This window comes from Haliotis cracherodii, unplaced genomic scaffold, assembly GCF_022045235.1.
Source record: "Haliotis cracherodii isolate W230 unplaced genomic scaffold, xgHalCrac1.p SCAF_2, whole genome shotgun sequence".
Lineage (NCBI taxonomy): Eukaryota > Metazoa > Mollusca > Gastropoda > Lepetellida > Haliotidae > Haliotis > Haliotis cracherodii.
Window position 1 is genome coordinate 37,276,650 of NW_027266275.1, and position 63,299 is coordinate 37,339,948.

Genomic DNA, 63,299 nt, shown 5'->3' on the forward strand with positions numbered 1-63,299 from the left:
CACTGTCACATATTTGCTTTATAACGGGACCAGTGAATTAACAATAGTGAATGAGTGAGTGAGTGAGATGGCTTTAACACCAGTAAAACAATATTTCAGTTATATTAGCGTGTCATTATTTGGGTTGAGAACCAATCACGAGGCAGTTCATAGATGTTTATTACGGTGGTGACAGACCACGAACTCGGGTACGGTGTTGACAAATCAAGAAACACAATACGGAAGATTGTGGGATTCGAACCCACGATTGCCGGATTCTGGTGCGACTAAGGAAAGCAACTCTGCACCGCGACGTGGACTACTGGAACAACTTTGCTTCCAATAGAATAGGGGTTAGAATATGGTCCCTGCAACCGATGACCGTGGTAAGAAGCGACTTCGCGGAACCAGTGGTCAGTGACTTGGCTGATTGCGTGTCATAGTATTCTGACGGCGTCGGACGTCGCTCATACTATCAACCACTGATTCGTCTGGCCCCGACTCGATTATATCGCAAGAGGCGACTAACGGGATCGGCTGGTCGGACTCGCTGAATTGGTTGATGCATGTCATCGTATCCAAGTGAGTGGGTCGATGCTCATGTCAATCACTGGATTGTCTAGTGAAGACTCGACTATTTACAGACCGCCATCGCATTGCTCCAATAGAGCCGAGTGCGGCGTTAAACAACAAACAACTCGATTATTTACGGACCATCGTCATGTAGATGCAATAAAACAACAAACAAATACGCGCAACATAAAATTCACAGACTGACATAGAATTACTGGTAATATATGCTGTGTATTATAATCCAGCGTGACATTTTATGTTCAATGTATCTGCTATTCAAATATAGCGAGGGAAGGCTATAATATGCTTGTACCATGACAGATAGGGACTTTATTATATTGGAGATGTTATGTACAGTAAAAGCAAGCTTGTGTCTTATTAAAAGTATAATCAAAAGCCTTATACTGGACACCTTCGAACTCTCCCAAGAAGCCATCAACAAATGAATGGACAGTGTCATATCATAAACCAGTATCAACAGAAAAACAACAATAACGGTAACAACATGTACGAAAAACACATCTCGTGTTGGGTCTGTAAAATGTGCAGTGTTTATGGATGTCATGTGGGCATAAGGAGTTACTTCCCCTCGATTGTTGTGCCTCAAAGCTCTACCCCAGAGCGTCTTATCGTCGTATCGACTCGTTGGACAGCGCAGACGTTTCATTAAGCCCGACAATGACAATATTTTAGGAGCTCGGTCTACATCAGTTTTAGCACCTCAAGCAAAAATCCGTGCAACAACACCCATGCCACAACTATACTAACCCTAATTCATGGCACATTTATTGCACACAACTGATTACCAACTGCAGCATTAATGACCCTAATTAAAGTCACGCTTATTGCACACATCTGATGACCAACTGCAGCATTAATGACCCTAATTAATGTCGCGTTTATTCCACACATCTGATGACCAACTGCAGCAATAAGGAACCTAACTAATGTCATGTTTATTCCACACATCAGATGACCAACTGCAACAATAAGGACCCTAATTAATGTCACGTTTATTCCACACATCAGATGACCAACCGCAGCAATAAGGGCCCTAATTAATGTCACGTTTATTTCACACATCAGATGACCAACTGCAGCAATAAGGGCCCTAATTAATGCCATGTTTATTCCACACATCCGATGACCAACTGCAGCAATAAGGGCCCTAATTAATGCCATGTTTATTCCATACATCCGATGACAAGCTGCAGCAATAAGGACGCTAATTAATGTCACGTTTATTTCACACATCCGATGACCAACTGCAGCAATAAGGGCCCTAATTAATGCCATGTTTATTCCACACATCTGATGACCAACTGCAGCCATAAGGAACCTAATTAACAAACTGGTGTGATAAAGCTGAAATACATTTTAAAGCAAGGTTAGTCCCATGTCATTCCCTTATCTTAGTCAAGGCGTTCCGAGAAGGCAAACTCGGTCAGTTTCGAAGAAGTAACTTCATGCACTGTGATTGTTGCCTAAACTGGCGTGTCAGCTGATGTTATTTCGGAGTAAGCAACTTCGTGACAGGTGAGGTTGCATTATACTCCATGTGTATAACATGGTCAAGACACTTAAGATACGTATACTGACTACTATTCTATCCTAAATCATATGTATATCGCTTTCTCGCCTCGTGTTATCGCTTTCTCGTGGTAAAGCAATATCCCCTCTTGACCTCTAAAGGGGTGGCGTGTGTTGTGTTTCTATGCGATAAGAAGTACAAACATAAAACAACAGTAATCAATTGTTAAACCTGACCTTTGTATCATTAAGGAGGAAGAGTGCATGTTGTAGTTTTCTTCATTTTGGCATACCGAGGTGGGTTTTTTCAGCAAAGAGGGCCGAGATTGGTTGATACTAGTATGTGGCCCTATTTTGGAGTTTTATGGGACAATCACGCCGTCAGCGGCTGGCGAGTCATGACAGTGATTTACAAATGCATCAGGTTAAAATCTAAATATATTCATTCAAAAGAAGTTAAATTGGTTTCTAAAATTGTACCCAAGTGGGGGATCGAAACGGGGTCTTCAGCGTGACGAGCGAACACTTTAACCACTAGCTTACCGCACCGCCCCCATCGCTGTGACAATGGTGTTATCACAGATGATATTTGTACTTGGGTTAATTACACATATTGAGATACATCCTAACCTGTGTGGCCACACAGTTAATGTTAACAACAATGTGAAGTGACAGACGGACGTAGGTACGGACGGACAGACATACAGACAGTTTATTCAGTAGAGAGGCCACAGGCCGATAATACAGACAATGTTTGATTGCATGAAATACGCATGCCAATGAAGTAATCAATTTAAGTTTCTCTTAGCCGTTGGACTAAATATTAATATACATATGTGTTATATACAACATCAACGTTTTCTGATGAAATAATTTCAGTTAAAGATGTTACAGTTTGAGACTTGATCTACTGTTTAAGATACATACTTCTTAGGGCTGAATAAAGCTCACATACAAGCAAAACATGAAATTCATCTTCAATAAAAGATATACCATTGTCTATACAATATTAAATTTTACATAATCGTTCAGTGTAGGGGACATTTGTGTATCTCCCCAAATCAACTTCAAGATTAAACTTGCTACATCTGAAACGAATCATACATATTCTCAGATGTACTGGAGTGTAAAATATTTTTCTATATTTAACAGGGATTTAAAATGTCTATAATAAAAGGTATCAGATATACTACTGATAGAACTACACCATGATTGTTAAAGGTTATCAAATAATCTTTGTTTAAAAAGATGAATAAATATTTACAATGGTCAGTATAAGTATGTAAATTGTCTTGACCATGTATTACACTTGGAGTTTAAGGCTGCCTTACCTGTCTCGAGGTTGTGTTCTCCGATATAACATAAGCTGACACGCCAGATTGGGCAACAATCACAGCGCATCAAATTACTACTTCGATACTGACAGTTTTTCTTCTCGGAACGCCTCGTTTTGATAAGATAATAGAGTGTGATGGGGTTAAGGTTGCTTTGAACTGTCTCTAGCTTCACCCGAGGAATGAACAGGGCCTAGTTTCTCAAAGCAATCTTTGCACGCAGCGCTAAAGTTCACTATTTTGGTGAAACACGGGCATGATGCTAAAGAACCAAGGATCATATTCGGAACGAGGTAGCGGATCCTGCCATGTCCAAGGGAAACACCTCTGCACAGTGACTTAGGTCCCCGTGTCCCCGTCTGAATCACGACAAACGTTAGACTGGATTTTCGCAATGGTCCTGCATTGTGGTTTTAGAGTACATAATTGATACAACGTCTCCCCAGGAGAGGAAGGTCGGTGCTTCGATCACCGGACGAGTCATACCAAAGGACCGAAAATATCGTACTTGTTTTGACTCAACCTGGCGTTCGGCATTAAGAGGATAAAACAAGGACTGGTCAGCTCGGAGTGTGGTATTCATGTTGAACTGCGGCATGATATCTCAATGGGCTAGCAATGTAAATAAGGACTAAAAGCAGCCAGACACACATAAACATCGCTGTATAAGTTTAATCATCTTGAACGCGACGTTAAACCGCATGTCACCTTACCTCATAAAACTAAGAAAACATGATCATCAACTTCTTTATTGCATTTGTAATGAAATTTTGATGTAGATTCTAACATTGTCTCCAAGCAAGATACCTGCGGTGAGTGAGTTAAAAGTCACATAGGCATTATCACAGCCAAACACGCGCACGGTGATGAGGGAATTATGAAGAGAGTGAGTTTATACATCTACGTATGCCTGCATATGTACATAAAATAATTTGAACATATCAACTATACATTAAAATAACACAGGCATATTGTATACATTTTGCATGAACAATGTGATCACAACAACCAATACACTCTGAAGTCCGAGTTAAATACAAAGGGAAGCAACTGAAGGGAGCAGAAAGGACGGGAAGAGATCAGTATGTGATTCTATATATATAAACAAGCGGAAGCCTTACACCAATGGCCACGGATAAAGAAACATAAACACATTAATAAAGCGTTAATGTAACGCTGCTTTCAACCATTTTTCAGTTAAATCACAGCAGTACTTAGACGTTTGCCACTTGGGTGAAACCCACAAGCGGGAGTACGGTGCTGACAAACCAAGAAACATACAAAGGGCGAATCTGGAATTTTAATCCACGACCATCGGTTTCTGGTGTGTCTAAGGGTCGCAACTCTGCACAGTGAATTCAGGCGCCTTTGACGGCTCAGTAAACCCTTGTCCCTTAGTAATACAGTCAGAGAATAAGACGATTGATGCCAGTCGTACAGAGGCAACAAAAATGTTTAATTATTAGATGGTCTAATGAGGTCTGGAAAGTTGTGGGGATATTGCAGCATCAGCCTCTGTTGATAACGTCTGTGAATTTTCTCATTTTGTAGACTGTGAAACTAGTTTGGAGGCTAATGCTTGTTTGGAGGCTAATGCTTGTTTGGAGGCTAATGCTTGTTTGGATACTGGCCTATGGTGTTCTTTATTGCACGACAGAAGGCTGTAAATAAGGTAAGGTGAGGTGAAATGGGGTTTAACGTCGCGTTCAGAAATTATTACACTTATATAGCGACGTGCATGCATGCCTGTGTGGCTGCATGTACTAGTCCGGACTAATGCCGATTTTATAGAGCTAGACGACAGTTTATTTAAATATGAGTCTAAAACTGTCAAACCTCACAATATTATACAGTCATTAGTTTTCTTCGGTTTCCACGGGATATCAGCAGACGTTGAAACGCTCCCTCTAGGTGCGGAGGTGAAGACAGGTTGCTGGTAGTTTGAGGAGTTGGACCTTGGGGAGGTTTGACTTAATGTAGGTATTTCCCTTCTGTAAATTGGAGCCGGGTTGTTGTCAGCAGCAGTGCGAGATGCCTGGTTATAAGCACGCGCCTTTACCCTGACAGAAGATGTGGAGACAGAGGAAACTGAAGGCGCATAGGTTGGGGCACTTGATCCTACAGAGGGGCTTCCATGTGCTGTCATACTCGCGTAACTGGCACCGTGGTTGACGGGATGTTGGGAGCTTGACCTGGGGAAGCTGTAACCTACAGATGATGCAGGTTGACTGTTGGTTTGTGCTCTATATTGGTTTGATTGAGCGTGCAGGACGGCCGCGGGGTTTGTTGGAACAGGAGGAGCAGGTTTTCGCCCCATTGAAGGAATTTGAGCGATCTGGACAGGCGCACTGGCAACAGGGGGTGATCTTGTGACACTTCCGACATTTCTTCTGTTTACAGGCACAGATTCAATTACAGTTCCGTCTCTGTACTCGACAAGGTACTCCGGGTAGCACTGATTCCGCTCAAATATAACAAATATTGAAGGATTCTTCTCGTCGTTTACACAAGAATCATACAGGACGTGGCCCTTCCTCGGTGGCGGCCTCGTGTAGCTGCTGTCTCCCAGTGTGTATTTCCCCACAAGAACTCGGGCCAGGAACATGTACCTGTCTCTGCCTTTGGTGTAGCTGTGACTATACTTTGCATCCCGGGCGAAATACGCCCCCTTGCCGTACATCGTGGCGTTCTTGCCGCTGACTCTGAAGTCGAAGTTGTTGATGCAGATGTTGTTGACCACGTCTAGGGTGTCTGTGCCATGGAACAATTGTCTTACATCTATACTCTCAGTGCCGTGTGACATCTGAAGTGTTTTCTTCATGCTGAAACATCACAATGATATAATAGCTTTAAGACAAAAGGTACACTAGCTTGATGCTGAACTTGTTATTTCAACACTACTGACATCTACAGAAATATACACATGGGTTAATTTCGTTTTTAAGTAGCTGCCTTGAATTTTGGAAAATTGAAATGAACGATGGACAAACTATATGCTGCCAATAGGTCATCAGGTAAGTGAGTGAGTTAGTTGAGTTTTACTCTGCATATTCCAGCATTATCACAGGAGGTACACCAGAAATGGGATTCCACTTGTTCGGCTAGGCGAATGAACTTATAAGCCACTATGATGGTAACTCAAACCTTTAGAGTTCAAGCCAAGGCCAAACTAGATGGATAGTGTACAAAGTTTCATACAACAATAATTATTTCTTTAATTATCAATAAGTGAATTCGACATGCGATATCAGTGATGGGTATTAGAAGGAAGCAATGACACCACAGTAAATGAATAAAACATATTCAAACTTCTTTAAAATTTGAGTCTTTTATTTATGGCATGTACGTTTATGGAATCTGTACATTAAATGTCGAGAGATGTGATTCACAAGAGGCATGAATTCTTGGTGAGACTACATACGCGGTGTATTTCTTACAGTAAAGAAGAACAGCAACACAGCGATTGTCCTCGCCTGTATGTGCTTTGGGACATCGTAAATGGTTATTTAGTCATTGATTATGGCGGTCTGTAAATAATCGAGTCTGGACCAGACAATCCAGTGATTATATCATGAGCATCGATCCATGCAATTGGGATACGATGACATGCATCAACCAAGTTAGCGAGCCTGACCATAACTAGATTATTAATAATTAAACAAAATACCCACATGCGGATAGTCACGACGAAAGTAGCGATAGTTTACTTACATAAAGCAGGTCACAGTGACCTACATTGTAGTTCTGGTACATGTAGATACGTTTATCAATACTTGTCTCTCATAACATAATCCGGTGAAGGCATATGGTTTAGCGATAAACCATTGTAAAGAAACCATTAACTTTTCACAGGAACATTTCTTGTTTGCTTATCTTTGACCTTCTTACATGTGTCACAAGAACATTCTTACATGTGCCACAAGAACCTCCCAGGGTGATGTGATAGATGTCCTTGTCGATGCCTAACAGTCTATTCCTACTTTTTGAGGGTACAATAAAATTTGGACAACAAGGAAGTGGTCCGGTTTCATTGCGCAGATCTTGCATTTTTTAGGGCTTCGGGGCTTCTAACCAGGTCCCTACCTGCAGTAGTTGTGCCACAGTAAAGCATTCTGCAGTCGGTATACACGCTGTACTTGACACGTGGCCGCTGACAGAGTTTTGTAGATTGATGACATCACCGTATCAAATTCATCAGCGCTAGTTTCCAGTTCCACTTTTTCACTGTTCTGGTAATGGTCAAGCGGAGTCCAGTTTAAAGGCACGTCAGTAGGAGTTGCTGTCGCCGGGGACATCAATAAACTGGAACTGAATGTGTTTTTTATCAGCAACCTTCCTGTAAGCTCATCTGAAGCTATGTAGAAATACGCATGGCATACACTAGGGCCACGGAATCCGGCATCTGTGTTATCAATTACAGACAGCTCAGGCCGTAATTGTGGCTCTTCAGTAAGCTATAGGCTAGATCTACCACGCGATCAGTGGCAAACTAACTGCATTACTAAATGTTTGTACCTTTGTTCGCCCACTGACCGTGTTATTTCAGAGTTCCGTCAAACGTGCTAATACTATCATACTGTTGCATTAAGGTCTCACGAAATCCGACCAGGGTGCAACTGTGTATAACACTGTTGGCTGAGGGGTCGTGACTGACTGTGTATCGGTTGAATGCTTTAGACGTCCATCAACAACTCTTTCAATCGATATATGCTGCTCAATAGAAGCTAAAAAACACTCGAATTTATCATGTGGCTATATTTAAACTGTCATGTCATTTTTAGAGCCTTAGATTTGTTTGTTTGTTTGCTTTGTTTGTTTGCTGTTTAACGCCGCTTTCAGCAATTTTCCAGCTGTATGATGGCGGTCTGTAAATAATCGAGTCTGGACCAGACAATCCAGTGATTTATATCATGAGCATCGATCCATGCAATTGGGATACGATGACATGCATCAAGTTAGCGAGCCTGACCATCCGATCCCGTTAGTCGCCTCTTACGACAAGCATTGTTGCCTTTTACGATAAACATGGACTTCTGAAGATCTAATAACCCGGATCTTCACAGGTGGCCTTAGATTTGAGTCCCCCAAACCCTTGTCTGTTTGCTGCCTGAATTTGTGAGCTGTGTATTTATGAATAGCAAGCACTTAATGGGTTTTCTAAATACACTGAGATAATGTCTCAGTTACACAAAAGGTTAACCTGTACATGGTCTGTCTTTAAAGTATTCGTGCTACGATGATCAGGGTGCTAATATGGCTTTATTGAATCGCAGGGTCACATTGGGATGTTAGTGGCATGACTAAGTGATTAAGTGATTACCACATCTGCTGACGGTGTTGTCAACAGACACAAACACCTGTTCCTGTGAAAGGCCTCAATGAACCTAGTGTCACTGGTCCCCCAGATGTCTTACCATGTCTGCTGATGGTACCTGGCGTCATCAAGAGATACAAACACCGGCCTCCGGTGGACTGGCCTCCGAGTTTGATACTTCCTGTTGACCTGAACCAGAGATGTAAAGTCCAGGCGGTATTCCTGATCTCCGATAGTGTAGAGGTAGATGTCCTGTCCTGCCAGGTACTTGGTCTCCAGGGTTAGCTGAAGCTGCGTCTGTAGAGAGAAGAATGAATGTGTGAGAGAATGTTGTTTTTGTCAACGAGCTTGAGCAGGCATACCATTGGTTGTCTGCATGAACAATGATATGTGCCATCGGGTTGTCATGGCACACATTGTGACCACCCGATACACAATAGTCAGCTCTTACCACAAGCTTTGAACACTACAGGCCTAGTCTATTCCAGAATCTCAAAGGGGCAGTACAGTGAATAATTTTGACATGGGACACGGATGTAATGCTCATATCTATAACTGATGTTCTTTCGAGGTCAACACCCAAGCCCCTGATCACAAAACATGTCTTTGACATGTTCCAAAGAGTCAATGACACTGAATCAAAAACCCATTCATTTTCGAACAATGATCCTTGGCGTCAGTGATATTATACAGCGTCACTATTGAGGGGTCACACAAATAAGAGACAAAACGTTGCATTTTCAGTTTCCAACAGTGCAGTTCACTTGATTCTGGAATGATCCATTTTCTGCCCACATTTAGCTGATCCTTGTCATGTATTTCACGTGCATGGGTTAAACCACTGGTTGCGCGTGTTTTAGTTCGTTATTTTCATCACCTTCGTTCTTGCTTCTTTCATTGTTGTAAATAGTCGCCCAGTTTCATAAAAGCACCCAATCAGTGTGTCACAGGCATAAGCAACTTCTTCGTCAACTGTAAATCACTTTGTCAACATACTCAGACTTATTGAGGCTTGTTGGCATGTGTTCATGTCTGACACCCTACATACCTAGGTGACCCTTCTATCAGGACACGGGGGCACGGGTGGCCCAGTCGTCTAAGGCGCCGCGATTCGCTGTGCAGAGTTGCGTCCCTTGGGCACGCCAGAAACCTATGATTGTGGGTTCGAATCGCGGTTCGCCCCAATTATGTTTCTAGGTTTGTCAGCACCATACCCATGCTCGTGGGTTTCACCGAAGTGGTAAACGTCTGAGACCTGCATCACTTCGGGCTTTCCTCCCACATTAAGCTGACACGCCGCGATATAACTGGAATACTGTTAAAAGCGGCGTAAAACCCAACTCACTCACTCACTCTATCAGGACGCTGAGCACATGACACGCAATCATCCTAGTTACCGAGACAGTACACTGCTATAATCTAAAGATAGTATCATGTCTGGACAATGAACGTTACCGGTACAAAGGGGGACCACTCTTTTTCGTTGTCCTCCCAGTACCACACCCACTGTGTGTAAAGAGATATGTCGTCACTTCCGGCCTCCACGTAAGATCGGGTTGACAGTCGCCGGAAACTGTGCTGATTGTATGACGTTTGCCGTGGTGGGTCAAGTATTTCTCCAAAGTTCACGTCTGTTGATGTCATATTTCCAGATAACTTGACCTGAAAGTCACAGGTGACAGTTGATGTAATGTAACATTTCACGTGTATCTTCTTTAGTTGAATCATATCAAAGGACATAAGGGAAATAATAGAGGATGGGGACGATTATGACGAATGGGCCCTGGGTATTTATCCCCAAAGAATGGAGATATGGATGAATATTATAATTGATGGCTTGCGGTAGTAAGGAACCTTATTTATTATAGACTTCAGGATGTCTCAAGTTGGTAAAATTGATATTTTCCTTGCAGTGAACATGACACTTGATATTTCAATGCAGTGAACGTAACACTTGATATTTCACTGCAGGGAACATAACACTTTTGACGGAACTATTGTCTTACAAGAGTTGCCTTCCCGCCATTTATCTCCCCTTTGTTGTCGTAAGTGTCGAACCCGTACACAAACAGTTGACTTTCCTTTTACGTTAGTTCCATATTGACAAGGCAAAATGATAACGGATGGTCATTTGTGAAGTATGTCGTTTGTTATTCTCTTGAAAATGTTTAGGTATAAACTGTAAGTTTCTCATTTAACTCGTCAATCGATACTGTTTGTTTCGCAAAGCGCCATTTTTGTGACTTGACAAGCGTGTATTCTTTCGCTTCCAACAGCGGTATTGTAGATTTAAAGAAAATTTTGGGTTTAAGTTGGTTTTGCATATGTTATCATATCCCAACGTATAATAAAGAATTTAATTGACCTCAAATATTTGTTGTTACTTTTGTTTATATATTTTTATGATTTTGCAAAAACTTCTTTTTAAGTTGCAATTACAAAGGGTGGTGAAACGTCCCTGCTTGTATGGTAGGGAGAATTTACGTTTCAAGGTTTTACATCTGTAATGAAATAATCTAACAACACAAAAAGTATATAATAAATAGGATATTCAATGTGTCCTATATCTTCTATGTAAGTGTTGAAACAGTTTGTCATTTATTGTTTCCCCAAATCGAGGTATATACCGAGAGCTCCAGAACCGCTGTGTATATGCTTAAAACACGAAGAAAAACAATCACATTTCATTTGAAGTAACTTGCGTAAAGATACCCAAGAGGCAAACAATACTTGCAAACATATTAGACGTATACCACTTTGGGTAAATCAAGGGCACGTGCATGTTCCTAATAAACCTAGAAACATGATGAGGATGAATGAGGGATTTGAACCCACGATCGTTGAGGTGTGCAAGTCTTCAAGGCTAGTTATAGGACAAGTTGATTAAAAAATGAAGCTTGCTCTACCCCCATATATAGTGTAATGAAGTATAGTTTTGCCCTGAACTATTACAGTTAAAAGGCCTCGGACTGCTGTGGCACGGTCACAGTGATTTGAGAGATGGTAGACGGACACAGTGGCATGAGAGATGGTGGACCTAATTATGCAATATTTCCGTCCAGGTAATAACATTTCAATATTCGACAAGATTAAAGAAGCTCTTTCACCGTAAATTGATGTGAATGCGCCATCTTGCTTGACAGTTATGAAAGAACGATGTTACCAAGGATACGTTAGATCACGGGGAAGGTTATTTAAACAGCGCCATGACGTCAGTCCATTATGCCGTAACACAAAAATTGTACTTTATCGTAGGATAAAGTACAGTCGGCAACATTGATCGTTTAGCGAAGCATCTTAGAAATGACAATAAACTTTCCCCTTTTCTGTCTTTCTATAATTGTTTTAGCTTTGACAAACTGCGTAAAAATGTAGGATTTTCGGGAGTATATTTTGTTTGTTTTGTCTGACGCCGCACTCAGCAATATTCCAGAGATAAGAAGGCGGTCTTTAAATAATTGAGTCTTGACCAGACAATCCAGTGGTGATTGACATCATGAGCATCGATCCACGCATTTGGAGTGAGTGAGTGAGTGAGTATGGCATGGTATGGTATGGTATGGTATGGTATGGTAATAGTTATAGTATTACTATTAGTATAGAATAGAAAACCTCTACATTTGATATAATTGGTTTACTGCAGAATATGCAAGTGCTACAATTTCTATAACCTTTTCTTGTTTCCAATTTCTATATTAAGCAGACCTAGATTTGGATGGCTAATAAGAGTTGGCATTCCTTGTCCATGTATTTCATACGCCTAGCTCACCTCAGCCCTTGTACCGTCCTCATTGTTACAGAACGCTTGCTCCACAAATTCCATCTCGGTGTTCGAGAGCAGTCTCCAGTCGCCAGTGTTGGCCAGGTACTGCCACACATACGGGGCCTTCTTCTGGTGGTGGAGACGAGAGCAGGAACATGGACCCCCCATGTATCGTTCACACAGCTCCCTCGCCCCCTGGGTCAGACCTCGTCTTACACTCTGTACTGAAATATCAGTCATTTGTTTTTTAGTTTTTTCTTGAAATTTCAAGATACATACGGCCTCGAAAGATTTAACACGGGGTATTGCGAACGACAGTAAGAGCTTTAGAACCAGGATCTGATTTTAATGAGCTTGATCTAGACCGGAAGTAATCACACCACAAAGCTAACCAATTAGTACTTTACTCCAGTCTTTTCCTCTTATCGCTTTGCTTACGCTTCCTCCCACTGCATATGACATATTTTGGCGGGAACATTTGATGCACTGCATCAGTGTCTACTTGATCTATTTGTGCCCTGCTGCCATGTTGATTAACGTTGCAGTAATGCCTTGCATGAACGTAGTGTGGACCAGACAAACCAGATTGATTACGTGATTAACGATCCACGCCGTGAAAGAGTGAATGAGTTTGATTTTACGCCGCTTTTAGCAAATATTCCAGCAATATCACGGCGGGGCACACCAGAAATGGGCTTCACACATTGTACCCATGCCGGCAATCAGAATACACAGTTAAATAATATTAACAACACAGATTTTAAATTTGTTACACACAAACACTCGACAGACAGAATCAGTCCCAGACGAATTCTACAATTCCGCGAATCGCGGAAAGATTTGCAGAAAATTTACTTACCACAGAATTGCAGAGAAATCGCGGAATTTGTCTTTTTTTACACAAAATAATACACTAATTTTCATTATTTTCAAGTATTTCTATCGAATTTTGCACCCGAATGATGCCCAAACATTAAAAAAACCTATTCAAACATTCAAACAAAATATGAATCCTACAATAAAATAAAATTTGAAATAAATAATTCTCACTTCTAAACATTTTGGTTATGTGGTTGTGTATTTACTGCAGAATTATGCAATTTTAGCCGTAGAAATTTGTAAGTTTAGCCACATAATTTTTGGACTGGAATTGTTCTTGATTACACATGCCATGGCAACAATTTTCAACGCCTCGTATCAACAGCTGGGGATAGTGGTCTCTGTGTTAGGGTTTGGGTCAGGTACAGAGTGGTTCAACTAGGGGCACCCGCTCCTATGTCAAATACAATAAATAGTGGATGGTGAATCTAAAGCGACGAGTAAATCGTAACCTCGAACGTTGAAGACTATTTCCAGTCACTCGGGTGTAGTAACGTGGTATTAGGCTGAGAGGATTGAATACTGGACGTATCCCCGTTTATACAGTGTTATTTGAATCTAATACAAACGGGGGGAGAGACGCTATGAATAATGAATGACGTCATATCGTTGTGTTCTCAACAATGAAGCAATGCGACCTCACATCGCGTCATCTGACCAACCAGCATCTACAATTGCTAAAATGCACGTGCAAATATCGGAGAGTTATTACACTCTATATTTCTATGCTTAATATTGTTCAAGGTTTCTCCTCACCACCGACATCTGTAGATTCATCTACGTAAGTCTCCTGGGCAGCTGATGACATCACACCTCTTCCCCTACCTCTGCCTCTTCCTCTGCCCCTCCATCGTCCTCTACCACGTCCTCTTCCTCTCCCCCTCCCAACAAATGGCGGTTCAGTTGTGAAGTAGTCCATGTCAATCGTCTGAAGCAGATATTCCCTGTTAGCAGTATTTAGGCTAAAACATGTTTCTCCAGCATCGCCTCGCTTTGCGTCAATCATTCTTTTTGACATTTAAAAAAAATGAAGCAGAATCCGTTCTAAAGTGCCTAGCCGTGTTTGTTGGTATTCTTGGTGGGGGGAAATAACGCTTTCCTTCCCGAGCACTTTCGTTTAAAAATATACATAAAACAGTCCTATCTAGCTCCTAGCTTTTGTGAAAAATGTGCCCAAGAAACAAATATGTTTCACGTGCAGCCTTATAGAGCAAGGGAGTTACAAACACACACATTGTCGGTTATATAGGAAATCGGGGCATCAAATCTTGCACATAATGGAAGGATAGAGCCTACTACAAAATAGTACCGAAACTCAAACTAATTACAGGTGAATATATTTTTCGTTTTTCTTGGATGTGTAATATTTACCAAGTAACATATAAAAAGTCAAGAAAAATCTGAAAAGGGGAAAGTCTCCAAAATAATGTTTTGTATTATCCTATGACAGGATGTTTGCCCTTTTTCATGTTTCCTTACCACAAGCATTTCCCTATAGTACTGTACAGTTATATTTTTAACATGATGTACAATGTTATGATACCAATAGAAATCTAAGACCTCCATGATAATAATTCATGTGTTTAGAACATGGGGAATATTTACTGATAAAATGACAAAAAAGACACGCCCCTCCCAAGAATACTGGAAATTATTGGAAACGTTTCCCAATATTGTGAGATTTCTGTATATTCTATATATTTCTGTGAAATAACAATAACATAGGTAACGAAAATAATATACCAAAAGTCTAGGAAAACCTAATTTGGAGAAAGTCTATAACAAACCGTCAACAGGCAGATGAAAGGTTCTGTTTAATCGCGCCTGGGAGTTATCTGCCCTTGGCGTGAGCCTTCGCTCGGCAGAACAATGTTTCATATGCACCCCCGCACCCCCCTCTGTATCCGCCCATGACATCTACTAGGCGTTAAAATTACTGACCTAGCTAAATGTCCGTTTGATATTCGGTGGTCGGACATGTGTCATTTCTTGATACCTGTTTGTTTAACATGCGATTGTGTCATCTGTTAAAATGTCGCTTTGTTCACTTGTGTATAAAACAGCTCCTCACAGAAGTAATGTTTCTAGCTCTCTCCTTCAAAATAAAGAAATTGCTTAATGAGAAGTGAAATTTAAATTACCAATTTAGTCATGCAGTACACAATATCAGGTACATGAAACTTCAATCACCCGAAAACTTTTATTCATGACTGTTTGAAAATTGTTCACTAAATACTTGCTTGAATTCGAAGAGATGAATAAATGGTCGCCCGATCCTACGCAAAAAGCTACATTGTATCTGCATTGAGAAATTAACTATTACATATCAGATAGTTTTAAACTGAGATTACATAATAGTATTAGATAGGCTGTATTGGCTGACATATACATTCATAAATTGTGTTGAAAGTCACTTCCAGATCACAAATAAGTAATGAATGCTCCGCTTCTACATCAATATTTAAAATCTACACGAAGAGAGTAGTTGTTGATATTAACTAAAGACAACTAACATTCCGAAAATGAAACAGAAAGTATTCACCTATTTTACTTGAACATTTAGATGTCAAAATACATCGTGATGCATTACGTTGAACTCCGACAATAATCTTTGGCAACATCGCATGTCTATTATTAACTACGATCAGGAAACGTATAAAAATTGTGTGGCAAATCGATTAAAATATGGCACGAGAACGTTCTTGTGTTAGTGTTTTCCGACACAAATGCATTAATGATATCATAACTTGACAACATCATGTTATTTAGTAACGTTGTGAGTGAGCAATTTAGAATTGAACGGTTTGCAAAGAAAAGACAGAGACTGATAAACATTCGGAAGCTATAACCTTTGTCTAGCAATAGTGATAAAGTCCAGTTTGCGAGTAGTGCTATGTTGAGATATTTTGTGTAACCCATTCAACCAGTAATGTTGACTAACTAATGGATCACACTTCTTGTTTTGTGGTATCTTCAATTTGTTTGTTTCACGACAGTGTCTAAATATATGTTTATGTCAATTCAACTTGAATGTGACCATTATAACCAATAAGACAGGATAAGTTGAGTTGTGACCTAACAATCTAACCCCAATATAATTACATGTATGTATGAGGTCCACGCAGTGTCGCGTGCCATTGTGAAGAAAGGGGTAGCGGATGGTCCGCGACAAATAGTACGATGGATATGTACATGTCCTGTCTCGAATAACAACGAGTTCTAGTGGCGAGTTCAATAGTACATAATAGTACGTGCTGGTGTGAGGTACCCGACGGCTGTGAAAACGGTGACAGCAAATTTGCATTGACAACAAGTGAAAAATACAGACAGACCAGTGGCAATGCTAGCTTTTGACAATCATTTCTTTGGACATTCTTTCTCCGTGTAATTAATGATATATAGGATAATAATCGAGCCTAAGAATGTATGTTTTGACCATGCTTACCTAGCTTTGACATGCTTCTTTGTTTGTAATTAACGTCTGTCAAACGAGTTTTAGAGAATTCTGGTATAGACTTGCTACACCGACCTCTTGAATAATAGTCTTATGAGCAACACTGTTTTTTCCACGGTATAGTGAATTTCATCGTCATGACCTGCACGTTCACAACATGCGTACACCCTCTCTACCTGTAACAAACCAAATATGTTTGCCCAAATTCTGTACACCTCCTACGTGTCTCAAAAGTGTTTTGTGAGTTGGTTCCACTTATCCTGGGTTACCAGTAGGCATGCACCAATCCTGACAGAACATTAAATTGTATTTATGGAAAGTAATCGTTTCACTATTAAAGAAATGAAACAAATTAAAATGTACCACACAATTATGCAAATATACTTCTAATCTCATGCACAACTTGTTCCATTGAACACATATATCGACATTAAATCGTAAGCACTCCCTAAATTTTATACCAGAGATATCCACAAATTATGTATTCCTCCGATAAAATTATAATTATAACACATCAATGCTAAAACAAATGGGGATATATATTTGATGCACAATTGTCACAGTATAAACCTTTCAAAACAGTGCTGTGATGGATACACCTGCGTGTTAAAGATCCATTCCGATATATTTGAATGATGATATATGTGTGAAAACATATCATAATTACATTATCGAGGAAGATTCCATGTGTCACACAGCCGCTCTAGATATCACACCCAGTTCATTTGAGTATGGACATGACTTGAAATTCTTTTGATTACACAACGTACACCTTATATAAGAAAATATAAAAAAATACACAAGCAAGGCGAGTGAATTATCAGTTAATATTTACCGCCGAGTAGGTATACCAATGCAAGCAACTGACGCACTTTGTTCACGGACGGAAATGCATGATTAGCGTACATGTACCTTCAATTAATATGACGTTCGGGTTGGTCTGTGTTAGCTTATATATATTACTATTTAGATCTTTTAGATTACAAAATAACCTGTTCGAAATATAAATAATTGAACCTTGCACAAAAAGGGGTCCCACTTTAATAGGTAAACATTAAAACAAATATCAAAACAATTTAAGTGTTCCTAATTTTAATGTTGATACAGAATATATACAAATATACATTCAAAATAAAATTTAATAAAAGAAAAAAAATTGAAACGTAAAATAATTTTAAAAATAATCCACACGTACTGTATATTTGCTGGAAATGATGTCCCCGCTGCAATGCTGATCTCAATACTAAGTCTTAAAATATAACATATGCTCGCTAACCTTTTCCACGAAGTCATATTAAATAGAACCTTATAAAACTAATAATTCAAAATTTATGTTTAAACAGATAAAAAATAAATAGTAGGAAGTGGTTTGTTGACTGACGGTTCGTGGTCAGCAACGCTGAGCTACTGCGACAGCTGATATCGACCAGACAAAATACAATGTCAGAATGAGCAAGTCAGATTGGCCCACGTGATCTTAATAAAATACAGTGTAACCGCCTTGAAGGGGAATATATTTCTTAGCGGGGCAATAAATCTCTTATGCCTCGCCACGAGCAATGCAGGCTGCACGTGATTTCTTTGAGGTAGTATAAATCCCTTATACCCCAACTCAAAGCAAAAAGTTTAGGAAGTCAATGGAAGTCACGTCACATAGAACAAATTAACCTCAGCTCAATCGAACAGCTATTTTCTATAAATTTTGAATTGTGTTAATTCTTTTACAATGTCACATTAAAACATGCCGATAAGATAAATTTGTCGTAGCAGGATCACTGGGGGTACTTGGGGTTTTATGCTTCCCTCCTGCTCGTGGTATAAAAACTAACTCGGGACGCAAAAAACCCCGAGTGATCCTGCTACAACTTAACATGTAACATGTGGTATTGGATGACGTAAAAATACCGCTGAGTTTCCATACTTTTCTCTTCCCATCCCCCAAGTGTTTTCCTAATGAATATTCCGTTGAATATTGCGGTTGACAATTAAGCAATAAGCAATAACACAAATTATGTTCATTTCTTAAACTTAACATTCACTAAAAAATCGCATGTAAAAAAATCTATGCAGTACGGTGCTGCCGTGTGACTCGTATCGCGAGCCTAGCAGACGAAACCATGAATTGGCAAATATACATAATAAAATATACACAAACACGTGTTTGTTTCATGTTATGTTTAGTTTTCAATACTCTTAAAATTAATATGACTTATCTCAAATCAGTCACCATACTGAAAAACAAACTAATTACATTTGTCGAATCACAAGGTGAGCTTCATCGGAATTATCTCCCTTTACATTTACGGCAGCCCATTTCTACCATAATGTTTTCACCATTATATTGCACATTTTTATCGCAAAAATCACTGTGTTCCCTTCATTAGATTTTCTAGACTTTTAGTATGTTTAACCTACAAATATTCTAATTGAATTTCAGCAGAAGTTACTCCTGTTGCGATTTGTTAGAGGTCAAGCCGTGGATTGACTGGACAACAGAGCAAAGGTTTATGAAACATACGCGGCGCCGGTCCGGTTCCCGATCCAATAGGAACTGTCAAATATACAGGTAATATTATAGTTAGCTAGATGGCTGTATGCCATCTCTCAATTACATGTCTATGTTCAAGACCGTCATTCTGTTATAACCGAAACTGTAATGTATTAGACATGTCTCACGCCCTGACGGCTTGGTTTGTTGTAACGTGGTGATCAATACAGCCTTACCCACAGAACAGTAGTCCGACAGCATCCGACAGATTGACACACTAGGAAGGGGATCTGGCACAAAGAACAACGGGAAGGCCGCGACTTCTGAACATCTGAGTATCTAACCTTCTTGAAATCCTAGTTTCCTTTTGTAACAGACTATATATGTGGCCGCTTTTCCAAGAAAATATCAACAAAGGGAAGCAACTCGTATTGTACCTAATGCTAACCACTACATAACACTGCTCGGTTTTAAGTTTGTACATTCCATATGAAACTTTCACAATGAGAATCACAAATACATTTGCGTGCCTGAAGTATGCGTCATTTCTTTCAGGTACAGAGGATTTCATAACCAGTTCTCTGTCTTAGGAATAAAATGTGTAAATACAAAGTCTTGTGGACGAAAAAGGCCTGTTATTTCCCGATTACAGAAATACGCGAGCAAGGAAGTTTTACATACATGTACATTAGGAGTGAGTGAGTGAGTGAGTGGTTTAACGCCCCTTTAAACAGAATTCCAGTTATATCGCGGCGTGTCAGCTTAATGTGGGAGGAAAGCTCGAAGTGATGCAGGTCTCAGACGTTTACCTCTTCGGTACATTAGGATATACATCATTGGCCAAAATAAACACGTGAAAATTAATGATAAAAAAAATCATATCTAGTGCATTGCTTAGTCAATAAATATTGTTCCAGAGAAATCAAGATGCGTTTGAGGATGATCTGGGACTTTCAGTTTATCCCTGAAACACAGTTTTGAGAGAGTTCAAATACATATTCAAAACCCGCTCTACTTAATGTTCTGAGCATATCGGATCGTCTCCGTGGTCTAGTGGTAGAGCGTCTGCTCGGACAGCAGAAGATCAGGGACCCGTTCCACAAAGCGATCTTAGTGCTAAGTTGGTCGTAACTCCCATACTTTATCATAGGCTTACGACCAACGTAGCACTAAGATCGCTTTGTGGAACGGGGCCCTGGGGTCTATCCCCAGCCGCGTCATACCAAAAGACGTTAAAATATGGTACCTCTTGTTACCTGCTTTGCTCTCGGTATAAATGAGCTAAAACAAGGAATGAACGACTCGGAGCCAGTATACTGTGCCTGTGTGTTGTATTTATGTGAAACCCGTGCATGACATCTCAGAGGGCTAGCACTATAAATCGGCATTAGTCCGGACTAGTACAAGCAGGCACACACGTGCATGTACGTCCCTCTATAAGTACAATGATCTTGAACGCGACATTAAACCCCATTTCACCCACAACCCATGTGAGTATGTTTGCTGAACCAACACATACTAGTTTGCGGCCAGTGCAATAGACAGGTAGTGTGACCTAGAAATGCTTATCATGACAGACAGTACTCTCCTTGCAGTTGGTGGTGTGATGGATTATTTAGTCCATTTGTGGGATTTATGTAACTCACCGCCTCCGTGGTCTAGTTGTAGAGCCGGGAGTCCGGGGTTCGATTCCCGACCGCGTCATACCAAAAGACGTTAAAAGATTGTACTTGTTGTTACCCTGTCTGGTGCTCGGCATCAAGGGGCTAAAACGAGGACTGGTCGGCTCGGAGTCAGTAGACTGTGTCTGAGTGGGGTATTCATGTTAAACTGCGGCATGGTATCTCAGTGAGCTAGCACTATAAATCGACATCGGTCCGGACTAGTACAAGCAGCCACACAAACACACACGTACATGCACGTCGCTATATAAGTGCAATAATCTTGGACGCGACGTTAAACCCCATTTCACCTCAACTTGTACTGCATACATCACAGGCTGTAAGTACTGCATGTGGGGTCTTGTTTTGCTTTTCCATGAGTGCATGTAATTATTGGAAAAGGGTTTAGACATTTAAATAATGTTGGATTTGAGTCGGTAAGTTCCACAAACAGGTGTGTAAAAATGGGAATGATTTGGGATGTTCTGCTTCCACATAAAGTAAGAGGCTCATGTGACCAAGTATAAAATAATGCTGGCTAGTTTGATTTTAATAGGTTCTTTAATACATTCTGAAGTGGAGTGAGGGGACAAAGTGTTTCATTTGCATCGTTTTTAGAATTATTCCAAACTATTTTCAACATGTACCTGATACCTGAGCAAATTGCAATTTTCATGAGAGAAAATATCATACGTTCTGATAGACTTTGTTCTGAATTATCAAGTGTAGTATCTAGTGTACTGAAAAATGCAATTTCCTTCACCTTGTATAGCTAGTCCCTTGGTAGTTTTATTACGTTTTAATAGATAATAGTTCAGTGTAAAGATGTATATTGTTCTTGTTTAGCTTGTCTACAGCCTCGACCTATATTAAAGAATATATTAAAACCAATATCTGAAAATATGTCTGCTTATTCTTTATCAGTGAATTCCCTCTCAATCGAATCATGTTTGACATAACTTAATCACATAAAAGAGAATTTTAGTATTTTCACCATTGACACGATTAGAAAGAAACCCCTTTACGTCGCAATAATAAAGAGTTGTGTTGATCATCTGTACCTTGTCAACATGTTGGACCTATTTTAAATATTTTGACAAGTGCCGTGCATGTGGTGTTACTGCTTCCTTTCAACAAAATGTTTAAACCAATATCTGAAATTATAGCTAAAATGGATAGAATTATCATAAAAACGCCGGCATGTTATCAGAAATGAGCGGGCCACTGTAACTTGATAATGCCCTCATATAACTTGACGACGGGCCATTATCACGCCCGTTGTTAGGTGACGTCATAGGATAGGGATAGGTGACGCCCTATCGGTCTTTTCAACTGCCCTCCTTCGTCGGGCAGTTAATGGAAGACCTCGGGCTTCTGCAAATGATAATGCCCTGAAAAATAGCGTTACCCTTATAATAGGGCCAAATTTGAAAGCTGCTAATGGTTAACCAGTAAGATGCCTTTCAATCGAATCGAAAGCTTTTTCAGAATTCTAAGTTACCAATAGTTCTGGTGTTTAATATGATCGACAGTAATTGTTAGATAAAAGATTCTAGTATCTCAACAATGAGACTATTTTTAGGAAAACCCCTTTGCGTCGCTCTTAAAATCTGTGCTTGAACCTGCGTACTAAGTATTCAATAGAACCGGGTTCCATTTTCTAGTCAACAGTTAGTGAGATTATTGGAAGTCCATTTTTGGAAGTCCAAGTTTCGTCGGTCGCAACCATTTTTTGGTATTGATGTTATGAGTCATTGTCTCTGAGAGAATTACTAATTAATTGACTTATGACCTTTTTTTAAATATTAGTAAATAATTCGAGGTCTTCATTCAATGACTCGTGTGTTACGAGGTGATTTCCAATTTGAAACGCAACGGTTAAACCAGAAATACATGTAGGTTCACACTAATTTCTGTTACATCAATTGATAATCACCAAATTATTAAAGATTCGAGCTATGTTTTCATTAACACGTGCCGCGTATATTAACCCAGAAATCGGTACGTACAGAACTAAAACGTGAAATCAGTAAATGACCACACAAGATCGCTGAACAATCGCACCTGAAGATCCGGGATAGAATAGGTCTTCAGCAACCCATGCTTGCCGTAAAAGGTGACTATCTATGTCGTAAGAGGCGACCAACGGGATTGGGTGGCCAGGCTTGCTGTCTACCAATTGCGTGGATCGATGCTCAATCCCTGGATTGTCTGGTCCAGACTCGATTAGTTACAGACCGACGTCATATAGCTGGAATATTGCTGGGTGCGGCGTGAAACAACAAACAAACAACTGAATAATGAAGTGATGTTATTGAAACACAGTTTTAGGTTTTCAATCACAATAGACGATACAATGGGTCGAATCAGTAGTAACTGAAGAATGTCTTAATACATAAAAATAGTGTTGGAAGCTAGCAGGAATTCCTCATGTAGATAAGACTAAGGTTATTGTGTTCGGTAACGGTAATAACCTTGCGAAAAAGGAACTATGGTATTTCAAAGGCAAAACATTAGAAACAGTTATTTTTTACAAATATTTGGGTGTTACATTTTCAAACAGTTATCGTTGAAACAACGTCCTAATAATGCAGAGCTTCAAGGGAAGAAGGTAATGTTTGATATGTTACATAATTTACAAAATGTTACTGACCTTTCTTACAAAACATTCGGGCCACTGTAACTTGATAATGCCCTCATATTGCTTGATGGCGGGCCATTATCACGCCCGTTGTTAGGTGACGTCATGGGATAGGATCGGTGACGTCACGTTCTATAGTGACGTCATCTGGTTTGTTCTATGACGTTTCCATATTTGTAAAAGTGGGTCAGTGACATTCATTTTGATTGCAGTAAATGTTTCAAACCCGATATTGTTGTTTCTTTAAGGACTGACTGTGTATTTTTTTCGGTTCATTGAGGTATGAATCGAAAAACCGATGTGCAAACTGTATGAATCCGCGTAGAGAATTCTTACAAAAGTTTGCACATCGGTTTTTCGATTCATACCTCAATGAACCGAAAAAAATACACAGTCAATGCTTATAATTAAATTCGACAACGTAAAACATGTTTTATCTACAATAGTTTAACCCAAAACAGTTGCATATATCAAAACAGACAAAAATGACGGCATTGATGAACATTTCAGGTGTAGGAATACATACAGTGGCGTGACATGAATCAGGTGATCGTTTAATTTATGCACATAACCTGACACGCCTACACAGTCAGTAGCCAATCAACGGAGAGTGGGATTAAAACAATGTTCATTTGACCTGTCAATTAAGGCAAGAGGCGAAAAGACTTGCAACAGTCAGACTGTAACGAACCGGAAGAAATATGTCCGAGAGAAGGCGGCTGTTTCAAATAACATGGTCATTTACTGCGTGATTCAAACATTACTTCTCTGATTACTGTAAAACAGTTGGAGAAATGCTAGTTAGAAATGAAACGCGAAGACATGAAAGTTGAACCGAGGCGAGCGGGAAAAAAAACTGGCGAGCGAGCCTGCACGTTTGCTGTTTCATTCATTCTCGGCCTTCGGTTTCAAAGGGTAGTTTGGACAATGAATATGCATGAAAGTCGCTAAATGTCCTGTGCATGACGATACACGTGAGCAGAAAGGGAATTCTCTCGACTGTAATATTGGGATTCCCCGACATTCCGCAGTAATAAAAGTAGTGCGCAGCGGTGGGCGTGGCTTAATTTTTTACATTCATTGGGAAATGAATGCAATAACACGTGACCAATTCAGCTAATCAGAATGCAGGAATTTCCATGAACACAACGAAAATTTAATTATTTTTATTTGATAAAACATTCCATCCATTTTAGCTATAATAACGGTAACGCTATTTTTCAGAGCATTATCATTTGCAGAAGCCCTCGGTCTTTTCAACTGCACTCCTTCGTCGGGCAGATAATGGAAGACCTCAAGCTTCTGCAAATGATAACGGCGTTACCCTTATGTTATTATGCGAAGAACTTACTCCATCAGTGTATGAACCAATCGATGTGAACCAAAAAATCAAGAAGTATTTTTTGATGTCCCTAAATCAAACTATTGTTGATATGTACACCCAACAGTGGACCTCTATTGTTGATTCATCAAGTAAAATATTAATGCTGCTAACTTAAGCTATACAAATCATTATCATCTACTGGCAGCTATTTCGTGGATGAAAACCTGAGAAAGATTAGAACATCACTATCACAATTAAGATCTAGTTCACATAGATTAATGATTGAATTTTGGATGTACAATAATAAACCAAGAACAAAGAGATGGTGAACGTAATGTGATTTAATCTCAGCATTGCGGTTTCGTGTGTCACCAAGTGTCAACACAGTTGCCAGCCTGAGACCCCCACCTCAACACATATGCATCATATGAAACGCGAGCTAGACTTCTGAGCTCGTAATCACAAGTGTCGTTTCAAGTCAGCCATATAGTGAGTGAGTGAGTATTCCAGTTATATCACGGCGTGTCAGCTTAATGTGGGAGGAAAGCCCGATGTGATGGAGGTCTAAGACGTTTACCACTTCGGTGAAACCCACGAGCACGGGTATGGTGCTGACAAACCTAGAAACATAATCGGGGCGAACCGGGATTCCAACCCACAATCATAGGTTTCTAGCGCGCCCAAGAGACGCAACTCTGCACAGCGATTCGCGGCGCCTTAGACGACTGGGCCACCCGTGCCCCTTCCGCCATATGGAGACATATAATACTGATCATAACAAACATAAATCAGAGGTTGCAAGAACATTCCATATGTCATTAAAAATAGTTTTTGGACACTTTAAGCGGAGCACATCATTCATGCGTCTTGGTGTCCAGAGACAAGGGAAGTAACCTCAATTAAAAGTCTTTAAGAATACGACCCGAGGAAAGTGTTTCAGATGTATGGGGAAGCACATGTTCTTTTGCTTTTTACAATATAATACATTCTTTCCCTTTCATTTGCGAACTCTGCGGTGCAGGTATGTCGCATTGTTGAGTAATGTGGAATCGTCGATAGGTCGCTGAATTTGCTGTCATGTCATCGTCATCAACTAGGGCCCCAGCGCGTACGTATGTGGCTGTACCTCTTGTAGACCTGACCTTGTAGTAGACCTGACTTTGATTGTTCAGGGAATTCAATCTTGCATTTGTTTTCGGAGAAATGGAAGATTGCCCGTATGCTGACAAGTCCTTTGTCATCCTATCTGAGTCGTTTATTTGATGGGAACTCAACCCTGCATTAGACTGGCCGTATGCACACGTGTCCTTTATAGAACTACGTGGGCTATCTATTTTATGCTGGTTATTCCAGGAACTCAACCCTGAATTAGATGACGTCTTCTGAGATGCGGCAGATTGCTTGAATGTGGATGTGTACATTGTAGAATCACTCGATATCTCCTTTTGAGGGTGTTCGTTCTTCGAGCTTAAACCTTCATTCGTTGAGGTTTTCTGAGAAAGGATTGATTGCCCAAGTGCGGGTGTGTCCTTTGTGGGAGAATAGGGGGATTGAGCACATGACTTTTTGAGTAAGGCTAGCTCGGCTTTAGAGAAATCTTGTCTCCTTGATGTCCTTGACTTGTCAACAGCTCCACCTCCTACAGATGCAGCAGCAAGTGTTTTTGTAGGGGATGGTGCAGCTTGTATAGGCTGCACAGAAGAAGTCTGATTGATGATCTGAACCTTTGAACTGGCAACAGGGGGTGCTCGTGCTCTCACAGGTTGTATTTTTACAGAACTTGGCTCATCAACAGCTCCGTCTTCTACAGATGACTGAGTGTGTGCAGAAGAAGCATTTGTGTAGCTCATCCAAGGGTTGACCTGACGTTGGTTGTTGGAGCTGGAAGAACTGGAAACTGTATTTGATGTAGCTGTTGTTTGGTTCTGGTTTAGAAATACGTTTCCACGAGATGCAGCAGCAAGTGTTTTTGTAGGGGATGGTGCAGCTTGTATAGGCTGCACAGAAGAAGTCTGATTGATGATCTGAACCTTTGAACTGGCAACAGGGGGTGCTCGTGCTCTCACAGGTTGTATTTTTACAGAACTTGGCTCATCAACAGCTCCGTCTTCTACAGATGACTGAGTGTGTGCAGAAGAAGCATTTGTGTAGCCCATCCAAGGGTTGACCTGACGTTGGTTGTTGGAGCTGGAAGAACTGGAAACTGTATTTGATGTAGCTGTTGTTTGGTTCTGGTTTAGAAATACGTTTCCACGAGATGCAGCAGCAAGTGTTTTTGTAGGGGATGGTGCAGCTTGTATAGGCTGCACAGAAGTAGTCTGATTGATGATCTGAACCTTTGAACTGGCAACAGGGGGTGCTCGTGCTCTCACAGGTTGTATTTTTACAGATCTTGGCTCATCAACAGCCCCATCCCTGTACTCCACAAGGTACTCGGGGTAGCACTGATTTCTCTCAAATATAACAAATATTGAAGGATTCTTCTCGTCGTTTACACATGAATCATACAGGACGTGGCCCTTCCTTGGAGGCGGCCTCGTGTAGCTGCTGTCTCCCAGTGTGTATTTCCCCGCAAGCACACTGGCCAGGAACATGTACCGACTTCTGCCTTTGGTGTAGCTGTGACTATACTTTGCATCACGGGCGAAATACGCGCCCTTGCCGTACATCGTGGCGTTCTTGCCACTGACTCGAAAGTCGAAGTTGTTGATGCAGATGTTGTTGACCACATCTAGAGTGTCTGTGCCGTGGAAGAGTTGTCGCTGATCAATGATTTCCGTGCCATGAGCCATCTGAAGAGTCTTCTTCATACTGAAACGTCATAGTTATCATATATCCTTAATTAAATATGTTGTTTGTTAGACGTTCTTGTTACACCAAAGAAATACTGTTTTTGTACATTTTTACATTACCAAACATATATCAATTCAAACAGAATGTTGTCTGAAGATTAACCCAGAAATTGGTTTGTACAGAACTACATGTAAATGTGATATCAGTAAATAATGATAGGAGATGAATACTTATTAAATTATACTGACACGCACGGGATTACAAGAGGCCTACAATGTATCTAATATGTCAGCAGCAATAAATAAGTTGCCCCATAAAATGTCAGTGCACTCACAGATGTCTTAAAACACGTCACTGTCTATTGCCTTAAGAGAGGCAAGTGCTTTGTTATTTAATCCGAAAACTGTTGGTGGCTGGTATAGTTTCCATGTAGGTATCCTGTTCGCGCAGGGACATTAGTCAAGTCACAAGTCAGGTCATGGAAGGCCTCGCATTGCCCTCGTTTCGCTCACGAAACATATCCACATGATTACTAGTATATATTGCCTATTCTGGTGTCTGAGAGGTCTATATAGTTTACCTTTGGTAGTTGTGCCACAGTAAAGCATTCTGAAGTCTGCATACATGCTTTACTATGCACCTGTTCGCTGACAGAGTTTTGTAGATTGATGACATCACTGTAGTAAATTCATCGGTGCTGGTTTCGAGTTCCACCTTTTCACAGTTCTGGTAACGGTCAAGAGGAGTCCAGGTCGGAGGGACGTCAGTTTGTGTTACTGTCGCCGGGGACATCAATAAACTGGAACTAAATAACTGTACTGTAAAGTACAACGTTCTTGTATATGCTCGTGCATGGTCGTGAGGTGCTCATGTGTACGGAACTGTATGGTATTTTAACATGAATGAAATATTTAAGGGACATCATTCATGAATATGACGCCATTTGGCTTGGGTTTTAGCCTATAACAACCATGATATTTTAACGATAAAGAGGTCTGTTGTGGATTCCTGTGTACACCTCACAAAATTACTGAACTTCAATAACATTACTAAATCTTGCCATGTATTAAGGTGGTCCCGGGCGTCATCAATTGATACAAACACCGGTCTCCGGTTGACTAGCCTCCGAGTTTGAGTCAAGTCCAGGCGGTATTCCTGATCTCCAATAGTGTAGAGGTAGGTGTCCTGTCCTGCCAGGTACTTGGTCTCCAGGGTCAGCTGAAGCTCCGGCTGAAGAAAGGGTCAGCAGCATTACCATGTGAAAACAAATAATGTTGATAAATTAAACAGTCAATGTAAGGGTGTCACTGAATGGCATAAATTACATAGTGGGTGACATACCTCCATTGTACGCCATATATCAAGGAGGTGAAGGTGAAATGGGGTTTAACGTCGCGTCCAAGATTATTGCACTTGTACTGATGCCGATTCATTATTTAAATGTCTAAACCCTTTTCCAATAATTACATGCACTCATGGAAAAGCAAAACAAGACCCCACATGCAGTACTTACAGCCTGTGATGTATGCAGTACAAGTTGAGGTGAAATGGGGTTTAACGTCGCGTCCAAGATTATTGCACTTATATAGCGACGTGCATGTACGTGTGTGTGTTTGTGTGGCTGCTTGTACTAGTCCGGACCGATGCCGATTTATAGTGCTAGCTCACTGATATACCATGCCGCAGTTTAAAATGAATACCCCACTCAGACACAGTCTACTGACCCCGAGCCGACCAGTCCTTGTTTTAGCCCCTTCACCGAGCGTCAGACAGGGTAACAACAAGTACCATCTTTTAACATCTTTCGGTAAGACGCGGCCGGGAATCGAACCCCGGACCTTCGGCTCTCCAGGCGGACGCTCTACCACTAGACCACGGAGGCGGTCCAATATATCAAGGAACAGTTATCTGTCTATTTATGTACAAGAATGTATATGATATATAAAAGGATAAAAAGGGTGAAGGTGAAGGGTCAATAACAGCAAGGCTGGGTTACCGGAAGAAAGGGATGCCACTTTGCATCATTGTCCTTCCAGTACCACACCCACTGTGTGTAGAGAGAGATGGAGTCACTTCCGGCCTCCGCGTAAGACCGAGTTGACAATCTTTGGAAACTGAACTTATTAACTGAATTTCTCGTAGGTGGGTCAAGAATTTCGTCAAAGGTGACAGTTGTTTCTTTGATACATCCAAATCTCTTGATCTGGAAGAAAGGAACCAAAGGATGAGGATGTGAGAAAAGTGTTTGTAATGGTAGAAGTCTTGGCAGCATCTGTTATCTTACTTAAAAAAGACTTTGTTCCAGGGTTTACAAAGCTTCTCCCCTCCCCAAACCTAAGACACCCGACACCTCCTAACACAACAGAAAATTATTCTCACCTCCACCAGCGTTTCGTCCTCGTTATTGCAGAATGCTTGCTCCACCAGTTCCGTTTGTTCATTGGACAGAAAGCTCCATCTGTCAGGCAAAGACTCATATTGCCACACATACGGTGCCCTTTTCTGGTGGTGTAAACGAGAGCAGTAACATGGTCCTCCGAAATAGAGCTCACACAGCTCGCTGGACCCATGGGTCAGACTGTGTCTTAATGTCTTCGCTACAAGACAATAAACCTATTTCACTCAAACACCAGAATGTTGATATATTGTGATGTAACATCATGTCTACTGTTTTCTTGCATTGGCGCTCTGCTTGTCTCAAAATACGGATAACTCGACTTAGAGTCGATGGTAAATTTGCAAATTATTGAGTGAGTGAGTATGTTTTAGACAAATTCCATCCATATCACTGCAGTGAAGCCTAAGTAGGCTCAACATATTGTGCCTATCAGGGGTAATAATTATATTGATTCTAACCTGGTTTATCTGTTGCACATTCGCTGGTTTTCGGGGGTCTTTCTGGTGACTCATGACCTCCGCCCCTCCCCCTGCCTCGTCCTCTGCCCCTCCACCTTCCCCGCCCACCAAATTGGGTACTGCTTGTAAACCCACTCATATCAGTTCTTTGACATGCCCTGTTTAACAGAACATGCAACCGTAAGTCTTAATACGTAGTGACGGTTCAGAAACAATTTGAGTGTTTTCACTCATTCTCTGTGTTGATCTAACCAACTGACTACTTTCTCAGATGAAGTCTTTATTTCAGATAGAACTCCGCAAAATAGTCAACTCAGACGTAATATGGTTTCAACAAACGTGTTAAATGAATGAGCGAATGTATTGTGCCGCACTCAGTATAACCCAGTGTGTCATATCTTCATCCTATTAAAAACTATTACAATTAGTAGGAGAAACCAGGAGGACAGATTTGACTGATATTTTGATAATGAATGATATGTATCATGAGTTCAATTGCTTCAAAATAAAGTCAAACTGTTTCAACACAAAATCACCAGGTTTTTTTTAAGAGATTGAACATGTATATAGCATTTTTCATTGGACGTCTCATGTCCTTGATCAACCACCAAATGGAAAGGCCCGATACATAAAACGTGGCTGGAGTCTGTCCATGGCGATGTCTTCCGATCGTGTCCCTCACGTGCTTTTTGGGGGCAAAGATCGAGGCAATATCGTTTCAGAAGCTGTGGTATCAATGAAGATAGAGTTGATTTCGAGATATCAACTTCCTTAGGTTAGGGTTAGGGTTAGGGTTAGAGTCAGGGTTAGGCGAGCGAGCGAGTTGGGTTTTTAACGCCGCTTTTAACAGTGTCCGGTTAATGTGGGAGGAAAGTCCGAAGTGATGCAGGTCTCAGACGTTTACCACTTCGGTGAAACCCACGAGCACGGGTATGGTGCTGACAAACCTAGAAACATATGTATAATCGGGGCGAACCGGGATTCGAACCCATAACCATACAGTAGATTTCTGGCGTGCCCAAGGGACGCAACTCTGCACAGCAAATCGCGGCGCCTAAGACGACTGGGTTAGGATTGATAAGGGTACAATCATCTGCGCCGATACATCCGTTGAAAGAATAAAGCAGTTAAAATCTATTAGTCAACTCTGTCTTCAGAGATCGGAGCACCCATTCTAGTGACAATCCAACTACCTGGACATTTGCATTGCCACCTTAGAAGACAAAACGACAACAATGATTTTGATGCAGAATATGTTCAACTTTCTGGTTTCAAATTGATATCGAACTAATTCTATCTTTTCATGAAATAATGCCACATTTTGACAAACATGTATTCCTCTGTAATATTTATTTAACAGTAATGGTGTTCAAAAGTTCCCCAGCTTTTGACAATCAGTACATAACCTATATTGTTCAATGATCTCATTATGCGCATATCACTCTAAATAGGCTTAATTAAGTTGAACCTAATTCAACCTTTTTTTGTAAATTAAGATTTTATATGGAGCGAAGTTTATGTTATGCGACAGTTAGCAATAATCCAGCTATATAACAATCTCTTAGGCCTAGGAGGTAGGTCAACTGAACTTTCTAATCAGTAAATCAGCGTCGTGGTTTCTAAACTCTCGGTAGAAGTGAACAATGTTTATGCGATTAGTCGTATCACGGCGGCCTATAACAAACTAGTCATCGATAGGATGAGCATCAATCTACGCTGTCGGGGTACGACCACACATCAAACTAGCCAGGTCACACATTGTAAGCACACCATGAGCATTTAACGGTTGTAATATCAATCATGGAACACAAGGGATTCGTATGCCCCAGATTCACGCAAAGCTTCCAAGAAAACGTGTATCGGTGTTGTTGTGTGACTTTCGATCCAGTCACACACGCACACTTTGCTAAAAGATATACAAACAAGTGATTTCATCAGGTGTATAAGTATTGAATATATATATATATATTGAGTCCAGATATTCGTGCTTGTCAAAACTCCTTTATCCACACAAGATCTGTCGCCGTTCAACGGCTCTTCAGGTGTTATGAAAACTTTAACTTACATTGTAGTCCTAGGCGACGCACAACAGTAGTATTTGTGGCGTCATAATGCTTGGTTGGTTGGTTGGTTTCTTGTTTAACGCCGCACTCAGCAATATTCCAGCTATATGACCTCGGTCTGTAAATAATCGAGTCTGGGCCAGACAATCCAGTGATTAATATCATGAGCATCGATTCACGCAATTGGGATCGATGACATGTATCAACAAAGTCAGCGAGCGTGACCACCCGATCCCGTTGGTCGCCTTTTACGACAAGCATGGGTTGCTGAAGACCTATTCTACCCCGGAATCTTCACGGGTCCGTCATAATGCCTATGATGTAACAGTGACAATAGAGGGAGAAGTAAAACGTAGTCCAAGGCGACACCCAACGTTATGCTTTTGACGTCATAAAGCATATGACGTCATAGCTAGTGATAATGAATTATAACAATAGTTTTCCGGGCAAGTATTATCGTAAAGGACCATATGGAGCTAACTTGAGTTTGTTATGTATTCGAAATTCGCTAATATGGATAGTTTAATTAACTGGGTTTCACTATATATATTATTTTCGACTGCTGGTGTGGTGATAGTCATCGATAGTCAGTCGTTACGTATTGCACGTATCTGTCTATATATTGGATCACTTTGCTGATTAGATAAACACATGTCTCCAACTAGGCGTTTAAACTGTGTCGCGGAAATATTTATGTTGCTGAACTATACAATCTAAACGATACTGTATATTATATATCGGTGATATCTAATTTAAAGGGAAATACTATGAAACACTGTTAATCCGGACGGTTAAGTTATCAGTGAAATCTCCCGGATAAACAGAACATAACATGGTCGGCCCTCAAACGAAAAGACACAAACACATTTGATTGAGAACACGGTACTGTCATATTTGGGCTTATATCGATACTTTAAGGGCACAAGGGACCGGTCATTTGACCCCAACCCCATTGATTATGAAATGGTCGGTCCCTTAGCATCCGGATACCTACTGTTGACAAGCAATTCCGTCGTCTGATGTTCTCGGAAAGTAAAACTCAAATAGTAACACTATCAGTTTAAGTTTCACTTGGTGATGAGCGTGACGTATCTTATCGAGGCCTTTGCTCCCGTGCGCAGATACCTTCGAGATTAAACATATCACATTGTTGGCCAAGGTATATTTTCCAAGGGAGGGGGGGTATGAAAGATATTTCACGCCATACCATAACATCTATATCACGGCGACCTGTAAGTAATTTATTCTGGATCAGTCAGGCAAGCGGATTATGACACGAGCAATATTTCGGGTACATTGACGTATACTCAGCCAGGGCGCACATCTTAGTCCCTGCATGTGATAAGCACTGGATGCTTGCAACGTACCTGTAACTGGAGTCCTTGGAGGTCCAATTACTTAAACAAAACAAAACCTTCTGTGTAGAACATGAGCATGACATGTTTTGGTCGCGTGGGCACCAATATGCATAACTTGGACTCTGTGCCGGTTCAATTTGTCATCTTATTTTAACATAAACATTGTGCCTTTGTTTCGTTGACACATTCCTTTTCGATACGGGGGTGGTGTGGTAGCCTAGTGGTCTATTCGCTACATAGGTACAATGTGTGATGCCCACTTCTGGTGGCTCCGCCGTGATATTGCTGGTATATTGCTAAAGAGCGGTGTAAAACCATACTCACTCACTCGCCCAACGCTAACACCGTATTCGTGCGTGCGTGATTCCCGTGCACCCTTTCAAGTTAGGTTGATTGGTTCAACTGTGTCATATGGCCCTGTGACGCAGGGGTAGGTAGCATTATGCAGATGGCTGTTTCAATGAATGCTCGTTCCACCCGTGACGAACAGGTCTGGTTGTTGATGAAATATAGTGATAGCTAAATAGACAGATTTTTTTATTCATGTACCGATTGTCTTTAAATGTAATATCCAGTTATGTATGACTGTTTAATAATCTCATATCAACTGTGACTGGAGTAGGTCCGATAGTTTTTCAGATGCTGTAGTAAACGTCGGTACCTTAAATAAACTTCCAAACTATAGTCACCTGGCCACTGACTAACCATATGCTCCAAGGTATTCGTCGCTGATGACGTCATTGCCAGGAATCTATTCCACAGATACAGAGTAAGCAAGTACGAGTCTTTACCCTCACGTCTTATTAGTTGGTTGGTTGGTTTGTTGTTTTACCCCGCACTCAGCAATATTCCAGCTACATGACGGCGGTCTGTAAATAATCGAGTCTGGACCAGACAATCCAGTGATTAATATCATGAGCATCAATCCACGCAATTGGGATTGATGACATGCATCAACCAAGTCAGCGAGCCTGACCACCAGATCCCGTTATTCGCATAGTCACGTTTTACGGCAAGCATGGGTTGCTGAAGACCTTTTCTACCCCGGATCACGTCCTTTTAGAATAATTCTATACTGCTCACACATATAAACACGATCGACGTACATATCTCTACTTGGCATCGATGTCAAGAAAAATCCCTCCTGTAGATTCTTTCTCAGATGAAAGACCGCATAAAAAATATTATTTTCTCTCTTCAGTGAGTGGGTGAGTATGGATTTACGCCGCTTTTAGCAATATTCCAGCAATATCACGGCGGGGGACACCAGAAATGGGCTCTCTCTTCAGATGATTCGTATAATCATATCAAAGCGTGAGGCTCTCACGTTGTGGTTCATTACATACTGATGCAGTCATATTTCTTTCCAACAGGACAGTCCCATGGTAGGGCTCTTTGTCGACTTGTTGAGCGGCCTCTGAAACTCTCTCAAGCTTCATCATCATCACTTTCGTCATCCATTAATGAACTAGCTCCCCTGTATGAGTGTGGGTGCCTGTGGTACGCATGGCGTTGGTTGTTCGTGGAACCGTCTGTCCGGATGTACGGTTGTCAACTACTGATGCAATCCAATCGCCTATTGGATTTTTTGGCTGTTTGCAGAACTGTCATCTATGTTTGCTGTTGTTCCCCAATGGATGGTTAGCCAATAAAGACGACAAAGACGGCAAACGCTGGAAAAACAAGGATATCCTGAAACGGATTTTGGAATGTTCGAGGAACATGCAGAAGCTTCTAATGTCCATTTGCGGGCGAAGCATTGCTTCATCGAAGCTGGAACCTGCATCTGATCCTCCTCTTTGATGATCAGAAGACAGTCCACACATGGGTCTGTGGTGAGTAGGATAGTTTCTTGGGGCAATCTTCCAGGGATGGCAACAATCATAGTTTCTCAGAGAGGTGATCCTACTGTAGTATCCTCAACCTTGGTGGGCAATCCTTTACTTGTTTTGACAACAACCTTTGTGTTTGCATAAGGCGAGACGGTAGTTTGGGGCTGCTGAAGGAATTTGACTGGTTGTCTGATCTGGTGCTGTCACCTGGGGAACTGATCTGATTGTGCTCCCCACTGACACAAACAAGTACATTTTGACAGGTCTGATGCAAGTGTAGATTTAACCGGTGAAGTAAATTCGTCAGAGGAACCCTAATTTTATTGATGTTGAGGATGGAGTGCACGTTTTAGTGTCAGTGTCGAAATCGTTTCCAGGAAATTCAGAAATGTGCATTTTGTTTTTGCCGCCCGTGTGTGACAACATTCCCTGAAAGATGGCTTAGTCGACGCTCCGCCCCTCACAACAGAAATAGTAGGGTTCGCAGGACTATTTACAAGACTTATTGGTCGATGTTGGATAGACGAAATGCATGGAGGAATCCTAGGTATATTTCCAAGAAGACAAGACCGTTTGGGCGAAACTGTTGTTAGTGTGCACCAGGAAATTATGCCCGATTGCGTTTTGAACCACGTTCATGGATTATATCCAAACATTTCTAATCGGGATTATATTGGACATAGGTGGTGGTAGTTCAAAACCATACACAAGAACTATTGGACGATGTTAGACAGAAGGAAAGCATTAAAGAATACTCTAAGTATCTTTCCAAGACTGTTGACTCGTGACTGTTTGGACGAAACTGTTATTTGTGTGCGCTGTGACATTATGTCCGATTGTGTTTCAATCTCATTAAAATCAGACCTTAGTTCGCGCTACCGCTAAACAAAGATCTGAAGACATCCCATTAGGGGTCAGGTCAGAACGACCTTTCATCCGACTAATCAGAGATTCGCTTACCAGATTATGAAAGTGACAGTCGGAATGTGATTTCTAATCATGCAACCTCGAAAACTTTAACACAGGGTATTCTGAACGATAGTTACGGGTTAAACGACAGAATCCATACAGTCTAGACTATCTATTAGCCATTCCAAAAAGTTCTTTTGTTCAGGTTTCAAATTTGTAATCGAGAATTTGTCAAAATATGTTTCGAAGTGTAGTCGCCAATTTGCAATTAGGGCCGTAAATCACGAGAAAGCTTCCTTCTGATTGGTCAATCCACTGGCCGGTCAAAGTTCGCGCAAGGTCGGTCTGACGTGACCCGTAATGGGATGTCCTCAGAACAGAACAGAACTTTATTACGCTCAGGCCGAGATCCTCGGCATATGAGGTACAAAATGACAGCAAAATATAATAGCGGATATGTGGTTAGCCGGAAGATTTTACAATTTGCATTACATATTTACAGATATCTCTTTACAAGTGAAAAGTCTTTGAAATTTAATCATATTAGGTCTTTTAGAATATGTAGGTGGGATATACAAAATTCTTTCTTATGGTCATTTAAAAATATAGTGAAATTCATCTCCAATATCATCAATAAAACACAGTTTACATTTTCTTTCACAAATAGGTATTCCATTCCATCTTCCCTTTTCAGTTGGTAAGTGGTGGCATAAAGTACGAAATAAAAGTAGAGGGATAGCTTTATTTAGGGGTAGGGTCGTCAGATTATTTTCTCATTCAAATTGTGGTTTCAAGAGAGAGTAGACTACACCTTTTTTGAATTTTCCACCTCAGATCTTTGTTCAGCGGAAGCTAGAACTAAGATTTGATTTTAATGAGATTGATTGTGTTTAGGACCATGCATGTGTTCGTGGATTCAGACGTTCCGGACATGGATTATATTGAACATACGAGGTGATAAATATGCTACATAAGTTAAAAGGTAAGACTTCTCCTCAACTGTGCATCCATTATTCATAACATGCATGTTTCTATAAACAATTACTGTCTATATATTTCAAATTGATAAGTTTATATGTAGAAATCGAATATAGAAATAATTTATTTTTTCTTTTGAATATGGAAAGGGTTTTGTCGCTTTTATTAACACTGCTGTTATCACGACCTGAGACACCATGATGAGGCATCATACGCTAACATTGTACACGTGGGAAATAAACTGACGGCCAAAAGAAACGTTACCAACGATATTTCTAGGATAAAATATTACTAACACAATTTGAAGCAGCAATAACAATTGTATTGTAGAAATTCATCATTCAGAACAGTAAAATGCGAATTTACTAATTCAACAACAAAGTCCTTGACCTCCAACAGGGACATTTCTTGACAAGGGGTCATTCGTCCAGTATTCGATAAACAACATTGGTCAACTTTAAGGTGACGACGGCCCAGACCGTTCTATACGGGATATGACCTCCATGAGCGGCAATGCATCTTCGAATGCGGCGTCGAACTGAGTAGACAAGCGTCCTCACATCGACTGCAGGTTTTCGATTCCATTCCTTACGGAGGGCAACGATCAACGCTTGTCTCGTGAAGGGAGGATGTTGACGTTTCCGAAGACGACGCCCCAGCTGGTCCCAGAGATCTTCTATGTTCTCTAGTGACATAGTGACATATGTTCTATGGTGATCGAGCTGGCCACGACAGGACAGTCACGTTGTTGGCGTTGAGGAAGTCTCTAGTAATACGGGCTTTTGGGGTGTGGCGTTATCTTGTTGGAACACCGTCCGTTGTTGACGCTGGATGAAAGGAAGAACCACTGGCCGTAAGATATTGTCAATGTAGCGTTGTGCTGTCAGATTGCCTTCGATGATGACAAGTTCCATCTTCTAGTCCCCGCAAATGCCGCCCCAGACCATCACATTTCCGCCCCCATAAGGTTCCACTTCCTGGACACAAGGAGCCGTACGTTCACCACGTCGTCGATAAACTTGAGTTTGCCTGCACCACGTCAATCTGGCACGTCGATGGTGACGGGTCATGGTCATGCCCTTGAAAGGGCGATAAGCCCGGAGACCATAATGTCGTAGTCGTCTGGTCACTGTTTGTCTGTTGACCGGATGTCCTAAGCTGTTGGCAGCTGATGACGTCACAGTACGAAATCTGTTCCTCAGATGAAGTACCCGTAAAAAGCGGTCATCCTGCGGGGTCGTGACCTGGTCTGCCACTCCGTAGTCTGTCTGCGGTTCTGCCAGTCTGTCGGAGACGTGCGACCAGTCTGGTAATGGTCATCTTGGAGCAGTTCATGTTTATGGCAACCGCTCTCTGTGTCGCTTCCATCTGCAGTATACCTATGGCTCTCTCCCTCTGGACAGCGGTCAGTCTTGGCATGTTTGTTGGTGTTAATCATCGCAACCAATGATGGGGAACAGATCCGTGCGTAATTTATACCCGGAAATTGCGCGATAATTTTTGGAAAGAATGTTTTAAAAAATTGCTGACAAACACCAATATCTCCCAAAATCCGCAAAGCACGTGCAAAGAACGACAGAGAACATGAAGGCTGTATTCGTGAGATGTGTTCTTTACTGTTTTTGAACAGGTTGGCATCTTTGTTTCAAAGTGGCAAATCAGTTAATGTTGGTAACGTTTCTTTTGGACCTCAGTTTAGGACACGGTTCTTCCACGTTATGAAAGAATACTCTTTAATAACACGGCTAGACATGACATATCGATGCAGTAGCGTCATATCAATTACAGGCCGCCTTGATATGGTCACTGACCTGCTGTCTTCACTCATATGTGAATTATACCAGGAGCCACTTCATAACTAAGGGCTATTCGCGACAAGAGAATAAAGACGTAAAATAGCCACCTGGGCGTCAGGAAAAGGCTTCTTTCAGGAATAGGCTTCTTTCAGGAATAGGCTTCAGTCAGGAATAGGCTTCAGTCAGAACTAGGATTCAGTCAGGAATAGGATTCAGTCAGGAATAGGATTCTTTCAGGAATAGTCTTCAGTCAGAAACAGGCTTCAGTCAGGAATAGGATTCAGACAGGAATAGGATTCAGACAGGAATAGGTTTCAGTTAGGAAACCTCTTCATTCAGGAATAGGTTTCATTCGGGAATAGGATTCAGTGATCAGGAACAGGATTCAGTCAGAAATAATCTTCATTCAGGAATAGGCTTTATGTAGGAATAGGGTTCATTCAGGAATAGGCTGATGTTTCTGAGTGACATTGTAGAATATATTTTCAAAACATCACTTTGATTAAAAGTCGTACAGATCGTCGTGGGGGATTCGGTATCACTTCGGACTTTCCGATTCGTCATAAAAGGCGACTAACGGGATCGGGTGGTCAGACTCGCAGACTTGGTTGATGCATGTCATCGATCCCAATTTCGTGGATCGTAGCTCATATTAATCACTGGATTGTCGTGTCCAGACTCGATTATTTACTGACCGCCGTCAAATAGATGGGATATTGCTGAGTGCGGCGTTAAACAACAAACCAACCAACGATTCGTCAAGCATATTGTCTGATCGACAGCCGAGAGCTTATAATTTCCGATACGATACCTCTTATTTATACATTTGAAACCGCGCGCTAAAGCGCTCGAATCCAAATCAAAGTAAGAGGTATTTACAGTGGGACTACATCAAATTTCAAAACACAGTAGGTTTATCTCCTAAAAATCCTCCAATAAGGCCAGCGACCGTTCTTCATGGAGAAGGTGTTGCATGTAACATGTATAATTATTAAATTGAGAATATCCATGTATCAAACCATGTATCAATGTTTAGACTCACATGAATCACTTACCCTTCTCGTGAAACGCCCTTGATTACGCAACGAAAGAAGGTTCAGCGAAAAGAACATCACGTGATCTGCTATCTTGACCATGTATCTGTGTATCTCATCACAACCTTTGGACAAATGAAACCGAAACGTACGGAGCTGACACATTCGTTAGTTTTCGAAATGTTGTAGACACGAAAAGGCATTATGAATGACGGAATGTGGATGTCGCACACATAATTAAACGTTGTCGAATAAGATCCATGTGCAGATACAGAGGGTGGGGTGGGGGTGGGGGACTGGGGTGTGTGTGTGTGTGTGGGGGGGGGGGGGGGGGGGGGGGGGTTGGGGGTGCGCACACACACACACACACACCCTTTTATTTCGAAAAAAATCTTTATTTCTGTATGAATTACCACCAAAGACAATAAATAGATCTTAATTGTGCACCCACCCACCCGATATTGGAACCCGCGATCACAGGTTTCTGTACGCCTAAGGGACGCAACTCTGCACAGCAAGACGGTTCCAAGACGACAGGGCGTATGGTGTCAATTGCTTTAAAACACTGGTTGGTCCGGTTCTGATTCGAATGCTTATAGGCGGCAGTGATTACGCTGATTTATATTGCAAACTGTGGCATCAAACAACCTTTACTCTTTGTTTGCGCAACACAGTCGTGTTTTCAGCCGTGGTGGGTTGTAACAGTTCTAAAGCGTCATAAAATCCTCTCATGTTATTCTTTAAACGATCAACACAATTTAAATAACCCAAGACTGTGGGTTTCGCGACGACACATCAGTGTAGTAGTGTCATATTAGTTACGCGACGCCGAGATATGTTCGCTGACCCATATATGTGAATAACACGAGAAGTCTCGTCACAAGTGAGCGGTGGGCGGACGTAAAATGGCCGCTTCGGGGTAAGACCATCTTGATGGATCAAATCGTGTCTCAGCACTTTTCTTTCGGTGAAATAATTAAGGTTCCCTTGTGAAATAGATTTGTAGTGTTTAACATTGATATGCAGTGCCTGACAAGAATGTGATGTGGATTTGTCGTGCGTGGAATCAACATGTATTTGCAATGTTTGAAAGAAGTGTGCAGTGTTTAAGATAAATATCTTGTGTGAATGTGTTTGATATGGATGTTTGCATTATTATCATGATGATGATGATGATGATGATGATGATAAAGATGATGGTGGTGGTGATGATGATGATGGTGGTGGTGGTGGTGATATGGTTCCTGATATGGTTCATGGGCGACACGTTTGCTCTGCTGTCGTGACAGAAATGCATGCCATACAAGTTAAACATCAGCAAGTTGGATGGATCTACCTTCTACGTATACGACAGAGTGCTCGGACCACCTACAGATGATTAATTATATGCTGATCTTTCGCGGATCTCCAGACGAGCGCGTAGGTGTTGCTGGCGTGCTGACATTCTTTATGGACATGAAGACTTCACTGTGCGAAGAGTCCCTGAAAATAGCTTCTACACACCGTAATAGCAATAAAAGCAGTTACTACTACTCGTAAGTACGTGAGTATGGTTTTACGCCGCTTTAAGTACTATTCTAGAAACATCACGGCAGGGGACGCCGGAAAATGGGCTTCACACATTGTGTCCATGTGGGGAAACAAACCCGGGTCTTCGGTAACAAGCCAACGCTTTAACCACTAGGCTACCCCATCGCCCCAAATACTACTGTAGGGGTAGTGAGGATATGAGCAGTTGTTGTGGTAGGCGTAGTAACAGCTGTAGTAGCCGTAGTGGTAGTAGTAAAAGTTGCAGTAGCAACTGTATCCTTTACTGTTGTTGTATTGAATGTTCCTGAAAAGCAAGGGTAGAGTTGCTGGTAGTGTGGTGGTGGTAGAAGCAGCTGCAACCGTAGTGCGCGGAGTAGCAGCTGTAATAACCAATGTCGTTCCTGAATGTGCAATAGCGTCTACACGCAGTTACCAACAGCAGTTAATAGTAGTGGTGGATGGTGCATATGCAGTTGCCGCAGTCGCGGAAGTAGTATTTGTTTGTTTGTTTATTTGTTGTTTAACGTCGCACACAGAAATATTCCAGCTATGTGACGGCGGTCTGTAAATATTCGAGTCTGGACCTGACAATCCAGTAGTTGACATCATGAGCATCGATCAACGCAATTGGGATACGATGACATGCATCAACCAAGTCAGCGAGCCTGACCACCCGCGCGGTAGTAGTAATTATTATATAGTAGAGCCACATCACAATTTGTAGTAACAGTTCCTGAAAATGCAATAGTTACTACACGTAGTAATTAGCAGTTACTAACAGCAGCTACCAGTTTGATGGTGGTACCAGGTCCAAGATTATTGCACTAAGATAGCGACACACACACGTGTGTGTGTGTGTGTGTGTGTGTGTGTGTGTGTGTGTGTGTGCGTGCGTGCGTGCGTGCGTGCGTGTACTAGTCCATACTAATGCAGATTATATAATGCGAGTCCACTGAGATACCATGCCGCAGTTTAACTTGAATACTCAAGTCAGACGCAGTATACAGACTCCGAGCCGACCAGTCCTTGTTTAGCCACTTAATGCCGACCGCCAGACAGGGTAGCAACAAGTACATCTTTTAACATCTTTTGGTATGCCGCGGCTGGGTATCGAACCCTGGACCTTCCGCTCTCCGGGCAGACGCTCTACTCCTACCACGGAGGCGGTATTAGCAGCTGGAACAGCAGTAAATGGCGTAGGCGTAGGCGTAATCGTAGTAGCAGGTGTTATAACCGTTGTCGCAGTAACAGCAACAGCAAGTGGAAACATAAGTTATAGTCGTAGCACCGGTAGTATGTGTAGCCTAAGTAGAAATAATAGTCAACCTTATCAGGGTGGGTGGACACAAGAACAGGCTTCCACACATTGAACCCATGTTGGGAATCGAACTCATAAATTCACCGTAACACGCTGACGCCTTAACCACGAAGCTACCATAACGTTCCTTGAGTTAGGAACTTAAACCCGCTCAAGCATAGAAAAAAGAAACACTGTCAGTACTCCCATTCGTACTGTCTAGCTCAACATTTGCCGAGGTTTGTCTAACATCGTTTCGCTCGTATTGCCCTTGATAACAGATACTGATGGCAAACCATCATAAGGGAAAAACAGACATGTTTTGCCAAAAGTGAAAATGCATGTTAACAATTTAAAAAAACGAAAGTGTAACGTGGTAGATGATTTCAACAAGCATCAATCTTACCTCGAAGAACACTTGCTAAGATAAGTTTTTTATCTGGCTTTGCATGCTTATGAGAGAAAAGTGCTTCGTGAATTTTAAAAGGTATACCAAGGGGAACAAGATGGCAGGCGTGAATCCCTCAGCTGTTGTTACCGTGGCTCGTCGCTGGGATCCGTATACGCGTTCTGCTCATAAACAGGTGCTTGAATCATTAGTCGTCCATCAATCTGATATAGAGAACGTTGTAGGTATAAAGCATCAGACTGAGACTCCGGGGTCTACGCCGTGACCTTGCCATTCGTAGATGCAGAAATGTTTGAGTATTGAAATGGGGCTTTAGTGTCATTTTATACCAGAAATGTTAGTATATTTAGATATAATGGACTGGTGTGTTCATTCTGAAACCGTTCGCCAACTTAGACAGATTGGAATTGGTATATAGTATACATGCCTATACTATCATCGGCAGTGTGGTACTGGCGGACATGTACCTTCGGGTATATCGATTGACGTGTACCGTAACAGTCCATTCCTGCGACACTGATGAGTATACTGATGGGAATAGTAGGGCACAAGGATAGGGGTAGTGAAGCACGATAAGAAGGGTAGGGAGCACAAACAGGAATAGTAGGGCATAAGGATTGGGGTCGTGAAACTTGATCAGAAGGGTAGTGAAGCAGAAACATACTAAATATAGGTCTCATGGATAGGGGTAGTGAATCATGATCAGAGGGGTAGTGGAGCATAAACATAGGGATAGTAGGGCACAAGGGTAGGGGGCTGTGAAGTGTGATTAGAGGAACAGTAGAACATAAATATAGGGATAGTAGGGCACAAGGATAGGGGCTGTGAAGTGTGATTAGAGGAACAGTAGAACATAAACATAGGGATAGTAGGGCACAAGGGTAGGGGCTGTGAAGTGTGATTAGAGGAACAGTAGAACATAAACATAGGGATAGTAGGGCACAAGGATAGGGGCTGTGAAGTGTGATTAGAGGGACAGTAGAGAATAAACATAGGGATAGTAGGGCACAAGGATAAGGGCTGTGAAGTGTGATTAGAGGAACAGTAGAACATAAATATAGGGATAGTAGGGCACAAGGGTAGGGGCTGTGAAGTGTGATTAGAGGAACAGTAGAACATAAACATAGGGATAGTAGGGCACAAGGATAGGGGCTGTGAAGTGTGATTAGAGGGACAGTAGAGAATAAACATAGGAACAGTAGGGCACAAGGATAGGGGTGGTGAAATATGATTAGAGGAACAGTAGAACATAAATATAGGGATAGTAGGGCACAAGGATAGGGGCTGTGAAGTGTGATTAGAGGAACAGTAGAACATAAATATAGGGATAGTAGGGCACAAGGATAGGGGCTGTGAAGTGTGATTAGAGGAACAGAAGAGCATAAACATAGAGATAGTAGGGCACAGGGATAGGGGCTGTGAAGTGTGATTAGAGGAACAGTAGAACATAAATATAGGGATAGTAGGGCACAAGGATAGGGGCTGTGAAGTGTGATTAGAGGAACAGTAGAGAATAAACATAGGAACAGTAGGGCACAAGGATAGGGGCTGTGAAGTGTGATTAGAGGAACAGTAGAACATAAACATAGGGATAGTAGGGCACAGGGATAGGGGCTGTGAAGTGTGATTAGAGGAACAGTAGAACATAAACATAGGAATAGTAGGGCACAAGGATAGGGGCTGTGAAGTGTGATTAGAGGAACAGTAGAACATAAACATAGGGATAGTAGGGCACAAGGGTAGGGGGCTGTGAAGTGTGATTAGAGGAACAGTAGAACATAAACATAGGGATAGTAGGGCACAAGGGTAGGGGGCTGTGAAGTGTGATTAGAGGGACAGTAGAGAATAAACATAGGAACAGTAGGGCACAAGGATAGGGGCTGTGAAGTGTGATAAGAGGAACAGTAGAACATAAACATAGGGATAGTAGGGCACAAGGATAAGGGCTGTGAAGTGTGATTAGAGGAACAGTAGAACATAAATATAGGGATAGTAGGGCACAAGGGTAGGGGCTGTGAAGTGTGATTAGAGGAACAGTAGAACATAAACATAGGGATAGTAGGGCACAAGGATAGGGGCTGTGAAGTGTGATTAGAGGGACAGTAGAGAATAAACATAGGAACAGTAGGGCACAAGGATAGGGGTGGTGAAATATGATTAGAGGAACAGTAGAACATAAATATAGGGATAGTAGGGCACAAGGGTAGGGGCTGTGAAGTGTGATTAGAGGAACAGTAGAACATAAATATAGGGATAGTAGGGCACAAGGATAGGGGCTGTGAAGTGTGATTAGAGGAACAGAAGAGCATAAACATAGAGATAGTAGGGCACAGGGATAGGGGCTGTGAAGTGTGATTAGAGGAACAGTAGAACATAAACATAGGGATAGTAGGGCACAAGGATAGGGGCTGTGAAGTGTGATTAGAGGGACAGTAGAGAATAAACATAGGGATAGTAGGGCACAAGGATAAGGGCTGTGAAGTGTGATTAGAGGAACAGTAGAACATAAATATAGGGATAGTAGGGCACAAGGGTAGGGGCTGTGAAGTGTGATTAGAGGAACAGTAGAACATAAACATAGGGATAGTAGGGCACAAGGATAGGGGCTGTGAAGTGTGATTAGAGGAACAGTAGAACATAAACATAGGGATAGTAGGGCACAAGGGTGGGGGGCTGTGAAGTGTGATTAGAGGAACAGTAGAACATAAACATAGGGATAGTAGGGCACAAGGGTAGGGGCTGTGAAGTGTGATTAGAGGAACAGTAGAACATAAACATAGGAACATTAGGGCACAAGGATAGGGGCTGTGAAGTGTGATTAGAGGAACAGTAGAACATAAACATAGGGATAGTAGGGCACAAGGATAAGGGCTGTGAAGTGTGATTAGAGGAACAGTAGAACATAAATATAGGGATAGTAGGGCACAAGGGTAGGGGCTGTGAAGTGTGATTAGAGGAACAGTAGAACATAAATATAGGGATAGTAGGGCACAAGGATAGGGGCTGTGAAGTGTGATTAGAGGGACAGTAGAGAATAAACATAGGAACAGTAGGGCACAAGGATAGGGGTGGTGAAATATGATTAGAGGAACAGTAGAACATAAATATAGGGATAGTAGGGCACAAGGGTAGGGGCTGTGAAGTGTGATTAGAGGAACAGTAGAACATAAATATAGGGATAGTAGGGCACAAGGATAGGGGCTGTGAAGTGTGATTAGAGGAACAGAAGAGCATAAACATAGAGATAGTAGGGCACAGGGATAGGGGCTGTGAAGTGTGATTAGAGGAACAGTAGAACATAAATATAGGGATAGTAGGGCACAAGGATAGGGGCTGTGAAGTGTGATTAGAGGAACAGTAGAACATAAACATAGGAACAGTAGGGCACAAGGGTAGGGGCTGTGAAGTGTGATTAGAGGAACAGTAGAACATAAACATAGGGATAGTAGGGCACAGGGATAGGGGCTGTGAAGTGTGATTAGAGGAACAGTAGAACATAAACATAGGAATAGTAGGGCACAAGGATAAGGGCTGTGAAGTGTGATTAGAGGAACAGTAGAACATAAACATAGGGATAGTAGGGCACAAGGGTAGGGGGCTGTGAAGTGTGATTAGAGGGACAGTAGAGAATAAACATAGGAACAGTAGGGCACAAGGATAGGGGCTGTGAAGTGTGATTAGAGGAACAGTAGAACATAAACATAGGGATAGTAGGGCACAAGGATAGGGGCTGTGAAGTGTGATTAGAGGAACAGTAGAACATAAATATAGGGATAGTAGGGCACAAGGATAGGGGCTGTGAAGTGTGATTAGAGGAACAGTAGAACATAAATATAGGGATAGTAGGGCACAAGGGTAGGGGCTGTGAAGTGTGATTAGATGAACAGTAGAACATAAATATAGGGATAGTAGGGCACAAGGATAGGGGCTGTGAAGTGTGATTAGAGGAACAGTAGAACATAAATATAGGGATAGTAGGGCACAAGGATAGGGGCTGTGAAATATGATTAGAGGGACAGTAGAGAATAAACATAGGAACAGTAGGGCACAAGGATAGGGGCTGTGAAGTGTGATTAGAGGAACAGTAGAACATAAACATAGGGATAGTAGGGCACAAGGATAGGGGCTGTGAAATATGATTATAGGGACAGTAGAGAATAAACATAGGAACAGTAGGGCACAAGGATAGGGGTCGTGAAATATGATTAGAGGGGCAGTAGAGCATAAACAGGAATAGTAGGGCACAAGGATAGGGGTCGTGAAGCATGATTAGAGGGGTCGTGAAGCATGATTAGAGGGGTCGTGAAGCATGATTAGAGGGGTCGTGAAGCATGATTAGAGGGGTCGTGAAGCATGATTAGAGGGGTAGTGATGCATGATGAGAGGGGTAGTGGATCAAGAGGATAGGAGTAGTGGGGCTTGAAGATGAAACACACATGTGATGGATCACCATCAAAACTTTCATTTCCCCCTGAACTCTGTTGTCCGTCTCTTTAAAGTGACAAACGAAAGCCTAGCACCCACAAATGTTGACACCATGTCCGTATAGATGGTTGTTGCAGCAGCAATTTCATTTGGAGATACTGGATGACAACGTAGTAGCTATTTTTGTCCTTTTCATTAACAGAAAATATCTACTAGTAGTCACATTGGTGCCTTCAGCAATATGCCTGGTTGTGCAATTGGTTCCAATGCTGTCTGAGCGCGTGGAAAGTATTGTGTTGTTAAGGGTGTGGTATACAAACCTCGTAGGGTCAGAAAATTTCAGCCACCCCTCGTAAGGGACGGGGAGAATGAGTAATGTACAATTTTGGATCGGTAGTTGGGTTATGACGATAGGGGTAAGCATCCCTGCGTATACGGGATGTAGGGCATTACGATAGGACTTGGGGCACTTCGGGAAGGAGTTGAAGGAGAATGAGTATAAAAGACACACTGGTGCTATGTATATCCTTGAAACCGGATCAAGATGGCAACGATACGGTTAACGCGAGGAACCATTGCTGGCATGACGATTCCTTCATCAGATTCCTGTACAAGACTTCTCTATGAAAACACATTCTCGGCAAAGACAATTGCTGTTGCCAAATGGAAAGGCTATATGGCTGACGTGTCCATACTAATATCATCGCCAGCGGAGAACGTTCAGCGTCCCGAAACATGCGTATGGCATAACAACTTGTGTAGGCAGTTGCTGATCCATGACATGAGGAAACCTTTGATCAAATATCATGTTCTGGTAGTTGACATGGTTATCAGATTTACTTTGAGCCTGGTGTTTCTTTTTCTTTCACGTTGCAAAAACATAAAGAATGGGAAACTGTACTCATCTGTAAAGAATTCATGGCGCACGTGACGAATGTAGCGATGTCTTAAGGTGACGTGTCTCACGTTTCTGTCCCACAGCAAGTCGCTATGCATTAGCCGAGTATTGCCTATTGATGAACACGTGTGGAATAAACAGCAGCTTCGGTTATATAACGGCGTACTTGCGGCTTACGTCTAAATCAAAACTCATCGTGATGCAGAATGTACATTTTTCACCACTTTGATGAAACCAACGAGTGCTGGTAAGGTGCTGAGGGATCAGGTACCAAGGATAGATTTTGGAGTTTAATTGAACCCAACATCTACGGATCCGGATCTTGTCACAGCTAAGGGTGGCAAATCTGCACATCAAATTGCGGCGCCTAAGAACGTTTGGCTAATTATGCTATATCGTCGCGTTATTAACCAACATTTTTCGATCTAAATTTCTACTTTATTGGCGCTGATACAATTATTTGTTTCTTATCTTAAATGTGTTTACGGTCAATGCTTTGCCGTAAGTAAGACCATCTGTGTCAGACCTGCTAGCTGTACCTCTTCCTCAGACTTGATAATTTACAGGTCATCGTTTTATAATTGCAATAAATTTGTCTTTCCAAACAATTTTTATTTTTTACATGATCTTTTAACATGAAAGGCAGTAAGGAAATGGTTTAATTTCGAGACAACCAGTTAGTCCAGACAACGCGACAGAAACGATTTGAATGTTAGTTTTATTTCGACAACCGCAGTTTCGACATAATAGGAGTCATGTACATGTGCAAATGTAGAAGACACGGAACCGCCGAGTTCACTTCGAGACGAGGGTAGTCTCGCGACTCAAGGAGGCGTATAGACAGATATATAGTCCCCGGAATACGGTTATGTGTAAGGTCACGTAAACATCATTCTGTACATGAACCCACGAGTATTAAAGGAACGCCATAGTCTCGAAATTAGAATTAAGTATGGATGAGCATAAACTGTCGGGTAAACGGAAATAGTCACCCGTGTTAGGTGGTGGCTAAAAAGTGAAACAAACAAGAAATGTTTATTGGATGGTGATGTATTTAATACGGGTATCACAGCTGTGTTTTGGACCTCAAGCTTTCAGTGCTTCAGTGGCTGTTTTCAGCCCAATTTTTGGTCAAATCCAATTTTCCAGTGCATGCATTCTTTTGCTCGGCAGTTCAGACGGACAAATGGACGGATGTTGTTTTTAACAGTATTCCAGTTATATCACGGCGTGTCAGCTTAATGTGGGAGGAAAGCCACTTTGGTGCTGACAAACCTAGAAACATAATCGGGGCGAACCGGGATTCGAACCCACAATCATAGTTTCTGGCGTGCCCAAGGGACGCAACTCTGCACAGCGAATCGCAGCGCCTCAGACGACTGGGCCACCCTTGACCCCTATTTTGTGAAATACCTGTAACCAGCCGTCAGGTTTACCTTTAGATCAAGGGAATAGCATGGCCATGGATGAGGTTGGGTTCTCATCGAGATAACCGGGTTCGTGATAAGCAGAATCGAGTGGAAATAAACTTAACTCCACCAGATAACACGGTGATCAGTAGCTGTGCTTGTCCGTGTTCAAATGGGTCTGTGTAACTACTCGTTCGCTTATTGTTCCGTGTGTTCCGTGTGTTATGTAAAGAATACGATGTTTCCTGGACATATGTTATACAGCTTTGTGCATATTATTCCTGGCATCTTCAGTCAGTACAATACGTAAGCCGTCAGAACTACCCGTATGTTTAGGAGCACATCGTGTCATGCTGGATGCAAACAATACCTCTTTAACGAGTTGTTTAACCCTCGCCTAACTCACACAGCGTGTGGCTGCACACCGGCACTGCCCCATCAGGGACACGTCGATCCTAGCGACTGAATTCTCACCACCAACAGCAGCAATAACAACAATCACAGAAATAACAAAAACAATAGTTTATTTCTTTTCTGGTAGAGCTTTTACGGATAAACATTGTTTATTTGACAAACGGAAAGTTTTGATGTAGGCTGTACAACATAAAGTTAAACCTCTCTATCTCGAACTCTATCATCTCGACATGTTTAGGTGAGTATCTAAGTGTCGTTTTACGTCACATTTAGTGCAATGCTTGCGGTAATTATCATTTAAAATATATAAAATTATCATAAAAACTGCAACTAAAACAACACGATTTTGGAATATTTAAAACCTGGTATAATAATAATTTCAGTACAACCATTTCATCAACATTCGTTCACATTATAATTTTGGGAATTTTTAAATGAATCACCGGTTGATCTGGAAGAATTTGTAGGTACAGCTGATTGCCATTTCCAGCTTAGTTAACGAGAAAATATACTCGGTAATCTTAATCTCTGCGTATAAAACAATGCCTAGCATGACAAAAATACAATTTGGTAAATCGTAATGTCTATTGATGTTTTGTAGCAAATTTCACATTTGTTTTAAACAAATTTGTTATCACGTGTTCGTTCTTCTGCAGGGTTACGAGGGGAGGCAGTCTTGTCAACACTAAATTGTGAGATATAAATGCGAAGTTTATTTTAATGCGAACAAAGTCGTCTCTCATGTTTCGCATTAATTGTAAGATTTACAGTAAACCAATACCTATTTTATTACATCTCCAAATGAAACGACCTTTCAAGTCATGGCTAGACATAGCTGCGTGGCCTGAAAACCTGTATATCAGAACAAGGGTTTTTTCGCCATCATGTCGAATGATTTTATCTGCTTTCATTCAACTGCTAATTCGTTCACGTGTTTACTCACTCAACAATTCACTAATCCGCGCATTCACTCACTCAACAATTCACTAATCCGCGCATTCACTCACTCAACAATTCACTAATCCGCGTATTTGCTCACTCAATCATTCCCACTCATTAACTCATCATTCGGTCGATCCTTCAGGCACCACTCACACACTCACTCACTGCCTACTTACAAATTCTATCACCAACTCACCAATTCGTTTACTCATTCATTTCTTATCCAATAATTCAGTTCATAGAAATTACTTCGTAACAGTGAGCCAAATTGTTCAGCCTAGGCATTTAAGGTTTTGTACACTGACTCTGTTAGCGGCGGCAAAGACTTGAGGTTCAAAACTTGTGTCCAGTTTTGAGATAAAGCCTTCCAATGTTAAAATGTCCAGTCATCGAATACCCCCAGGATATGTGACACATAATTTTTTATTGACATTGTAATATACAAAAGTTCCTTTCCGCAAGTCTAGGTTCTGGTCCAGACAATTCAGTGATTAAGATTATGAGCAACGTTCTTCGCCGTCAGGGTACAATGGCATGCAATCAACCAAGTCACCCAACCTGACTGCCTGATTCTCTTCCGACCAGCATGAGTTGCTGGGGATCGATTCTAATCCCGAGTCCCCACGGAGTGCAAATATCTAAGCATTTCGCTGCTACATAACAATTGTTTTGAAACAAACTCGAAACATTTGGTGCCTGTTTCGCAGTGTTAATCGGTACACTCAGTTGGAATGTCTATGTTTTGATCATATTTAGCACCCCTGTTATCAGCGAGGCATTCCTTTTGCTACCCTCCGACGGCGCCTGACGCAACTCCTGTCTGTGGTGAAACCGGCCGCTCTCTCCACGCACAGTTTGAACATGCTCGATGCTCTCCTAGTGTTCCTCAACTTTTTCATAACCCTGTTTAGGAAGTACACAAGTCAATAGTAACAGTATACTGATTGATTACTGATAGAACATGATGATCAAGATTGTGTATGTTTGTTGTATAACGCCACACTCAGCAATAGTCCAGCTACACGACGGCGGCCTGTAAATAATCAAGTCTCGACCACAATCCAATGATTGACATCACGAGCATGGATCTAAGCATTAAGGTTACGATGATATGTATCAACCAAGTCAGTGAGCCTGGCCATCCGATCCCGTTAGTCGCCTCTTACGATACACATAAGTTGCTGAAGACAAGTTCTAACCCGGAGGATGCTATGGACGAAAAGAATTCATATAATAATCAATCTTCCAAATTTCCACGCAACAAACCAGTCGTTCAAGGCAGCTAGAAGCCGTTTTATGATAGTCGCCCCTCGTGTTTCTCCTTCTATTAATCGTATAATCGGAGAAGGGAAGTAATTTCCTTTTCGCTTGTACCGTATCTCTGAATACCGGTGCTGGAGGTTTTGCATTATGGACATAGCACAATTAGGATGTCGTGAATGTGTTATCACGAAATTAAGAATCAAAATGATAAACCATACTTGGACATGTCTAAATATGTAACATGTAAATATGTTTTAATGTTATTTCGAGGCCTGCTCCCTCTGGAGCAGAGCATTGAGGTGAGAGGTCAGGTGTGTGAAATGGCGTTTAACGTCGCATTCAAGATTTGTGCGACGTGCATGTACATGGGAAACCCACTCAATAATATAGATGGCCATTCTGTGAATGTTAGCGGTGATTATCTTCAGCAACCCATGCTAGTCGTAAGAGGCGACTAACGGGATCGGGTGGTCAGGCATGATTCATCGTATCCCATTTGCGTGGATCGATGCTCATGATATCAATCACTGGATTGTCTGGTCCATACTCGATTATTTACAGACCGCCATCATATAGCTGGAATATTGCTGAGTGCAGCGTTAAACAACAAACAAACCAAAAACATTAAAGTCTGATCTTATTTCTCGCTAACTCTAAACAAAGATCTGGGGATCATTACGGGTCACGTTAGAATGACCAATCAAAATGTTGCTGACCAGATCGTGAAGGGACTGTCGGAATATGTGTTCTAATCATGCAACCTCGAAACTGGTAACGCGGGGTATTCCAAACGACAGTTACGGGCCGTACGAAGTGATGCAGATTTCAGATGTATAACACATGGGTGAAATCCACGAACACAGGTATGGTGCTGATAAACCCAGAAACATAATTAGGGCGAACCGGAACTTGAACCAACACTCATACTTTAGGTTTCTGGCACAAGGGACGTAACTCTACACAGCTAATTGCGGCGCCTTAGACGACTGGGCCACCCGCGTCTTCAACAAATATAAATAAAATCGACAAAAACCTTTCCATAGTCTCAAAAATCCATTGTTCGATTTTGACATCTCGTTTTGTCGCGATCTCGCATTCTCGTGTTTTGGGCATATTTACCTCGTTTCCAAAGGTCGAGATCGCGAGAATGCGAGATCGCGAGAATGTCCCTTACTGTATTCCATACATAAGAGACTACATATATTTCATATTTAGAGTCTTACAAAGGAAGTGGACCACCGTGTTCAATCTTATAAACATTCGAATGTACTCATTACCTTAAACACTGATCAGTAAATCAGTAATTGCGGATCAAATTATTCGCTTCGAAACTATAATAAAATAATTAAGGAAACCAAAGGCTTCAGGCGGGTTGAGATTTTTACAGTGAAGATCGGCTACAAGTGCTGTTTATTGCAGCAAATAATAAATATACTATTACAGACATGGGTGAGGGACTTGATTTTAACGACCCTTTCATTCCAGGTTTATCAAGGCGTGTCAGCTTCATGTGGAAGGAAAGCCCGAAGTAATGCAGGTCACAGACGTATACTTTTGTTTATTGAAACCCACGAGCATGGGTATGGTGCTGACAACCCTTGAAACATAATCCGCGCGAACCGTAGCAGATTCGACAGAACAGGACACAACGGAGCACCCAATGTTTCGATCTTATATGAATTGCTGCTGCTTCACAAAGAGAGACTTTGCTCACTTTACTAGTGATGGGATGTAACTGTTCATTCAAAGTACCGCACACCCGCGCCGGGCCATCAGAGACCATGGTGGTATTGGATCGGTTTTGGGTGCTGAAGCCGCTTGAGATTCCCATCCACTGTGACCGGAATATGGTCACATCCGTTGCCATCATTTCATGGCCTTTTACAGATGAAACGACGCATGTGTATTTTATTGCCTTGTTTGACCAAACTATTTATTGGACTTCCGGTAGTGGTGAACGGGACCACAATGAGGCTATGACCTGTTTTAACTTTGGTGAAGCTCCAGCATCGGACCTGTTGCCAAGACGTTTTATTTTGTTTGTAAACATTACCTTCCCGTGATAGCAATCATGTAAATTGATCAAACATGTGAATTACCTTTATTTTAGCAGATTGAGCCAATGAAATGAAGCTGAGCTTACCTATTTGACTTTACGATAGTTTTATTGTCTGACAGTTGCGGAGTTGTTCAAGATGGGATTATTTAGTGCTATTTGGTTGGTGAGAAGGCTTTCGTTTGTGAGTTGGTCATACATTTGCGTTATCACATACAGAACAAACCACATGTAGTGATTATCACGATCTACCATGAAAATGTCACGCGTGTGACAGGCAGATAAATAGGAATTAATTGAGTCAGGATACAGCGTTATATCAACATTGCCAGACAACCTGAAGTAAACATTAAGTGCACGTTATACGTCAAACCGATTACTGGCATATTTGTATTGACCGCAATCTGAAGGTGAAGGAAATAATACTGTATATGTTAAGTCAATGTGTAAGATGTTATTCACTTATACAATTTTCAAACGCTTAAATATTTCAGCCATTTTATAAATTTTACTGAAAAGTCCATTTATTTGACAGACTGACTAAACATTATGGAGAAGATCTAAGGGACTTAAAGGGCTAATTATGCTAGGATTGGAAGCGAAAAAATATATATAATGAACATCGAATATTGTATTCTGTTAATCTTACTTTACTGGATGATGAAATTACACATAAACATGTTTTGGAATTCGTCAACATAAAAAAATAAATTGGCAGGATTTTCAGTCAATTCGTAACATTACTGAAATATATAAGCGTTATGAAAATTGCCTTCGTGCAAATATCAATCATTTTACACATTGACTGTAACATAAATAAGCTGAACACAATCTCGGGGGAGGAGGGGTGGGGGAAGATGTGGTGATGTGAGGGACGGCTGAGGTGGCGGGTGGAAGGGATGCGTGTCACGATAGTCGGATTCCGTTATGTCATGTCACATGACGAGCTCATTCAGTTTGTGTCAGGCTCATGTTTCGATCACACAGTAATCAGGAGTAGGAATCAGACAGTGGCCCTGGTCCTCACGGAGACGGATTGGGTATGTGAGTCGAGGTATACCTATAGTCCCTGAAATAAAGGGATGTATAATGTAATGTAAAAACCATTCCACAAAGGAACCCATGAGTATAAACGGGTCCCTCACGACTCATCATTTCAGAGGATGAGTATAGGATGCTGGAGCTGATAAAGGGGTGGGTGTGGAATGGGGTTGATGTTTTATTGAATACATGCTCGGGGGCTGTAAGAGAGACGAGGTATGGGAGGTAACAGGGGCAACCAAGAGCTCGTGGAGGGGGCTGAGGGGTATTAAAGTAAATATAATAGTGGGAATTTATATCGACACCGCCAGTCTGGTGAATACCGCACGTGCCTCTCCTTCCAACACGGCCATTAAACTGTAGATTGGAAATTGCAACCGATAAAGAAATATGTGTACCATGGATTTTGAATACAGGATCGTTAGATGAGCATAAAAAATAAATCAGACACCATGTACAGATTTTACAGATTCCTAAATACTTGTATGCTCACTTTTAGTCTTAAACCGTGCCAAGGTGTTATTGTGGATATACAGAAGGTGAGATGTAGATGTACAGAAGGCGAGATGGTACATATACAGAAGGTGAGATGGTACGTATACAGAAGGTGAGATGTAGATGTACAGAAGGTGAGATGGTACATATACAGAAGACGAGATGTAGATGTACAGAAGGTGAGATGGTACATATACAGAAGACGAGATGTAGATGTACAGAAGGTGAGATGGTACATATACAGAAGGTGAGATGTAGATGTACAAAAGGTGAGATGTAGGTGTACAAAAAGGTGATATGGTACACAAACAGGAGAGATGTAGATGTACAGAAGTACAGAAGGTGAGATGGTACATATACAGAAGTTGAGATGTAGATGTACAGAAGATGAGATGTAGATGTACAGAAGTTGAGATGTAGATGTACAGAAGGTGAGATGTAGATGTACAGAAGGTAAGATGGTAGATATACAGAAGGTGATATGTAGATGTACAGAGGGGTAGATGTAGATGTACAGAAGGTGACATGTAGATATACAGAAGGTGAGATGGTACACATACTGAAAGTGAGATGTATATGTACAGAAGTTGAGATGTAGATGTACAAAAAGTGAGATGGTAGATGTACAAAAGGTGAGATGGTACACATACAGAAGGTGAGATGTAGATGTACAGATGGTGAGATGGTACATATACAGAAGGTGAGATATAGATGTACAGAAGTTGAGATGTAGATGTACAAAAGGTGAGATGGTAGATGTACAAAAGGTGAGATGGTACACATACTGAAGGTGAGATGTAGATGTACATATGGTGAGATGTATATAAACAGAAGATGAGATATAGATGTACAGAAGGTGAGATGTAGATGTACAAAAGGTGAGATGGTACGCATACAGAAGGTGAGATGTAGATGTACAGAAGTTGAGATGTAGATGTACAAAAGGTGAGATGGTAGATGTACAAAAATTGAGATGGTACACATACAGAAGGTAAGATGTAGATGTACAAAAGGTGAGATGGTACACATACAGAAAGTGAGATGGTACGTATACAGAAGGTGAGATGTAGATGTACAGAAGGTGAGATTTAGATGTATAGAAGGTGAGATGTAGATGTACAAAGGGTGAGATGGTACATATACAGAAGTTGAGATTTAGATGTACAGGTGAGATGTAGATGTACAGAAGGTGAGGTGTAGGTGTACAGAAGGTGAGATGTAGATGTACAGAAAGTGAGATGTAGATGTACAAAAAGGTGATATGGTACATATACAGAAGCTGAGATATAGATGTACCTAAGTACAGAAGGTGAGATGTAGATGTACAGAAGTACAGAAGGTGAGATGTAGATGTATAGAAGGTGAGATGTAGATGTACAGAAGGTGAGATGTAGGTGTACAGAAGGTGAGATGGTACATATACAGGAGCTGAGATGTAGATGTACAGAAGTACAGAAGGTGAGATGTTGATGTACAGAAGGTGAGATAGTAGCAATGTACATGTACACACACCTCTTGAGCTCGAGCACAAGGATGAGGGAGAGACATCAGCATGTTAGATGAGACAACAGTTTCTACCATTGTTGTAAGTGAGGTTATTATGACATGGTGGAGCTCACTGAACAATGTTTTGTCAATGATGAACTGTTTTGCAGGCTTATGCGCGTTTTTTACAGCTGCACCCTTCACAGCTGCAGGCTTGGAATGCACACTAATCGCATTCATTGTACCTTTCTATTGTTATTGGCGACTACATGGAACAGCTGATCCCAGATAGATGTATAATGGTTTCACAAGACAGGGGAATACAGAAATATATAGGGTTGTGTTGAAAGTTAAATGCAGCAGTACGATAAGTAAAATGTACCTATGATTTCATGCCCCTATATATACACTTCTCCGTGGGCTAAAACTCGCTCCCAACACAAACATTCTTTGTCTCAGCAACAGTAGATACAATCGCTTGTTAAAAACCTATATTTACAGGAAACAAAGCTGTTGTTGTCGAGGAGATGTGCTTAAACTGAACTCGGGCTTGTGTCGTGTAGTGTGCTTCGTGGGTGCAAGTTGGGCGTGGGATGCTGAGGGGTGTGCTATGCCAGTGTACACAAGAGCATCGTTACCTGTCTCCTTCATCATACAAAAGTGCATTGTGCAGTTGTGCAATGTCTGCATGAGTCAGAGAGGGTTGGTGTAAGTGCATTCCTCCAGATGGGCTGTCAGATGCTACTCTGCTTTAGTGAGTGAGTAAGTTGGGCTTCTCAGCTTAATGTGGGAGGAAAGCCCGAAGTGATGTTGGCATCATAGTGAGTGAGTGAGTGAGTTGGGTTTAACGCCACTTTTAACAGTATTCCAGTTATGTCGCTGCGTGTCAGCTTAATATGGGAGGAAAGCCCGAAGTGATGCAGGTCTCAGACGTTTACCAATTCGGTGAAACCCACGAGCACGGGTATGGTGCTGACAAACCTAAAAACATAATCGGGGCGAACCGGGATTCGAACCCACAATCATAGGTTTCTGGCGTGCCCAAGGGACGCAACTCTGCACAGCAAATCGCGGCGCCACCCGTGCCTCCACTCTGCTTAAGTACAAGGATGACACTTCTGTTCTGATTATCGGTAATACTACTCTGTCTTTATAATGTGTGGGAGGGTTAGAGGGTGTTCATGAGGTCCGTCTATACTGTAGGGCAATACTGATGATGTGAACACGCAACCCATCTTCCACCGAAGGTTAAAATTCAAAATGCGACAACCCTTCATCACTACCTACACAAACACCAACATCAGCAGCACCGCCACACACACTGAAGGTTAAAACCTGATGTGAAACAGCGTCACCAAACTCTCCCAAAGTCAAAATTCAAAATTTGCCCCCACTCCTCTCATTCTTTCACGTGGCACACCCACACCTTTACAACATAACAACATTGGCACCAACGAATACTATCGTATGATAATCTTCCATTTTCTTTATGCTTAGGCGTTGCGTTGACATCAATGTCAGCGACTGAGGGATGGTTTTGTTAATGTTGGTATTTGGCAATCGCAGTGACTTTCTATGGAATTTTGTCACGAGAGAACAACTGCATAAACAAATAGCCCTGTATGCTTAGTAATTCAAATAATAGGTTTGCGTGTTCACTATTACTGGACAGAACCCCAAGGTCACGCCAGAAACACATGACTGTGGCTTCAGATCCCGGTTCGCTTCGATTTTTTATAGGTTTGTCAGAACCAGACCTGTGCGCATAGGTTTTACCAATTGTGCAGGTCCAACCTTTCAAATGAAGGTGTACTGATAGAAAAGCTTCCCCATTGGAACCGAATGTATATACTATGCGAACGAAAAGAAACACTATCGGATTTGAGAGCGGTCTGTGGCGGAATACGTGCACAGCCGCAGTGGTAAACTCGGTCATTGCAGCGGAATAACTTCGGCTGTATCCGTCATAAGCCGATCTTAGTTAATTGACAACACCTTACAGTGCTTTATTCGGAAAAACAGTGTGCGAGAAATGGCGGCGAGGAAGAAATAAGCGCCAAACATGACAAGTGATTTCTTTTGGGTAGTTTGACTCGAAGTCTTGACTGTATAAAGCATAACATCTATATTCATATGCATCAGAATTTGTTAAATGGGAGATGTGTTTGCATGTATCAGTTATCGCAGATAAATGGGCTGATGTGGTCTCCGAACACGCTGAAGATGTTTGACATGCCGCCAAACAGATCCCAGGAATCTTTGTAACTGTGTGGTAGCCAAAACACACACACCTTGATCTGGTAATTAAATACATAAAATAAATATGATAGCTTTTTATTAGCACTGTTTACATTAACAGTTATTGGGCAGGTACTAAATCTAACTCTAAGACGTAAAGGGTGAATGAAATTGTGGGTGAAGTCATGTATTTGGCTCTCTGACTGATAAGCTTTTCATTCGACTCCCATCAAAATACATCGATAATGCACACAAAAAACAGTGTGGCTGAAAATGAACAATCTGTATCACGGGGAATTATAATTTACGTTCAATGGGCAGAATTACATTTTCTGGAAACAAGTATTGATTGAAACTGAGACAAAATCTATTTTATGGCGTCTGATTAAAACATTTCCACGACTCTCTTCTCCGCTACTTTCAGCCATGTTTCGCGCACTGTAAAGACAGCAAGTCTTGTATTTCGGCGAAAAGCGGAATTTAACGGATGTGACCTAATGCGTTCGGTTGCCGATGCTTTCGGTTCCGATAGCGGCTGTGTGGTGATTCCAATGCGAACCGTCGTTACGACGATAGTTATTGCATTGATGTCACATTTGAAACTGTTCCTTTGCGCTTAGTAGCTGTACACACTGCTTACATAAATTCCGATAATTCTTATTTTTATTCAAATAGATATGAGGGCATGAAGTGGTAAACGCCTGAGGCCAGCGGGGGCACGGGTGGCCCAGTCGTCTAAGGCGCCGCGATTCGCTGTGCAGAGTTGCGTCCCTTGGACACGCCAGAAACCTATGATTGGTTCGAATCCTGGTTCGCCCCGATTATGTTTATAGGTTTGTCAGCACCATACCCGTGCTCGTGGGTTTCACCGAAGTGGTAAACGTCTGAGACCTGCATCACTTCGGGCTTTCCTCCCACATTAAGCTGAGAAGCCCTGATCCTGATATAACTGGAATACTGTCAAAAACTCACTCACTCACTCACTCACTCACTGGACCAATTATGTCTCCGTTTACAACATGATACGTCATCTTCATTCACCATGTCTACCATGTCCAGTCCAAGAGGACCATATCAAACTGAGCAGGAAAATATGTTTAAATTGATCAATTTCAACCTTATCTGTTGCAGAACGCCTTCTATAAATAGACTGCAATCAACACGTGTATCGGCCTTCACCTTGACCTGTGTACCACATGCCACCTTATCCCTCTCATGTAGCCCCAGTAAGAGGCACGTTAAGTCCCAATTCTTCTTACTAATAAACACACTGAAACGGCTGACGTGGGGGACAAATCAAGGAACGTGCTAATTAACCCATGACAGTGAAAGCTACCTACTTACACGGGGCTCCTTCTGAGTTTCAGTGGAGTATTAACCCTTTATGTGCCATTACCAATATTTGAAAGTTCAGAATGATAATTAATTCAACGGTTGTGCCACAGAACTATGCCGATTGTCAGGACTACGAGACAGTACAGAATCCAACAGGAAGAATAGTTACAAGTAAATTGCGACATTAGTGGGCAATTTGTCACTACTTTATTGAGATAAGAACACACGTGTCAGCTCTCCGTGCATGTCACTAAGACCGTTATGGGTGACAAATCATTTTGTGCTTCTGCACATGCTATGCGGAACAGTCTCTCTAGCCATAGTGAACTCAGATCAGTAGCTACCTGATGTATCCAATAGAAAATTAAATAACATTTTTGTCTGGAGATTTTATTTAATTAAAAGTAGTTGTTGTTGTTGTTGTTGTTGTATTATCATCATCATCATCAGACCATATACAGATATATGTGTACATGGTCCCTGTCATCATCATCATCATCATCATCATCATAATCATCATCAATGTTATAATTAACGTTATCTTAAGTACATGGCCTATTGCCCAAGCAGTACTGTTTAGTCTGGGCGTTACATAAGATAGCATCTTGCAAGGATGCTGGCCATTCCTCGTTATTCATGGACAAAGCGATGAAGTCAGCAATTAATCATTGGCCAGACATTAGCCAAAGCACCATGTGGTGGGTCCAGCCAAACAGATTCCGTAATCCAATTCCAGGGCTTTGCTATTCTCATGATGGCATTTCAGTAACAGTGCTGGCACTTCTATCACACACACAGCGAACTGCTGATATGAGCACAAGAAGATGAGAGCAAGAATGTCCATCATGCATATCTGTTATGGTTGATCATCAATCACATACAATGAGACCTATCGGTCAAGGCCGATGTTTTCTATGTCTTTGGTCTCTGGTTTCAGCAGAGTTTTCTGTTAATTACAGACGGGGTTTTGTCGCTTTCATTCATCACGTGGTATATATATATGCATCCCAATTTCACAGCGACTACTGCTAACATTCTTACAGATATGAATGCATTATGTGAGAGTATGTGTGCCAAAATGCATCTTTTTGTGTTGGTATGTCAAGTTTTTGTTTCGGTGCTCTGTTTCAGTGCATAGATGATGCCGTGACAACTAACTGCATGGCTTCATAGTCAGTTCTGCTGAAGGAATCATTTATCGGGTCCTCTTCTCAGTTACTGGTAAAGCGGGACAAAACTGTCATCAGTGATTTCAGTCATATCATTTTCATCACTATAATGACCCTTACTCCCAATGGAATCTGATTCGGCCTATAATTGAGACTGGTTATTATCTGGCGTTGTCGTTGAACTAACATGGTAATGTTAATGATGTCATGTTAATGATATATGTTATAGGATCTGTATGTATCAGGACCGCCTCCTTGGTCTAGTGGTAGAGCGTCCGCTTGGAGAGCGGAAGGTCCGGTGTTCGATCCCCGCCCGCGTCGTATCAAAAGATGT

General features: G+C 41.5%; 3 protein-coding genes across 3 annotated transcripts; all 3 read right to left on the reverse strand.

The window, feature by feature from the left end:
- Window positions 1-3,252: 3,252 nt before the first annotated feature.
- LOC139469076 (protein mono-ADP-ribosyltransferase PARP12-like) lies at window positions 3,253-19,712 on the reverse strand. The gene is made up of 7 exons (XM_071251203.1): window positions 19,551-19,712; window positions 14,129-14,300; window positions 12,500-12,717; window positions 10,186-10,392; window positions 8,831-9,027; window positions 7,500-7,724; window positions 3,253-6,238 (listed from the first exon to the last, which is right to left on the reverse strand). Exons 2-7 carry the CDS (start codon window positions 14,289-14,291, stop codon window positions 5,254-5,256), a joined length of 1,995 nt encoding a protein of 664 aa, XP_071107304.1. The 5' UTR covers window positions 14,292-14,300; window positions 19,551-19,712; the 3' UTR covers window positions 3,253-5,253.
- Window positions 19,713-24,000: 4,288 nt separating this feature from the next.
- LOC139469077 (uncharacterized) lies at window positions 24,001-28,826 on the reverse strand. The gene is made up of 2 exons (XM_071251204.1): window positions 28,314-28,826; window positions 24,001-27,751 (listed from the first exon to the last, which is right to left on the reverse strand). Exons 1-2 carry the CDS (start codon window positions 28,523-28,525, stop codon window positions 25,912-25,914), a joined length of 2,052 nt encoding a protein of 683 aa, XP_071107305.1. The 5' UTR covers window positions 28,526-28,826; the 3' UTR covers window positions 24,001-25,911.
- Window positions 28,694-40,613, reverse strand: LOC139467598 (protein mono-ADP-ribosyltransferase PARP12-like). Its single transcript, XM_071249131.1, has 5 exons — window positions 40,581-40,613; window positions 30,590-30,747; window positions 30,113-30,330; window positions 29,730-29,936; window positions 28,694-28,963 (listed from the first exon to the last, which is right to left on the reverse strand). Exons 2-5 carry the CDS (start codon window positions 30,726-30,728, stop codon window positions 28,694-28,696), a joined length of 834 nt encoding a protein of 277 aa, XP_071105232.1. The 5' UTR covers window positions 30,729-30,747; window positions 40,581-40,613.
- Window positions 40,614-63,299: the final 22,686 nt, after the last annotated feature.

Coding starts and splice junctions, on each gene's coding strand:
- LOC139467598 (XM_071249131.1), bottom strand. CDS start 30,728: ATGAGTGGGTTTACAAGCAGTACCCAATTTGGTGGGCGGGGAAGGTGG. Junction 30,331..30,589: donor ATGTGCAACAGATAAACCAG/GTTAGAATCAAT, acceptor ATTGTCTTGTAG/CGAAGACATTAAGACACAGT. Junction 28,964..29,729: donor AGTGGCATCCCTTTCTTCCG/GTAACCCAGCCT, acceptor CCCTTTCTTCAG/CCGGAGCTTCAGCTGACCCT.
- LOC139469076 (XM_071251203.1), bottom strand. CDS start 14,291: ATGGACTACTTCACAACTGAACCGCCATTTGTTGGGAGGGGGAGAGGA. Junction 7,725..8,830: donor AGGTACCATCAGCAGACATG/GTAAGACATCTG, acceptor AAACACATTCAG/TTCCAGTTTATTGATGTCCC. Junction 6,239..7,499: donor CTGTGGCACAACTACTGCAG/GTAGGGACCTGG, acceptor GTGATGTTTCAG/CATGAAGAAAACACTTCAGA.
- LOC139469077 (XM_071251204.1), bottom strand. CDS start 28,525: ATGTCCCCGGCGACAGTAACACAAACTGACGTCCCTCCGACCTGGACT. Junction 27,752..28,313: donor CTGTGGCACAACTACCAAAG/GTAAACTATATA, acceptor ATGACGTTTCAG/TATGAAGAAGACTCTTCAGA.